Source organism: Macaca nemestrina, chromosome X, assembly GCF_043159975.1.
Source record: "Macaca nemestrina isolate mMacNem1 chromosome X, mMacNem.hap1, whole genome shotgun sequence".
Taxonomy (NCBI): Eukaryota; Metazoa; Chordata; class Mammalia; order Primates; family Cercopithecidae; genus Macaca; species Macaca nemestrina.
The window spans coordinates 53,663,688-53,735,776 of record NC_092145.1 but is presented as its reverse complement, the minus strand read 5'-3'; the positions used below and the strand labels follow the sequence as shown (position 1 = coordinate 53,735,776).

General features: G+C 41.4%; 2 protein-coding genes across 8 annotated transcripts; both read left to right on the top strand.

Annotated features, from left to right (window-relative positions):
- Positions 1-8,634: 8,634 nt before the first annotated feature.
- On the top strand, positions 8,635-19,124 carry LOC105499340 (armadillo repeat containing X-linked 4). Of its 2 annotated transcripts, XM_071088797.1 has the most exons (6): positions 8,635-8,766; positions 9,262-9,328; positions 10,421-10,500; positions 10,836-10,919; positions 11,226-11,317; positions 11,662-19,124. In XM_071088797.1, exons 5-6 carry the CDS (start codon positions 11,239-11,241, stop codon positions 18,954-18,956), a joined length of 7,374 nt encoding a protein of 2,457 aa, XP_070944898.1. In that variant the 5' UTR covers positions 8,635-8,766; positions 9,262-9,328; positions 10,421-10,500; positions 10,836-10,919; positions 11,226-11,238; the 3' UTR covers positions 18,957-19,124. The 2 variants fall into 2 exon arrangements, with proteins under 2 accessions (XP_070944898.1, XP_070944899.1); XM_071088798.1 differs by lacking the exons at positions 8,635-8,766; positions 9,262-9,328 and having other exon boundaries at positions 10,445-10,500; positions 11,262-11,317.
- Positions 19,125-28,375: 9,251 nt separating this feature from the next.
- On the top strand, positions 28,376-63,686 carry LOC105499321 (armadillo repeat containing X-linked 1). 6 transcript variants are annotated; one of them, XM_071088800.1, is made up of 5 exons: positions 28,376-29,352; positions 59,947-60,000; positions 60,123-60,170; positions 60,548-60,612; positions 61,797-63,686. In XM_071088800.1, the coding sequence occupies exon 5, from the start codon at positions 61,919-61,921 to the stop codon at positions 63,278-63,280; it is 1,362 nt and encodes a 453-aa protein (XP_070944901.1). In that variant the 5' UTR covers positions 28,376-29,352; positions 59,947-60,000; positions 60,123-60,170; positions 60,548-60,612; positions 61,797-61,918; the 3' UTR covers positions 63,281-63,686. The 6 variants fall into 6 exon arrangements, with proteins under 6 accessions (XP_070944901.1, XP_070944900.1, XP_011770155.2 ...); XM_011771853.3 differs by lacking the exon at positions 28,376-29,352 and adding an exon at positions 59,100-59,634 and having other exon boundaries at positions 59,950-60,000; XM_011771852.3 differs by lacking the exon at positions 28,376-29,352 and adding an exon at positions 59,100-59,634.
- The last annotated feature ends 8,403 nt before the right edge of the window (positions 63,687-72,089 follow it).

Below are 72,089 nucleotides of genomic sequence, written 5' to 3'. Positions count from 1 at the left end.
GTGGGCAAAGGATATGAACAGACATTTCTCAAAAGAAGACATGCATACAGCCAACAGACACATGAAAAAATGCTCATCATCACTGGCCATCAGAGAAATGCAAATCAAAACCACAATGAGATACCATCTCACACCAGTTAGAATGGTAATCATTAAAAAGTCAGGAAACAACAGGTGCTAGAGAGGATGTGGAGAAATAGGAACACTTTTACACTGTTGGTGGGATTGTAAACTGGTTCAACCATTGTGTAAAACAGTATGGCGATTCCTCAAGGATCTAGAACTAGAAATACATATGACCCAGCCATCCCATTACTGGGTATATACCCAAAGGATTATAAATCATGCTGCTATAAAGACACATGCACATGTATGTTTATTGCGGCACTATTCACAATAGCGAAGACTTGGAATCAACCCAAATGTCCATCAGCGACAGACTGGATTAAGAAAATGTGGCACATATACACCATGGAATACTATGCAGCCATAAAAAAGGATGAGTTTGTGTCCTTTGTAGGGACATGGATGCAGCTGGAAACCATCATTCTCAGCAACTATTGCAAGAACAGAAAACCAAACACCACATGTTCTCACGCATAGGTGGGAATTGAACGATGAGATCACTTGGACTCTGGAAGGGGAACATCACACACCAGGGCCTATTATGGGGAGGGGGGAGGGAGGAGGGATGGCATTGGGAGTTATACCTGATGTAAATGATGAGTTGATGGGTGCTGACGAGTTGATGGGTGCAGCACACCAACATGGCACATGTATACATATGTAACAAACCTGCACGTGGTGCACATGTACCCTAGAACTTAAAGTATAATTTAAAAAAAAAAGACAATTACTATGCTCAGACTTTTATTTTTAGAAAAGTTATTCCCCAAGCCTTTAAGGAATGGAAAATTCTCTTGTTATGTAAACAATTCCAGAACACAGAAAACTTCCTAATTCATTTCATATGGCTAGTATAATTCTATTATAATACCAAAAACTGAAAAAGGATGGTACACAGAAAAGGAAAACTATAAACTGATCTCATCTACAAAAATGTAAAACCAGATATTAGCAAATTGAAATCCAACAGTTTATCAAAAAAATTGTCACTACCGTGTGAGGTTTATTTCAAGAATTCAAAGGTGGTCCAATATTTAAACATTTTTATTGTAATCTACTATATTAAAATCATATTAAAGTATGATAATCTCAATAGGTACCATAAAATTTTTGTTGAAATTAAACATCAATTCCTGATAACAACTCCTGGAATTCTAGGAATAGAAGTTTCCTTATCTTGGCAAAGGATTTGTGTAGGAGATGCATAAAAATATTGTACTTAATGATGAAACATGAAAAGCATTCCCGTTATTTTCAGGAGCTAAACTCTGGCTATAAGGATGTCTATTATCACCTTTACTATTCAACATCACTCTGGACTTCTTGTTACATATAATAAGATGAAAAGATAACATGAATAGTATAAAATATCAGAAAGGAAAAATATTAAACTGTCATTTACAGACAATATAAATGTATTTTGATAAAATCAGAGAAAATCAACTGACAAACTTTTATAACTAATAATACAAATTCATTAGGGTGGCCTGATGCAAGGTCAACATTCAGAAATTGTAGCTTTGCTTTGCACCATCAATACACAATTGGAAAATGGATAAGAAGAAGCTTCTATGTTAGAATAGAGGAAGATACCACTTCACCGGATCTCTCCTAATATTTAACAAAATGCAGAATAAACAAAACAGCAGAAGAGTGGAGATGATCATCAGCAACCAAAGAAAGGGGCACATTCCAATGACGTAAACTTCAAAATATCTCAGCCGAGTAAAGAAACAGGAGATTCCAGAACTGGGCATTGTGGTGCAGTGTAACCAGGCTCTTCCATTCCTCAGAAGCCATATAAGATACAGCAAGCACAAGACAAAGAATCTAAACAAGAAGAAAGCATACCACAAAGAACAGAAGGCAATTTCCAAGTACTTTAAGCTATAGAACAACTTAATAAGAATATGAACTTAATAAAACCAGAATGCAAAGATGAGATGTGAAAACAGCAGAATTAGGTAAAAGGAAGATTGCAAAGTAAAGAACCCATTAGGACAAAACAGCATTATAGAATAAATTATAAATAGAGTGAAATAAAAACACGTGGCTAAAAATTGAATTATAGACAGATGAAGGGCTTCACATAATTACATTGATGGGAAATGAAAAAGAAGAAATTAAAGGAACTAACTATATGTACATATATATGTTTATACATACACACACACATATATATTCTTAAGAGAGAATAAAATGTTTAGATCTAAAGAGCATAACATGTCCTGGGAAGTTTGATTGTCATTTGAAAGTTTGTTATTTCAGAGTGCTAGAACCTGAGATGATATTTTATCTTATTCTCTGTACTTTATTGTATTGCATTGCACTGCTTCTTTATAATCAGCATGCATCATTTTTATAAAAATAGTAGATTTTCTAAAAAAGTAGAGAGAATATAATATACAAAAAGCCACATTCACAATATTAACAAAAACTATGAAATATTGGGGAATACAGCTAATACGAAATGTATAAAATCTATAAAGAAAACCACACATACACGAAAAATGAAACAATTTTCCTGAAGAGCCCAAAAGAGGATGAGAATAAAATTTAAAAATACTACATGATCCTGGGTGAAAATACTTTATTACTAAGATTTTAATTATTCCTTAAGTTGATCTATAAATTCTTTTTTTTTTTTTTTTGAGATAGAGTCTTACTCTGTTGCCCAGGCTGGAGTGCACTGGCATAGTCTGGGCCCACTGCAACCTCCACCTCCAGGGTTCAAGCGATTCTCATGCCTCATCCTCCCGAGTAGCTGGGACTACAGGTGTGCGCCACTACTCCTGGCTAATTTTTATATTTTTAGTAGAGACGAAGTTTCACCATGTTGGCCAGGCTGGTCTCGAACTCCTGACCTCAAGTGATCCACCTAAAGTGCTGGGATTATAGGCACGACCCACCACACCCAGCTTAATCTATAAATTAGATGCAATCTTAATGAAAAGTCCAACAAGATTTTTTAAAAATGAAACTTGGAACTTCACTTGAAATGCCCAAGGATATCCAAAAATAGTTGGAAAAAGCAGAGCAATGAAGGATTTGTCTTCCCAGACACCAAAACTTGCTACAAAGCAACACTATGTAAAAGTGTGATATTGAGGCAGTTTATAACTATAACTATATATCTATATATTATCAGTGAAACAGAACAGTCAATTGATGAAACAGATATGAGTATAAATGAGAGTTTAACATATGGTTAAGTTAGCTCTTTTAAATTTATTGAGGAATAATGGACTATTATATGAATGGTGCTGGGATTTGGAGACACACACACACACACACACACACACACACACACATATATATGCAATGACCCAGAAGCCGTACAAGAAAAAGTTAATGTTTTTGACCACATCATAATGTAAAAATTCTGGAGTTAGGTGCCATGGCTCCAGAATCCAAAGTGCTGGCTCATGCCTGTAATCCCAGCACATTGGGAGGTCTGGGTGGGAGGATCTCAGCCTGGGGAATATAGTGAGACCCTGTCTCTACAAAAAATAAAAATTAGCTTGGTGTGGTGCCACACATTTGTAGTCCTAGCTACTCAGGAGACTGAGGCAGGAAGATCGCTTAAGCCCAGGGGTTCAAGGCTGCAGTGAGCTATGATCACGCTACTGCAGTCCAGCCTGGGTGACACGGCAAAACCTTGTCTAAAAAAGTAAAAATTCTGAATATCAAAAATACCATAAAATTAAGATGTTAGAGATGGATTGAGAAAGTATATGTACAACCTTTGTAATAGAAAAATAACAATTACAGAAATTGTAAAGACCTGCAAACCAGTGAGAAAAATACAGCTGAATAGGAAAATACTCAAAGGATATTAACTAATACTCAGAGAAGAAATGCAAATGGATGTTAAGCATGTGAAATTATGCTCAAGATAATAGATATTTAGGAAAATGTGAATTAAAAGGACAATCTGGGCCAGGTGCAGTAGCTCACACCTGTATGATCCCAGCATTTTGGGAGGCCGAGGTGGGTGGATTGCTTGAGCTCAGGAGTTCAAAACCAATCTGGGCAACGTGGCAAAAATCCGTCTATACCAAAAGTACAAAAATTAGCTGGGCGTGGTGGCATGCGCCTGTAGTCCCAGCTACTGGGGAAGCTGAGGTGGGAGGATCACCTGAACTCAGGGAGGTCGAGGCTGCAGTGAGCTGTGATTACACCACTGCACTCCAGCCTGGGCAACAGAGTGATAACCTATCTCAAAACAAAACAAAAAAAGGACAATCTTTTGTTGAGTCTTATACTGGCAATAATTACTAATACAGACGGTCCCCAATTTATGACGATTCAACCTATGATTTTTTTACTTTAATTGATGGTGCAAAAGCAATACACATTCAGTAAAATCTGTATTTCAAGTACTCATACAACCATTCTGTTTTTCTTTCAATATAGTATTCAGTAAATTACGTGAGATATTCAACACTTTATTATAAAATAGGCTTTGCATTAGATGATTTTGCTGAACTGTCAGCTAATGTGAGTGTTCCGAGCATTTCTAAGGTAGGCTAGGCTATGATGTTTGCTAGTTTGGATGTATTAAATGCATTTTAGATTTATGGTATTTTCAACCTATGAATTTATTTGGACATGACCCCATTATAAGCTGAGAAACATTTGTACACAGTGTGCATGAGGGTGTGGGGAAATAGATCCTGTCTTATGTTTGATGGGGGTATAAATTGGCCCAGCCTTTTTGGAGGACAGTTTGGTGGTACATCCATTAATGATATAAAATCTCATATCCTTCTTTTGGCAATATCAAATGTTTAAAATCTCATACATTTAATCAAATAATTATATTTACAGTAGAATATCCTAAAGAAATTCTTCTACCTGTTGGCAAAGCTGTATGTGCCAGATTGTTGATTGTAAACTTGCTTTATTAGCTCCAGATCCAGAACTCATAATATGAAGCAGTTAAAAAGAATGAAGCAGCTTTAAATGTACTGGTATGTAGAGCTCTTTGAGACATAACTTTAAGTGAAAAAAAATCTAGTTGCAAAGCAGTATGTTAATTATGATCCTGGCCAGGCGTGGTGGCTCGTGCCTGTAATCCCAGCACTTTGAGAGGCCCAGGTGGTTGGATCTCTTGAAGCCAGGAGTTCAAGATCAGCCTGGCCAACATGGTGAAACTCAGTCTCTACTAAAAATACAAACATTAGCTGGGCATGGTGGTGCACACCTGTAATCCCAGCTACTAGGGAGGCTGAGGCATGAGAATCGCTTGAATCCGAGAGGCGGAGGTTGAAGTGAGCTGAGATCGTGCCACTGTACTCCAGCCTGAGTGAAAGAGCAAGACTCCATATAAAAAAAATCTCATTTATATATTTTAGTAAGACATGTATGTGTATATTATGTATACAAAAGGTTAACACACCAAACTTAAAATGGAGAGGTAACTGTGATTTGGGTAAGGATAGGGGAGTTAAAGTGGTACTAGTGCTTTTTCTGGGTTTGAATTTTCTTTTCTTTTCTTTTTGAGACAGGGTTTCACTCCATTGCTGGTCTGGAGAACAGTGGTGCAATCACAGTTCACGGTAACCTTGAATTCCTGAGCTCAAACAATCCTCTTGCCAAGTAACCTCCCAAGTAGCTAGGACCACAGGCGTGCACCACCAAGCCCAGCCATTTTTTTTTTTTAATAGACAGGGTTTCCCTATGTTGGGAAACCTATGTAGGCTGGTCTCAAACTCTTGGCCTCAAGTAATGCTCTTGCCTCAACCTCCCAAAGTATTGGGATTATAGGCGTGAACCACCACACTTGGCCTTGGGTTTGAATTTTATACTAGAATTGTACTCTTGTGGAATTTGTATGTAAAATAAACAGCAAATAATAAAACACCCCAATTATCTTTCCACCGGGATACACAGACCTAACTCCACCAGCCACATTGTATAAATATAACATGATTTATTTCATCTCTCCCCTATCAATGGCCATTTTTTGTTGCGTCAGGTTTTTTTGTTTTTGTTTCTGTTTTGACAGAGTCTCATTCTGTCACCCAGGCTGGAGTGCAGTGGTGCCATCTCGGCTCACTGCAACCTCCATCCCCTGGGTTCAAGCAATTCTCCTGACTCAGCTTCCCGAGTAGCTGGGGTTATAGGCGCCTGCCAGTGCGCCTGGCTAATTTTTGTATTTTTAGTAGAGACAGGGTTTCACCATCTTGGCCAGGCTGGTCTTGAACTCCTGACCTCGTGATCCACCTGCTTTGGCCTCCCAAAGTGCTGGGATTACAGGTGTGAGCCACCGTGCCCGACTGTGTCAGTTTTTTAAAACCTTACAAGCACTGCAAAAAACAAAAAAACAAAAAAACAAAATTCTGGTATATATATCTTTGTGAAACTGTGTAGGTATATAGGTTGGCTAAATTCCAAGGAATTGAATTATTGGTCAAAGAATTTGTGAAATATTATAGTTATCATTTAATAGAGTTTGCCAAATTGTCCTATATAAAAAGGTTGCATCAATATCTGCCTCCAACAGAGTAGATGAGTGCCCACTTTCTGACAAACCAGTCAACAACATTATCAAGTTTCTAAACTTTGAGAAAATCATACTTGAAACATGGTAAGGCATAGTTGTTTTGATTTGCATTTCTGTGTTTGAGCATCTTTTCATATGTTTATTAGTAATCTGTATTTCTTTTCTGTGAACAAATCTGTTCATGTCTTTTGGCACATTTTTCTATTGGGTTGTTTATCATGTTACTAATGATATGTAAGAGCTTTTAGATTATTACAAGTTAGCTTTTGACAGTCAATGTTTATGGGTTTTTTTTTTTTTTACTTTACCAAAGCTTAAAATTTTTATTCAATTAATTTATCAATATTTTCCTTTGGTGGAGAAAGTGAGATCGTCACTGGCAACTGAGTTCTGAAAAGTCATTAGTAAGATTGTAAGGCACTAGGACTTCCTTCCTTGGCTCTTGAAAGGGCCTCCTCCACACAGGGGCCCCTCACAGTGGAGCCCCTCCCTCTGGGGTGTCATTTTTCAATGTTCTAAGAAAGAGGCTGCCTGGAGGGTCTATATTTGGAGTATTACTCCGCAGTAGGGACAGGTGGATGCGTGGGGACTAACTTCTGCATATTTGGTCCTTGAGTTTTGGGATTATTCTGAGGGACTTGTATGGAAGCTGCAGTGAAGTTGTAACACAAGGCAGGACATGAAAAAACTTCTTTTTCTTGGCAACTGCTTGAGATCCTGTACATTGCCCTTCCACTTGTGAGGGAAAAAAAAATGACACAGACATTAGGTGTGTTGCAGTGATTCACAGTCACCCACAGACCCTCACCACCATCTCCATTTGAAAATATTTAACACTCGCCACTGCTAGGGTAATGTGTAGTACATGAATGGCAGACACCGGCGAGATCTTAAGTGTTATGATGGATGAAAATTCCACCTGTTAAGCCTCCTTTACATCCAAGCTCTTGCAGTTGGTTGTTCCATGGGTGCGGTGAGGCTGATCTGATTACATGCTTATGTAAAATCCAAATAAAGCCCCTCGAATGGAAAACAGGTTAATTTGGGAAGTCACTAGTAAAGCAGGTTAGTTTGGTAAGTCACTAGTAAAGCAGTAGGCTCATCAGGAGTTGGGTCTTATATATATCCTCTAGGAGTCTTCTCTGAAGAAGGTCTTAGACACCTGAAAAAAGACGCTGAGTTCAGCCAGAACCTCAAAGGTTACAAATCACTTGTGTAAAATTGTCAAGATTAGAAAACGAAATGTCTTTCCAAAGATTAATTTATAAATTATTTTGAAAACGTGCTGGTTTTGTTTAGGACAATTTTGTATTTAAAATGTCAAGAATTACTAGTCTGTTTTAAAAACTGTGAAATAGTTTACAGTAACTAGAAAACATTTTAAAATGTGGCACAAAATAATGTAAACAAAAGAATGAGTCTTTTGTTATTTTTATGCCCTGAATATTTTTTGTGTCAAATGAAAATGGCTATACTGTATTTTCTGATTACAAAATTATAAAAGAATGTCATATTAAAAGAAATAAAAAGGAACACAAAAAAGAAAGTTAAAGCTCTACTTGCACCTTCTGCTTTCCTTCCTGATACCCCCTTCCACAGCCCATTTGGTGCAGGCATTGTACTTAGAGAGGGCATGTCGTGTAGGGGGCGGGTGGGGAGTGCTGGTCTTACAGCCTAAGAGAGAAAGAAAGGATTACTCAAAGAAGAAGCGGAAAAGGCCACAGTCAAGGTCCAGGAGTGGGTAGGGGGATGCAGACCCTCCCCTGTAACTGAAGATGGGTAAACTCCAACCGCAAGGCGATGATGCCACTTGTGGGCCCTCAGATTGGAGAGGACTGAGATGAGTGACAAGGGCGTGCGCACTGGGGCACCGAGCACAGACCGCAGAAGGGGGATGTCTGTGCGTGCGGAGTGGAGGAGGGGGTAGTTCCTGGTGACTGGCCGCCAGCCCTTGGTGGGTGGTAGGGGGTGGTGGGGAGGAGGACGAGCTCGGCGGTGACGCGCGGTCCTCACGTGACCCGGAGCTGCAGAGCTACGCAGCCTTCGGTGCAGTCGTCACTAGCGTCTGGCTACCAGCTCCCCGCTGCCCTGCGCTCGGCGGGCTGGCATCGGGCCCGGGGATAGCGGAGCAGGTAAGGGCCCCGGGGCCCACGCGTCCTGGCCAGGCCGGCAGAAGCTCACTGAACCGGGCAGCGGTTTCGGGGCTTGAGGGGACGGTGGTCTATGCTGCCTCAAGTTCGAGGAGCCTTTGCCTCCGATTCTCCCTAGCCCCCCTGCCTCCGCCTACATCTGTGCAGGCGAACTGTGGGCTTTGATTTGTGGGGAGATTGTCTCCGCCAGAGGAAAATACAGAGATTGAGATGCCCATCACTCAAATCACTGGCCACACATGTCCGCTCGCTTCCTGCTCAATTTAGTGGAAGGGATGCGCCACGGTGGCGTTTGCAGAGAAAATGGTGGGCCTTAGAGACTGGACGGTGGGGTTGGTAAGGGTGGTGTCTCAGACTGTGGGGAGGGACGCTTGATAACCAGGTTCCTGAACCCGGAAAGGCGAGTATTGGGATCTATGTCCTGGGCTCTAGACCAACACTAAGTGGTTTTACTCTCTCCTGTCTGTCGGACGGTAGTTCGGTGTGGAACTGTTTGCGGCGAGGAGAAAGGAAGGAGAGGAGAAAACTGCACTGGATCACGGAGGTTAGTGGGCGTACAGGCACTATCTGAACCTTTGGAATTCTATATGAATTCTACGACAGGAACTTAGGTGCGGTTGTCTGATTGGGATGTGGGGTGGTGCTAGCTTGGGGACTTTCCCTAAACTGCATTTTACTTACCAAGCTTAGGACTTTTAAATTGTATGTTGAAGATCAATAAAGACAGCAAACTTTTCTACAGATGCTTTTATTTGCATTTCAGATAATATTGAGAAAAGATAAATTGTATTAAATAATGTTACTTTTTTTTTTTTTGAGATGGCCTTTGGCGGGGAAGGATAGTGATTTTGTAGAAGCAAAAGGCTTCCCCTATAGCTTTTCTCTTCTGCTGGAGACTCCTAGAGATAAGTTGAAAGGGACGTGGACAACGGTAGGCTGTGGTTCTAGAGTATGGGATCTGGGGGCTCCCATCTTTCCTGCCATCCTCCAGTTTTCCAGATCCCTCTACCTACCTCACCATCTTGGTGAAGGAAATGGTGGGCTTTTGGGGAAATCCCTAGAACCCTACAGGTGGTTTTAAAATAATTTGCCTTGTCGGGCCCAGTGGTTTTTGCCTGTAATCCCAGCACTTTGAGAGGCCCAAGCAAGAGGATTGCTTGAGCTCAGGTGTTCAAGACCAGCCTGGGCAACATAGCGAGACTTTGTCTCTACATATAATTTAAAAATTAGCTTGGCATGGTGGCACAGGCTGTAGTTCCTGCTATTCGGGAGGCGGAGGTGGGACATCTTTTGAGCCTGGGAGGTCAAGACTGCGGTGAGCCATGATCGTGCCACTGCACTCCAGCCTGGGTGACAGAGTGAGGCCCTGTCTCAAAATAAATAAAAAATAAAATAAAATAAAATAAAATAAAATAAAATAAAATAATGTGCCTCTGTCTGTTGCCTTTTACTTTTCCTGCCTCGCTTTTCCATCCTTCCCATTTCAGTGCTGGGGAAGCCCCAGGCTTTTTTTTTTTTTCTGCCAGCAAATGGGTCTCTAAATCCAGACAGGCAGGTACAGGGACCTATGTCTTAGATGGTAAAGTGTCACAAGTACTTAACATCCACTCTCTTCTTTTTCTCCATCTGTTCCAAGGTCTTCCCATAGGCCTGCAGTAGGGCTGTTTACCGTTGGAAGCAAGGGAAAGAGGAGGAGACCAATCTAGAAGGATGGAGGTTGGTGTGAAGCGGGGATAGTCTCTGGGGATGACAAGAGAGGGTGGGCATAGGAGGTGGCTGAGATTTAACAGGATCTCAGTGGAGTGCTGGATTGCCACAGTGCTGCCATGCCTCCTGTGGATTTCAGTGCAGGAAATGATAGGAATATGGGGGTAAGGGTGGGCTGGAGTATGACTGGGGGAAGACTTGATGAGGGGACCATGAAATGGTACACATTAGTATATTGAGCCTGGGCTCTGGCGAGGCAGACATTGGGGTCAGGGATCAGGGTGCTTGTCTGTTCTACCAGAGACTCGGTTTCCATTACCTACTCTTTGTTTACTTGTCCATAGATCTGCCTGCATATCTGCTACAGGGCGTAAGATCACTGGAAGCAAAGAAACAAAGAGGAGATTGCTCCTGATCAGTATAGACTGGTAAGAGTGTGGGGACTGCCTGGGTAGACCTCTAGAGTGGGTTGGTGGAGACCAGTGTGCATCCAGTAAGGACCAGTGACCAGTCTGGAGGATGAGGATCCTCAGCCTCTCCTTTTCCAGCCACCTTTCCCACCATCCCTGTCACTTACTCCATACCCTCACCTTAATTCTGGTACAGGGAAAAGAGTGTGACAGCATCTTGGGGTGGACTGAAGAAAGGTAGTTTGCTAATAATATGCCTGTCCCATCAAGAACAAACTCTCTACTCCCATCTGTCCCTCCATCTGTCTGTCTGTCTCTCTCTAGGTCCAGAGATCTCATGAATTTATGTATCTACTTTAGGGTGTATTGCCAAGATAAGCAAGAGGAGAGGAGGGAACTGCCTCGGATCATTACAGGTTGGTATGAGGGTGCGGCCCTGTAGACAGGTGACCAGAGTAGGTCCAGTAGAAATCAAAGTCTGGGACTTCTCGGTTGCTCCCATTTATTGTCAGACTTCCTACCATCCTTTCCACTGTTCATTTGGTGTATGGAAATGTGTATAGAAGTACCTTGGAAGAAAATTATTGGGCGTTGGGGAAGGTGGAGAGAGGATGAAATAAGAGGAATGGAGAGGCTGCTAATCATCCTCTCTTCCACCAAGCACATGGTTCTACCCTTTTCTGTTCCTATATGTATCTATCTGTATGATGCAACAAAATCAGAAGAGAAATTTTAGTCCATTTCCTTCCTCCACTTCTAGGTCCACCTCCAGTGGCAGCTGTAGTGGCCTTTGAGTGGCTGAAGACCAGCACCCTCACAGGCCTACACCCACAACTACCACTCTCTTTACCCCAGCCCAAGTGCGCTCTACCATACCTTGTTCGTGCTTTCAGCAGGGGTGATTACATGGGCCGCACTCAGGAAGTGGGCTGGGTGACTGCAGGACTGGTGATCTGGGCTGGCACCTGCTACTACATTTACAAATTTACCAAGGGAAGAGCCCAGAGTGTGAGGACACTTGCCAGAAATGGATCCACAGTTAAGATGGAGACTGTGGTTGGGGTACAGAGCCAGACCTTGGCCAAAAGTGAAGCAGAGATTAAGACTAAACCCCAGGCTGAGATTGGAGCAGAAACTGGAACAAGAGGTGGGCCTGGGGCTGAAGTAGAGACCAAGGGCACTGCTATAGCCAGACACAGAGCCAACTCTCAGGCCAAAACAATGGTTGAGGCAGAGGCAGAGACTCAATCTGAGTCCAAAGTGGTGGCTGGAACACTGGTCATGACAGAGGCAGTGACTCTGACTGAGGTCAAGGCCAAAGCCAGAGAAGTGGCCATGAAAGAAGCAGTGACCCAAACTGATGCTGAGGCTGGCAAAATAGTTAAGAAAGAAGCAGTGACGCAGACCAAGGCTAAAGCTTGGGCACTGATTGCCAAGACAGAGGCCAAGAGAGAAGCAATGACCCAGACCAAAGCTGAAACTCATATATTGGCTGAAAAAGAGACAGAGATTAACAGAGTAATGGTTACACAGAGTGAGACCTTGGCAGTACCCAAGGAAGTGGTCAAGATGGGGGCCACGAACAAGACTGGAATTGTGGATGAAACCAAGACAAGAGCTCTGGAAGAGACTGTGAGTGTGGCTAAGACTCAGTCTGAGGCCTGGCCTGGTGCCACAGTTGATGCTAGGGGAAATCCCAATGGCATGTCCAGGGAGGTGGCTGGAGTGGACGTGAAGTCCTGTGCACAGTCTCAGGCTGTCACCAAGATCAAGGGTGATGACATGCCTGGTGCTGGGATTGAGGACATGGGGAATTGCAAAACCATGTCTAGGGCAGAGTCTGGGGAAGACACGAGGGCTTCTGCTCAGCCTCAAATTGTTGCCAAAACCCAGACTGAGGCCATTCCTGGGGCAAAGGTTGATGCCGGGAATAACGCCAATGCCATGTGTAAGGTGGGGGCAGGGGCAGATGTGAGAGCTTGTGTACAACCTCAGACTGTGGTCAAGAAACAGGCTGAGGTGACGTCTGGTGCCGGGGTTGATGGTAGGGGAAATACCAATGTCATATCTAAGGCAATAACTGGAGCTGACATGAGAGCTGCTGCTCAGCCTCAAGCTGTTGCAAGCGCTCAGACTGAGGCCATGTCTGATGCCAAGGTTAAGGACAGAGGCAATCCCAATGCCATGACTAAAGCAGGGGCCAGGGCAAACCTGAGGGCCAACTCCCAGGTTGAGGCCTTGCCTGATGCCAGGGATAAGAGCAGAGGCAATCCCAATGTTATCGCTAAGGCGGGGGATGGGACAGACATGTTGTCCTGTACACAGCCTCAGCTTGTGGCCAGTGTTCAGGCTAATACCTTGTCTGATGGCAGAATTAAGGTCAAGGGCAATGTCAATGCCATGCCTAAGGAAGGAGCTGGGGTGGATATGAAGGCTCAAGGTATGGCCCAGAGCCAGGGTGAAGCCTTACCTAATACTAGAGGTAAGGCTAGGGGCAAAGCCAAAGCCAAGTGTAAGACAGGGTCTGGGATGGACATGAAAACCTGTACTCAACCTCAGACTGGGGTCAAGACCCCAGCTGAGGCCTTGCTTGATTCCAGGGTTGATGGTAGGGGCAATCCTAATGCCACTTCTAAAGCTGGGACTAAGGCAGACCAGAGGGCCTGTGGTCAGCCCCTGGTTGTGGCCAATCCCCAGGGTGAGGCCTTGCCTGGTGCCAAGAATAAAGTCAAGGGCAATCCCCATGCTGTGCTTAAGGTGGGGGCTGGAGAAGGTACAGCAGATTCTGCCCAGCCTCAGGCAGTGGTCAGTTTCCAGGGTGAGGCCTTGCTTGGTACCAAGAATAAAGTTAAGGGTAATCCCAATGTTGTGCTTAAGGCAGAAGTTGGAGCAGGTGCAATGGGCACTGCCCAGCTTCAGATTGAGGCCAGTTCCAAGGGTGAGGCTTTGCTTGATTCTAATAATACGGTCAAGGGTAATTCCAATGCTGTGTCTAAGGCAGGGGCTGGGACAGATACAACAGGCTCTGTCCAGCCCCAGATTGTGGCCAATTCCCAGGGTGAGGTCTTGCCTGGTGCCAAGAATAAGTTCAGAGGCAATTCCACTACTGTGCCTAATTCAGGGGTTGGGCCGTATACAACAGACTCTGCCCAGCCCCAGGCTGTGGCCAATTCTCAGGGTGAGGTCTTGCCTGGTGCCAAAAATAAGGTCAAGGCCAATCTTAATGCTCTGTCTAAGGCAGAAGCTGGGATGGGTGCAACAGGCTCTGTTCAGTCCCAGGCTGTGGCTAATGCCCATTGTGAGACCTTGCCTGGTGCCAAGAATAAGGTCAGGGGAAATTGGAATGCTGTGTCTAAGGCAGGGGCTGGGATGGATACAAGGGGCTCTGCCCAGACCCAGGCTGTGGCCAATTCCCAGGGTGAAGTCTTGCCTGGTGCCAGGAATAAGGTCAAGGGCAATCCCAATGTTGTGTCTAAGGCAGGGGCCAAAGAAGATACAATGGGCTCTGCCCAACCTCAGGTTGTGGCTAACTCCCAGCGTGAGACCTTGCCTGGTGCCAGGAATAAGGTCAAGGGCAATCCCAATGTTGTGTCTAAGGCAGGGGCCAAAGAAGATACAATGGGCTCTGCCCAGCCTCAGGTTGTGGCTAACTCCCAGCGTGAGACCTTGCCTGGTGCCAGGAATAAGGCCAAGGGCAATTCCAATGCTATTTCAAAGGCAGAGGCTGGGGCAGGCATAATGGGCTCTGTCCAGGTACAGGTTGTGGCCAGTTCTCAGGGTGAGGTCTTGCCTGCGGCCAAAAATAAGGTCAGGGGCAATTCCAATGCTGTGCCTAAGGCAGAGGCTGGGGCAGATACAGTGGGCTCTGCCCAGCCCCAAGCTGTCGCTAATTCCCAGAGTGAGACCTTGCTTGGTGCCAGGAATAAGGTCAAGGGCAGTACCAATACTGTGCCTAAAGCAGGGACTGGGGCAGGCACAAGGCACTCTGCCCAGCCTCAGATTGTGGCCGGTTCCCAGGGTGAGACCTTGCCTGGGGCAAGGGACAAGGCTATGCCCAGCTCTGAGGCAGAAACCACAGCAGAAGATGAGGTCTATGCAAAGCCTGAGGCTCAGGCCATGCCCATTTCTGAGAGTGAGGGTGGGTCAGGCACTCAAGCCTGCAGAAAGACTCAGCTTAACATCCATGACTACTACTGGAATGGGATTGGTGTTGAAGATTGGATTGCTGCTGAGCGGTGGATCAAATTTAGATTTCAGACCATGGATGGAGACTGGGAAAATAGCGTGTCCTGGGCTGATGATGAGAATGAAGTCAGTATTGGGTCCTGGAGTGGGGCTAGTGATAAGGCTGGGATTATTAGGTCTTGGGCTGTGGCTTGTGATGAGGCCAGTGTTAAGTCCTGGGCTGGGGCCAGGGCTGAGAATGAGGTTGGTATTGGGACTTGGGCTAGAGCTGGGGAGCAGGCCAGTGGAGGGCTCTGGGCTGGGGGTCAGCCTAGTGAGGGGACCTGGGCTGGGGACAAGGCCAGTGGAGGGGCCTGGACTGGGGCTGAGAACCAGGCCAGTGGGGGGTCTTGGGTTCTCGCTGGGAATCAGGCCATTGGAGAGCTTTGGGCTGTGGGTCAGGCCAGTAATGGGTCCTGGCCTGGAGGACAGGCCAGTGGGGTGTCCTGGGTTGGGGCAGAGGCCATTGGAGGGTCCTGGACTGGGGCTGAGAACCAAGCCAGTGGAGGGTCTTGGGCTGGAGCTGGGGCTGGGAATATGAGTAGTGTTTCATACTGGGCTGGCGTCGTGGATCAGGCCAGTGGAGGGTCCTGGGCTGGGACTAGTGATCAATCTGGTGGTGGGTCCAAGCCTAGATTTGAGGATCAAGCCAGTGGAGAAGGGTCCTGGGCTGGGGCTGGTGACCAGGCTAGTGGAGGGTCAAGGTTGGGGCCTGAGGACCAGTCCAGTGGAAGGTCTTGGGCTGACACTGCAGACCAAGCCAGTGGAGGGTCTAGGCTGGGCCATGTAGATCAGTCCAGTGGTGGGTCCTGGGCTGGGACACTTGATCAGTCTGGTGGTGGGTCCAAGCCCATATTTGAAAATCAGACCACTGAAGAAGGGTCTTGGGCTGGGGCTGGTGGCCAGGCTGGTGGAGGGTCCAAGGTGGGGTCTGAAGACCAGTCCAGTGGAAGGTCATGGGCTAACTCTGGGGACCAAATCAGTGGAGGATTCTTAGTTGGGGTTGTGGACCAGGCCAATGGAGGATCCTGGACTGGGGCTGGGCATCCTGCTAGTGGTGGGCCAAAGCCTATATTTGAGGATCAGGCCAGTGGCAGAGGGTCCTGGGCTGATGCTGGGGACCAGGTTGTTGGAGACTCTAGGCTGGGGCTTAGGGACCAGTCTAGTGGAGATTCCTGGGCTGGCACTGGGGACCAGGCCAGTGGATGGTTCTGTGTTTGCCCTGGGAGTCAGACGAATGGAGGGTCTTGGGGTGGGGCTAGTGGCCAGGATGTTGGAGGGTCTAGGCCAGGGCCCACGAACCAGTCCAGTGCTGGGTCCTGGGATAGCCCTGGGAGTCAGGTCAGTGGAAGCTCCTGGACTGGGGCTGGGGCTGTGGATCAGGTTGGTGGTTGTTCCAAACCTGGATTTGAGGATCAGGCCATTGGAGGGGGGTTCTGGCCTGGACCTGGGGACCAGACTGGTGGAGGCTCCAGGCCAGGGTCTGAGGATCAGTCCAGTGGAATAGGTTCCTGGGGTGTGGCTGGTGGCCAGGTCCTTGGGGGAGCTAGGCCTGCAGACCAGTCCAGTGGTGGGTCCTGGGCTGGCACTGGGAATCAGGTCAGTGGAAGGTCCTGGATTGGGCCTGGGAATCAGGCTGGTGACTGTTCCAAGCCTGAATTTGAGGATCAGGCTTGTGGAGGAAGCTCCTGGGCTGGTGCTGGGAGCCAAGCCAGTGGAGAATCCTGGGCTGGATCTACGCCTGGGAATGAGGCCACTGGAGGGTCTAGGATGGGATCTGAGGACCAGGCCACTGGAGGATCCTGGGCTAGATCTGAGGACCAGGCCAGTGGAAGGTTCCAGGTCAGTGTTGAGGTGGAGGCCAACGAAGGATTCTGGTTTGGGCCTGGGGCTGAGGCCGTTATAGGGTCTTGGTGCTGGACAGAGGCGAAAGCTGATATTGTGTCCAAGCCTGATGAAAAAGATGAGGCCACTACTGCATCCAGATCGGAGGCTGGGGAAGAGGCCATCATTTGTTCTAGGACTGAGGCTGAGAACAAGGCTAGTAGTGGCTCCTGGATTAGATCTGAGGAGGTGGCTTATATGGGCTCCTGTGTAGGGGCTGAGGCTGAGGCTGAGGCTGAGGCTGGGGCTGAGGCTGGGGCTGAGGCTGAGGCTGGGGCTGAGGCTGTGGCTGAGGCTGAGGCTGAGGCTGGGGCTGAGGCTGGGGCTCGGGCTGGGGCTGAGGCTGGGGCTGGGGCAGAGGCTGAGGCTGGGGCTGAGGCTGGGACTGGGGCTGAGGCTGAGGCTAGGGCTGAGGCTGAGGCTGGGGCTGGGGCTGAGGCTGAGGCTGGGGCTGGGGCTGAGGCTGAGGCTAGGGCTGGGGCTGAGGCTGAGGCTGAGGCTGAGGCTAGAGCTGGAGCTGAGGCTGAGGCTGAGGCTGAGGCTGAGGCTGAGGCTGAGGCTGAGGCTGGGGCTAGGGCTGAGGCTGAGGCTGGGGCTGGGGCTGGGGCTGAGGCTGGGGCTGGGGTTTGGTCCTGGGATGGAGATGCAACCACTGTAGAGTCTAGGCTTGGGGCTGGGGAAGAGGCTGGTGTAGAGTCCTGGACCTTGGCTAGGGATGTGGGAGAGGATGAGCTAAGTAGAGAGTCCAGCCCCGATATTGAGGAGATCAGTTTAAGGTCTTTGTTTTGGGCTGAGAGTGAGAACAGTAATACGTTCAGATCTAAGAGTGGGAAAGATGCCGATTTTGATTCTGGAGCTGGGGATAACACCAGCATCGAGGATAAGTTTGAGGCTGCTGGTGGAGTTGATATAGGGTCTTGGTTCTGTGATGGTAATGAAAATACAAATGAGGACAAATCTGCATCTAAGGCTAAAGCCAAAAAGTCATCTGAGTCAAGAGGCACATATCCGTCCATGGTCCCTGGGGCAGGAATGGGGTCATGGGATGGAGCCATGATCTGGTCGGAAACTAAGTTTCCACACCAAAGTGAGGCCAGTTTCCCAGTTGAAGATGAGTCCAGAAAACAAACCAGGACTGGGGAAAAACCTCGGCCCTGGTCTTGCCGCTGTAAACGCGAAGCTAATATGGATCCACGAGATCTTGAAAAACTCATTTGCATGATTGAGATGACTGAAGATCCTTCTGTTCATGAAATAGCCAATAATGCTTTATATAACAGTGCTGATTATCCTTATTCTCACGAAGCTGTTCGTAATGTAGGTGGAATTTCAGTTATTGAAAGCTTGCTCAATAATCCCTACCCCAGTGTTAGGCAGAAGGCTTTAAATGCACTGAATAATATCTCAGTGGCTGCTGAAAACCATAGGAAGGTTAAAACTTACTTAAACCAAGTATGTGAAGACACCGTCACCTATCCCTTGAATTCAAATGTGCAGTTGGCTGGACTAAGATTGATAAGGCATCTGACTATTACCAGTGAATATCAGCATATGGTTACAAATTATATTTCAGAATTTCTTCGTTTGTTAACAGTGGGAAGTGGAGAAACTAAAGATCATGTTTTGGGAATGCTTTTGAATTTCTCTAAAAATCCATCTATGACAAAAGACTTGCTCATTGCCAATGCACCGACATCACTGATTAACATTTTTAGCAAGAAAGAGACAAAGGAGAATATTCTTAATGCTCTTTCACTATTTGAAAATATAAATTACCATTTTAAAAGAAGAGCAAAAGCATTTACCCAGGACAAATTCAGTAAAAATTCCCTTTATTTCCTATTCCAACGACCTAAAGCATGTGCCAAGAAACTTCGAGCCTTAGCAGCAGAATGCAATGACCCTGAGGTGAAAGAGAGAGTTGAACTATTAATAAGTAAACTCTGATTTGCTGTATGTTCCCAAACAAATTTGAGTAACATTTTGGTTTTGCACTCTGGAAGTAATGCACATTGTAAATTGCATTATAACTTCGAAACTGATGTTACCTATGATGGTCTATAGCCAGACCATTTTATGAACACCAAATGAATTCAAGCTTGTACTAAAAATACATGTGTTGATTTTTATCTTGTCTGGATTGAGATATTTTTAGTATGCTTCATGAGCAGAAACTGAACGGATTCTTCATAAGTAAGGTAATCTTTGGTCCTTTGTGTGGACTTATGTTTATACATTTAAGACTTTATTTTTATGTCATCAATAAAGTTGTGTGTTTTAAGCAGCAGAAAAAAGTTATTGTCCTTGTCCTTGAGTTTATGATCTGTTTGGAAAGGCAAGATATATGGAAACAAAAAGATAGTAATAAAACTGGGAGCTTCCAATCATGGCCAGATGCCTCCTATCAGTGTTTAGAGGTGGCAAAAACTGCTTCAGGCAACAGTGCTCAAGGAAAGTTTTACAAAGGAGGGGGACCCTTAGGTAAGCTGGGATTCAAGGATACAAAAGGATCAGAAGGGCACTCAAGATGGAAGGAGTGATGGGAAAAAGGGCATGGAGATGGGAATCCTTCTCCAGAGAGAAGTGCTGGCCTGCTGGAATGGAAAGTGTAGGGAGGGTAGTGATGAGAGAGAGAGTCAGGCGGTAAAGGTGAGTCCTGTTCGTGGAGCACCCCTAACTGCTAAACTGGGGTGTCTGAATATTACTGCATCCACCCCTGGGAGACATCAAGGCCTTTTGTGACCAGAGGAATGACAAGATGAAAGGAAAACGATACGGTAGATTTATGTGCGACAGGAGTCCAAGCTGGGGTGGGGATAGGAGTGGTGACTGGAGATTGGAAAAACAGGAAGCTACCACAAGTTAGTCCAGGCATGAGATAATGAAGGTGTGAAGTTTTACTGGTGGCCATGGGAATGGTAAGGAGAGTATGGATGTGAGAGGCCCTTTGAACCAAAAAGTGCTGAGATGTATTCTGGAGACATACAGAGAAGACCAATTTTATTTTAGGGTCCTTGGGGTATTTGACAGAAAAATGTCCTCTTGGCCAATTCTGATATCCATGTAAGTGAACAGTTACAACTTTGAAGTAATAAGAAAGTGTACTAGAAGAAAGAATAAGTTTTAGTGCTTGTATCAGATTTCCTTTATGAGGTTGGTTAAGGTGGGGCCTTTGTGGAACCATAGAGAGTGTTGTTGGGGTACACATAAAAGATCTACCTCGCTCCCACGCCTTAGTGAGGGTGAGGGTGTCAGGGGAGGAGCACTCTCAAACTGCTGGTGGGAGTATACACTGGTACAAGGTCCATTGGAATATATGCACATCCATTGACCCTGTAATTCTACTTGTAGAAATGTATCTTTAGGAAATAATCACATAATTGGCTTGTGGAAAGCTGTGCATCTTCAAACTGTTTGGAAGGGTGAAAAATTGTAAATGACCCAAGTATCTCAAGATAGGCAGTTGGCTAAGCAAATTGATGTGTGTCTACACATTTAAATATTATGCAGCTATTGAAAATGTTGATGGACATCTACATGTGCCTACATTAGAAATTCAGCATATAATCTTAAGTGGGAAAAATAGGCTGTAAAAGCACATGCCATACTTTTAATGAAGAAAAAGTATATATCTAAATTATCTTGCTACATACTCTGAGAATGTTAATAGTTTTCTCTGGGTGTTAGACTGATGGGTGATTTCATTTTTTTTTTTTTTCCTTTCTTTTGAGACGGAGTCTCGCTCTGTCTCCCAGGCTGGAGTGCAATGGCGCGGTCTGGACTCACTGCAACCTCTGCCTCCTGGGTTCAAGCGATTCTCCTGCCTCAGCCTCCCGAGTAGCTGGGATTACAGGCGCCTGCCACCACACATGGCTATTTTTTTTGTACTTTTAGTAGAGACGGGCTTTCACCACGTTGGCCAGACTAGTCTTGAACTCCTGACCTCAGGTGATCTGCCTGCCTCGGCTTCCCAAAGTGCTGGGATTACAGGCGTGAGCCACCACGCCCGGGCTCATTTGTTTTTTATTTAACTCTATTTATGATATTTATATAATAAATGAAATTTTATGCATAATTTACCAACAAGGAAAAGGATGGATTCATACTAGGCAGGCCTGGCCAATAGTATTTGAGGGACCTGGAGCAAAAGCATAAATGGAGGCTCACGTATTTATGTCTACATATTTGGAAAATATAACTTAAAATTTTAAATAAATATTATTTGTAAAGCAATAAGTGTTTTAAAATTTAAATCTTATTAGGTATTTTAAAAATGAAACCATTCTCAATACTAGCATTCGATGGCCACCAACTTACTCTACTGTAAAAAAAATGGTGTCACGCTTGTAGTGGATTCTGCCATCTGATGCCCTGATCCCCCTTCAGGAATGAAAAGCTTATTATTTTAATTGCCAGGAGTGCGGCAAGTACACAGTCCTCAGCTGTCAGGCCTCTTCAGGAATTTCCTCAGCTGAAGAAAGCCACCTCCCTCAAGGTTACACCCCCTACCTGGGGGTATTTCACATCCAATTACTGATGGATATGGCTTTCTTGCCCCAAATTGGGACAGCTTCACTCCTCCCTCTGTCCAATCCTGCTTCCTTCTTTTCCCTTCCACAGGTGTTGATCCCAACAGCATTCCCTAGTAAAAACCCTTCCTGCTGAACTCTGTCTCTGGGTCTGCTTCCTGGGAAGCCAACCTGCAATAGTTGGTTCAAGAAGTGGTTCGAGAAAGCAAACACTGTGATGAAATTTTGGAGATGAATCACCTGCTACTCAGCTGTCAATGAAGACCCGTCATTGGTGGTAGGTGGAGTAGACAGGCCTCTGGAACAAGGTAGCAGAGGAATTGTTAAAACTTTCAATGTGGTTAACTGGGGTGGCATACAGGTAAAAGGGGACACATTAACTGGTGCCATGTATCAGACCTTTGAGAAATATGGGAAATATTAAATATAAGGAAGGCCAGAAAATTGGGTGGCTGTTGCTAAGTGGATTGAGCTCTAGAAAAGAATAACAAAAAGCTGAATTAAATTAATCAACAATTGAAAGCTATGTTTGAAAGCCAGAGGGCTTTATTCATAACATATAAAGAGGTTCTCATCTTTTCCAGGTAAATGGTGGAGAAATCTGAGGAGTAGACTCAGGATTTGTTAAAATAAAGCTTCAAAGAAAGTTAAAATTCTAACCAAGACAAGTCTTCTATGCCAAGTTCAGTGCCATGGTTAAGAAGGAATGGGACTCTGACACTTGGGATGGGGACATCTGGATTGATGTCCCTAAAAATTCTTATATTCCCAGATTCCCCTGAGCCCCTTGAGAAGTGTCCTATTCCTCCCTATTAAGGGCTGGCACTCCATCTTGCTTCAATATATGGAATCCTTTCCCCTGTAAGATAACCTGGGTTTCCCTCAGAATCTGCCCTCACCTCCTATCCTGGCCACTGGGCCTATAACTAGGATTAAGCCACAGCATAATCTAGCTGGCGATGTGCTGGGTGTAGTAAGGAAAGAAAGAGAATACACCAACAAAGAGTTTCAGGATGTAACCTAGCCAGCATGTACCAGAAGGTGCTGAGGGAATAAGTATGGCACCAAATTCTGAGGAGCTCGATCAGGAGGGCTGGAATATAAACTTGAATATAAGAGAATTAATCAATTTGAAAGTGCTCTCCCAGAATACAGGATTTAATACCCTAGAAAAAAAACACAGGAAATGACATGAACTCATTACTACGATGGCTCCTCAAAGTATGGAAAAAGCCATGGCCTACATTAAGTGAGGTGTAAATGCCAGAGTTGCCATAGAAGATGGTGGAAAAAGGGATCAAAGACTCAGAGAGGTGAGAATTATATAATAAACCTATTATGTAAGGCCAGAAAACCCTCTAGAAGATTATATTCTGCAGCAGGATCCAAAGGACAAACCATTTACCACAGCTATAAGGAATATTCTGGTGAGAGGGACATGTGAAGTTCAGTAGTGGATCTCTTCTGCATGCCAGGGCTCAGAGTAGGAGAGCATCTTATGGAACAAGGATCACTGATAGAAATGATGATGCCTCTGAAACAATAGAGGCAAGATGGCTGCACTTAACTGTCAGAAGTCAAGTGGATGTAAATACCACAATGCACTACAGGGTCAGAGTGGCAGGTGGGGAGGCCTGACTTGCAGAGAGCTATGGAGATGGTTAATAGAACACAGTACCCCTAGTGGGTAGATGGTTAAGAGACAGTTAATAGGACATGGACAGTCAATACAACATAATATCCTGGGGGGAAATAGGCAGCCAACAATTTGCACTCTATACAAACACAAGAAATGAAAGGTGGTCACAGGTTTGAGGGAGGTTGCCTCAATAAAAAGTCATAATTACTTATCCAGCTTCTAGTCTCAAGTCAGGTTTTGATCCACAACACATGATTTGAAGGAAAGGCTGAGTGCCCAGGAAGAAGGACCCTACAACGCATGTGTAGTAATGATTTTTCTAGTCCTTCCATTTACTCAGGTAACTGTGTACCAAGGAAAGAGAAATACTCAAACATTTTGAGAACAGATGGACACTGGTTCTGACTTGATATTGATACCCAGAGACCTAAAGTGTCTTAATTGGCCCCCTTATTAGAATGGAGGCACATGGGAGCCAAGTATTAAAGGGGATCCTGGCCTAGGTAGGGTTCACAGTGGGCCCACTGAGTTCACAGACCCACTCAGTGGTTATGTTTTTGATCTCTGAATGTATAATTGGAATAGACATAGTTGGTTAGTTGGTACAAGCCCTATAGTAGTTCTTTGGCCTGTGGAGTCAGAGCTATTTGTATATGAGAAGGCCAAGTGGAAGCTTCTGAAACTGTCCGCACCTTCCCTGGCCAAGATAGTAAATGAAAACATATGGCATCTGTGTAGTGGAGGATGGCAGAAACTATTGCCGCCTTTGAAGACCTAGAGAATGAAGAGGTGTGGTCTCCATCATATCTTCATTTAATTCACCAGTTTAACCTGCAAAATGTGGACAGAGCCTAGATGACACTAGACTACTGAAAACTCAGCCAAGTAGTAAGACAATTGCAGTGGCATACCAGATATGATATCTTTGCTACAGCAGAAAGCATAGCCTTAAGTACCTAGTTTTCAGCTATTGATTTAGAAAATGTGTTTTTTTCCCCTATCTGTATCATAATGGAAAGTCCATATTCACACAGAATGGATAACAGTATGTATACACAGTTTTTCCTCAGTGCTCTACTAACTTTCATGTCCTCTGTCACAATACAGTCTGAAGAGATCTGGACCACTCAAACATCCTTCAGAATATAGTACTAGTCCACAATGTCAGTGATGTCATGCTAATTGGACCAAAATGAGTAGGAAGGGGCTAGCACATTGGAGGCCTTAGGAAGGCACATGCACTATGGAGTATGGGAGATGAACCCTACAAAGACCTAGGGGGTTGACCACATTAAGTATAATTTTTAGGAGTTGAATGGCCTGGGGAATGCCACAATATCCTCTCAAAGGGAAGGACAAATTAAGGTATTTTTTTACCTTCCTCACAGAGAATTTTCTGGAAGTGCACTGCCTGGTAGGCCTCTTTGGGTTCTGGAAATACCACATTTCACACCTGGAATTACTGTTTCACTCCATATACTGGGTGACACAAAAGGTGCCAGCTTTGAGAACTATAGCAGAACAAGCCCCTATAGCAGGTCCAGGATGCAGTTTTAAGCAGTTCTGCCACTTGATGCATACAAGGGACAGTCCTTATGGTACTGATTCAGGTGAACTCCAAAACTGGGGCTTAGCCCAGGGGAGTTCTTGCCTTCACTCAGGAAAGAATTCAAGAGCGAGCTGACAGTAAAAGAAGGCAAGTTTATTAGAGCAATAGTGTATAGCGAAATGGCTGCTCCATAGACAGACCAGGGCTGTCTCATAGGCAGAGGAGCCCTGAGTAGCAGTGTACAGCAAAGTTGCTCCTCCACAGGCAAAGCAGCCTGGAGCAGCAGCAGCAGCAGCAGCAGCAGCAGTATATAGCAACAGTAGCATTCTGGAGCAGCAGAGGGAGCAGGACAGCAGTTCTGCTGGCTAGCTATATTTATACCCACTCATAATTATATGCTAATGAAGGAATGGGGTTTTGGAATTTTCTAGAAAAGAAGTGGGAAGTTCCTGGAACCATATAAGGCAACTTCTGGGTCATTGCCATGGCACATTGCCATGGCATTTGTAAACTGTCATGGCACTGGTTGGAGTATTAATAATGAGCAGTGAGGACAACCAGAGGTTGCTTTTTTCATCATCTCTTGGTGTCTTTACTGCATCCTGTTTTTGATCAGCCTGTTTTTGATAGAGCCATTACCAGTGCTCGGAAAACAAGTCCTGCTGATCTCCTATCTCAGTATTAGAGGTATCTGTGTTGGAAAAAGATGCCATGTGGAGTATTTGGAAGCCCCTATGGGAAAGACCCTATGGGAAGCCCCTATGGGGAAATCACAACATAGCTAGGGTTGTGGAGCAAAGCCATGTCATATGAATGGAAAATTATATACCTTTTAAGAACAGCTCCTGACATGCTACTACATCCTGGTAGAGATGAAATGCCTGACTATAGGACATCCAGTGGCCATGCAGCCAGAATTGCTTTATGAGCTGAGTTCTGTCAGATCCACCGAGGTATAAGGTTGAGTAGCCCCAGCAATGAGATGGAAGTTTCTTTTTTGTTTCTTTTTTTTGAGATAGCGTCTCGCTCTGTCACCCAGGCTGGAGTGCAGTGGCATGATCATGGCTCACTACAGCCTTGACCTCCTGGCTTAAGTGAGCCTCCCACCTCAGCCTCCTGAGTAGTAGGAATATAGGCACACACCACCATACCTCACTAATCTTTTAATTTTTTTGTAGAACTTGGGCTCCACTATGTTGCTCAGGCTGGTCTCGAACTACTGGGCTCGAGGGCCTCTCCTACCTTGGCCTCCCAAAGTGCTTGGATTAGAGGCATGAGCCACTGTGTCCAGCCAAGATGGAAGTTTTATATATGGGATCAAGCACAAGCAGGACTGGAGGGCATAAGCAGTTGCACGATCAGGTAGAGTAGATCCTCTATGATATCCACCACTGTTGCACTAGTACCTTTCCTTATCTACAGCTATGGCCTTACACCAGATCCCATGTGACACAGGCATTCAAGTGTTCTTTAATAAGTGTGTGTGTGTGTGTGTGTGTGTGTGTGTCTGAGAGAGAGAGAGAGAGAGAGAGAGAGAGAGAGAGAGAGAGAGAGAGAAAGACAAGGAGAGAGAGATTCTAGACCCAAGACCATTCAAAACTTGGGACTTAGGGGGGCCTTCTGCTCAGTTCTAAGAGTCCTCATGCCTACTTATGGGGCTAGGGTAGCAGTGGACAACATTTCTAAATGTTTTGGAGAGATAGGTGGTCTTATAGTCAGTTTGGGGTCTGACTCTGCTCAGGTCTCCAGATTCTTACTCTAGTGTTGTTGTAGTAGTAGACTCAGGGCTCAGAGGTTGGTTTAAGATTTTGAGTACAGTGGCTTTGCTGGGTCATGCACATATAAGGAGTCATATAAGACCACTTTCCAAAGGTGAAAATGCAATCTTTCTTCTTGGGCAAAAATGTCCATTTCTGAAAATCACATGAACTGATTGGTCCTTGAGGCAGTTTAGTGTAGGGGAAAGTGTATAATCTGGAGTGAGGAATGAATGGAGAGGGATATTAACAGTTCTCTTCCCCTTTTATTTTTCGGACATAAAGGAGAAGATTTGGGAGAGGAAGAGGATTAATCCTGATTTGAACTCTTTGAATTTGAAGTGCTTATGTACTATGATTTGAATATGGTTTATCACCATCCAAACTCATGTTGAGGATGAGTTCCCAATGTGACAGTGTTGAGAGGTGGTAACCTTAAGAGGTGTTTGTGTCATGAGGAATCTGTCCTGATGAGGGTTTTAATGCAGTCTCTTTGGAGTGAGAGAGTTCTTGTGCTCATGGGACTGGATTAGTTACTGTGAGAAGGTTGGTTGTTATAAAGTGAGTCTGCCTCTTGTGCTCGGTGTCTTTTGCATGTACCTGTTTCCCCTTTTGTTTCTTTGCCATGTTTTGATGCCCTCAAAAGAAGTTGTCAGATGTGACTGCCCAGTCTTGAACTTCCCAGCCCTCAAAACTGTGAGTTAAATAAAACATTTCTTTATAAATGTCGTCTTAGGCATTCTCTTACAGCAACACACAACAAACTAAGACACTATGGGACTTACAAGTGGAGAAGCTCAGTACTTATTTGAGAGGTATGTATCTAGAGCTCAGAATAAATGTCTGGGATGAAGATACATATTATGGATGATAACAGAAGAGTAAGTCAGGTAGCCTCAGTGAGGAGTACAGATGGAAAAACTGAGGACAGAACACTGAGGAAGCCTAGTACATGTGGGGCTTTGGAAGAAAATAGTGCAGAATTGAAACCGAGAATACAGCCTTCCATGAGTATTATTATGCATACCCTTGTACATCCTTCTTTTTTCTTTAAAAATTGTAGTAAAATATACGTAACATTTACCATCTTCACCATTTTTAGGTGTACAGTTCAGTGACATTAAATATATTAACATTGTTGTGCAACCATTACCACCATTCATCTCCAGAACTGTTTCCTTTTCTTTTATTTTTTGAGATGGATTTTCACTCATTGCCCAGGCTGAAGTGCCATGGCATGATCATGGCTCACTGCAACTCCCGCCTCCCGGGTTCAAGCGATTCTCCTGCCTCAGCCTCCCAAGTAGCTGGGATTACAGGCACCTGCCATCACTCCCGGCTAATTTTTGTATTTTTCATAGAGATGGGGTTTCACCATATTGGCCAGGCAGGTCTCGAACTCCTGACCTCAGGTGATCCATCCACCTTGGCCTCCCAAAGTGCTGGGATTATAGGCGAGAGCCACCACGTCCCGCCCAGAACTGTTTTCATCTCCCAAACTGAAATGTTTACCTGTTAAACAGTAACTCCCCTCACTGCTCCCCCAGCCCCTGCAAAGCACTATTCTACTTTCTATTTCTATGAATGTAACTACTGAAGGTGCCTCATTTTAGTGGAACCATATATGATTTGTCCTTTTGTGACTTAGCATAATATTCTTCTATTAGTCTACTTGGGCCGCTATAACAAAATACCACAGACTGGGTGGCTCACAAACAGCAGAAACTTATTTGCTGGAGGCTAAGAAGTCCAAGATCAAAATGCCAAAAATTTCTGGTAAGGGCTTTTTTCATGGCTTGTCAATGGCTGCTTTCTCACTGTGTCCTCATGTGGCCTTTCCTTGGTGCGTTGAGAGAAAGAGAGAGAGAGAGAGAGAGAGAGAGAGAGAGAGAGAGAGAGAGGCACTTTCTGATGTCTCTTATAAGAGTACGAATCCTACAAAATCAGAACCCCACCCTTATGATTTCATTTAACCTTAATTACTTCCTTAGAGGTCCTATTTCCAAACACAGCCACATTGGAAGTTAGGGCTTTAACATGTGAATTTTGCGGGGACACAACCATTCAGTCCGTAATGGTTCTCAAGTTTCCAGTTCTTTACACAGAATTGGAGTCCTACTCTATGTTCAATCTCAGAATCTGGTTTTTAAAATGTATTTTTCACAGTTATAGGGTGCCATAACAATTACAGAAATCCAGCAGAACCTTCCTTCATCCTTCCCTACCCCAGATTTCTGCTTCCAAATTAATTTCAATTTCTTTTTAAAATTACTTTTAATTCCAGATTACTTACAATTGTCTTAACTCTTTCTTCTGATATTGCCTTTATATTTTTATCAACCATTTTATTTCTTGATTTCTAAATTTTATGTATCAGCTAGGACTTCCTACAGTGGAAGGATTCAGTTGTCTTATACCTCCCATCCTATACACAACCACACTTCTCCCATATTCTGCCAATATATTGTTGTATCACTATATTATGTTAAATCAACATTCAGTGTTTACATTATGTCTATGTAAGGATTTTTCACAATTGAGACATTAGAAGGAGAGGCAGATAAGTGCATAGACTCTGCCACTAGACAGCCTGGCTTCAAATCCTGAATTTGTCATTTAATAGCTACATGATCTTGAACAAATCTCTTTCACTCTCTGTCTCACTTTCACCATGTTTAAAATGGGAAATGGCATATCTCATACGATTTCTATGAGGATTAAAAGATTAAGCACTCAGAGTCATACTTGGTACATAGTAATTGGCATCTATTATATATTATTGTTGTTCATTGTATACATTTTTCCCCTAGAGTTCATGGATCCTTCTGTATTCCTGCTCCGTTTTGGAAGATTACTCTTCAGGCCTAAGGTATAGCTATTGTCCTAGAAACTCCCTTGTCATCATAGTGGAATTTTCTTAGTCTCTTTTTCATGTTGGATTTTGCTTTCCCTACATTCCGTGGCTTCATCTTTCTTGATTTATGACCTCATTTTGACAAAATAAATCTATGTTTATGAGAAAGAGTGTATAGTATATAAATACTTTGAGATTTTGCCTGTCTGAAAATGCCTGTATTCTACCCTTACCCTTGACTGATAATTATTGGATATAAAATTCTAAATTTAGGTCATTTCCTTCAGAATTTTAAAAATTTACTTTTCAAATCAAAGCTGTATATGCATATAGTTTAAAAAATCCAATACAGTCATGCACTGCATAACAACATCAATGATGGACAGCATATACGATGGTGGTCCCATAAGATTATAATGAAGTTGAAAAATTCCTATCAGCTAGTGATGTCGTAGCCATTGTAATGTTGCAGCACAGCACATTACCTTTTCTATGTTTAAATGTTTAGATATGTAAATACCATTGTGTAACAATTGCCAACACTATTCAGTACAGTAACACACTGTTTAGGTCTATAGCCTAGGAGCAATAGTTTATACTATATAGCCCAGGTATGTAGTAGGCTATATCATCTAGGTTTGTGTGAATACACTCTACAATGTTCACACAATGACTGTATCACCTAACAATGCATTTCTCAGAACGTATCTTCATTGTTAAGCAATGCATGAGTATAATCATACAAGGCTAATGTATTAGTCTGCTTGAGCTTCCATAACAAAATTCCACAGGTTGGGTGGATTAAACAACAGAAATTTATTTTCTCATAGTTATGCAGGCTAGAATTCCAAGATCAAGATGCAATCAAGGTTAGTTTCTGGTGTAGCCTCTCTTCCTGGCTTGTATATGGCCACCTTCTTGCTGTGTCCTCACATGGTCTTTTCTCTGTGTGTGCATGGAGATAGAGAGAGATCTTTCTTGTCTCTTCTTATAAGGACACCAATCCTGTCAGATTAGGGCTCTACTCTTAGTACCCAATTTAACCATAATTACCTCCTTAAAGGCTCTATCTCTGAATACAGTCACGTTAAGGGTTTAGGGCTTCAATATATACATTTTGGGGGACACGATTCAGTACATAACAGCTTACTATGAAAAACAGCAATATCCTGTATCTCAACACTATTTCCCACACCCAGAAGCAATAAATTTCAACTCTTTTAATATATTATTTTGGGATTATCTGTCTATGTCAAAATAACATACTTATATTGTTTCTTGATTTTTGAGTTTTAAGTCACTGACTTCCCACTATGGAGGATGAGTTTAACTCTTCTTTTATACTCACCACTGCTTACTGTAATCATACATTTCTACATTTCTTATACCCTGCCCTCCCAATTACTTTATTCTTATTTTAGTTATATTGACAGTATTATGTTGACTATGTACTTGTTATTGAAAGTTGAGTTACATAGTACATTAGGATTATTTTTTCCTGTCCTGCACAACTTTTTATTTTCTCTAGATTTAATTTCTTTCCCCCTCTCTTTTCCTATGTATTTATCACCAATTTATTTCCAAAATATACTCCCAATTATGTAAATATTCTTCCATTATGTTTACATAAATTAGGTATTCTACCAATTTCATTTTCTGGACAAAGTTTCTCTTTGGAATCTTCTGAACTGCTTTAAACTAGACTGGTTGCACTCTAGGCATGCAACACAACTTTTATTTTGGGATCTCTTTTCACAATAATCTTAGTGACTTTCTTTGCTCACTATTGTGTTAGACTCACTGTTTCCTGGATCTCATATCTCCCTCTTTCTTGGTTTATGCTCTCTTTTGGCAGAGCACATCTTCCAGTAGATTCCTGAGAAAGTGTATATGCAAAGCACACTTTTGAGATCTTTCAGGTTTGAAAATGTCATTTTTCTACTCCAACACTTGATTGATAGCTTGGCTGGAGATGGAATTTTGAATTGGAAATTCTCTAAGAATTTTGAGGACATTGTTTCATTGTATTTTAGCTTCCAGTGTTGCTGTTGAGAAGTCAGATGTTACTCCAGTTCTTTTTTATATATTTGCTTTTTCACTAGGTAATACATTCACATGGTTCAAATTAATAATAAAAAAATGCAGCGAAAAACCTCCCTCCAACCAACATTCTTCTTCCACTCAGTTCCCCTTTTCCCAAAACAGATAACTATTGTTACTAGTTTCTTTCATACTTCCAGGATTTCTTCTTGCATATGTAAGGAAACATAAATGTAAATATTCTTAGTTTACCCCTTTTATAAAAGATAAAATATAGTATATATACACATATACATTCACACACTTGCTGTCCTGCACTTTGCTTTTTTTAGGTTGTTTATTTGCTTGTTTTACTTAACAGTATATCTCGGAAGTCTTTCCACATGAGTACATAATTTACTCACATTTTACAGCTGCATAATCTCCCTTTGTGTGAATGTACCAATTTTATTTAGAAAGCTCTCTTCCAATGAATATTTTGATTATTTCCAGTCACTCCAATGACAAACATTGCTTCAATAACTAATCTCCAGTCTTCTGACAGGATCGAGGAGGGATAGTCACTGAGGTACTTGGAGTGGAAGAGTGAGGGTCTAACTGTTTTTGAAACATTTAACCAAGCCTCCTATTTTTGGTCTTATTTTCACCCTTGCTTATTAGAGAATACTATTCTCTGAGCTTGGGGGTTCTGTGAGGTAAATTAGATTACTTCTCACCTTTTTCTACTTTAGGGATAGGATGCAGCTATCTCAAATCTAGTAAGTTGATTGCAATGTGCCCATCTGTACTCCAGCTTCTAAACTTGTTACTGTTGTCTCCTATACTTTTCTTTTTACTATTGTACCTTTCAATATATTTTTCTTTTATTATACTTTAAGTTCTAGGGTACATGTGCACAATGTGCAGGTTTGTCACATATGTATACATGTACCATGTTGGTGTGCTACATCCATTAACTCATCATTTACATTATGTATATCTCCTAATGCCATCCCTCCCCCCTCCCCCCTCCCCAAAATAGGACCCAGTGTGTGATGTTCCCCTTCCTGTGTCCAAGTGATCTCATTGTTCAATTCCCCACCTATGAGTGAGAACATGCGGTATTTGGTTTTCTGTTCTTGCGATAGTTTGCTAAGAATGATGGTTTCCAGCTGCATCCATGTCCCTACAAAGGACACAAACTCATCCTTTTTTATGGCTGCATAGTATTCCACGGTGTATATGTGCCACATTTTCTTAATCCAGTCTGTCACTGATGGACATTTGGGTTGATTCCAAGTCTTTGCTATTGTGAATAATGCTGCAATAAACATATGTGTGTATATGTCTTTATAGCAGCATGATTTATAATCCTTTGGGTATATCCCCAGTAATGGGATGGCTGGGTCATATGGTATTTCTAGTTCTAGATCCTTGAGGAATCGCCACACTGTTTTCCACAATGGTTGAACTCGTTTATAGTCCCACCAACAGTGTAAAAGTGTTCCTATTTCTCCACATCCTCTGCAGCACCTGTTGTTTCCTGACTTTTTAATGATTGCCATTCTAGTTGGTGTGAGATGGTATCTCATTGTGGTTTTGATTTGCATTTCTCTGATGGCCAGTGATGATGAGCATTTTTTCATGTGTCTGTTGGCTGTATGAATGTCTTCTTTTGAGAAGTGTCTGTTCATATCCTTTGCCCACTTTTTGATGGGGTTGTTTGTTTTTTTCTTGTAAATTTGATTGAGTTCTTTGTAGGTTCTGGATATTAGCCCTTTGTCAGATGAGTAGATTGCAAAATTTTTCTCCCATTCTGTAGGTTGCCTGTTCACTCTGATGGCAGTTACTTTTGCTGTGCAGAAGCTCTTTAGTTTAATAAGATCCCATTTGTCAATTTTGGCTTTTGTTGCCGTTGCTTTTGGTGTTTTAGACATGAAGTCCTTGCCCATGTCTATGTCCTGAATGGTATTTCCTAGGTTTTCTTCTAGGGTTCTTATAGTTTTAGGTGTAATATTTAAGTCTCTAACCCATCTTGAATTAATTTTCATATAAGGAGTAAGGATAGGATCCAGTTTCATCTTTCTACTTATGGCTAGCCAGTTTTCCCAGTACCATTTATTAAATAGGGAATCCTTTCCCCATTTCTTGTTTTTGCCAGGTTTGTCAAAAATCAGATGGCTGTAGATGTGTGGAATTATTTCTGAGGGCTTTGTTCTGTTCCATTGATCTATATCTCTGTTTTGGTACCAGTACCATGCTGTTTTGGTTACTGTAGCCTTGTAGTATAGTTTGAAGTCAGGTAGCGTGATGCCTCCAGCTTTGTTCTTTTGGCTTAGGATTGTCTTGGCAATGTGGAGTCTTTTTTGGTTCCATTGACTTCTTGTATTAGCACTTTGATCGTTTCTTCTTACCATTTTTCTGTTCTTTCATTATGGAAATTGTACTATTTCTATATTTTACCTCTCATATGATAATTTTATTATCTTTTTCCTGTTTTAAAAATCTCTTTCTTATTGTGTTCTACATTTGGGGATTTTTTTTCCCTACTCTTTTGACCTTCTATTGATACATGGAGCTTTTCCTGACCTCTGATTGTTTCTTTTAAAATAGAATTCTGCACTTGTCTCGTGGATATTATATATTCTTATCTATTTATGGATATTATAGATTTGTATGGCTTTCTTCTGTTTAATGTATTGTCTATTTTACTTTCAGCTTCCTTTTTATGGCTGTTTGTCTTGGTCTCACCAAAACAATGTTAGTCCTCCAACAAACATCTATTTATCTTTAAGAATGGGCCTCTCCATAGGGTTAGAAGGGATCCAGTTATATCATTGCAAAACACACAAATGCCATTTTTCATATACACTTTTTTTTTTTTCTGAGCATTCTGTTGCCCACACTGGAGTGTAATGGTATGATCATAGTTTGCTGTAACTTCAAAATCTTTGGCTCAAGTTAACCTCCCACCTCAACCTCTGTAGGTACTTTTTATTAGGCTAATTAGTTTACATGGAGAGGAATCCTCTAGTCTCCTTCCTTGGGCATATAAGCACAGTTGACAGTGCTCAGGAGGCTGAGCAAGGGAAAGGACCTTGAGTGGAGAGAATGTCTCACCTTTCAATATGCAAACTCTCACTTAATTATTCCTTTTTTTTTTTTTTTAGTACATCTTATTATACCCACCCTCAGCTGCACTTGTAAGTTCAGACCTTCTCTTGTTTAACTTCTCCAGAAAATAAACCATCTGTTTTCTGAGAGAACTCACCTAGTATAGGGGCTGGAGGAGACGATCTTGGGGTCTAACTGCCCCTGATTAAAAATTTCAACTAATGGGCTGGGAGCGGTGGCTCACGCCTGTAATCCCAGCACTTTGGGAGGCTGAGGTGGATGGATCACTTGAGGTCAGGAGTTCGAGACCAGCCTGGCCAGCATGGCGAAACCTTGTCTCTACTAAAAATACAAAAATTAGCCTGGTGTGGTGGCAGGTGCCTGTAATCCCAGGCTGAGGCAGGACAATGACTTGAACCTGGGAGGCAGAGGTTGCAGTGAGCTGTGATTGCACCACTGCACTCCAGCCTGGGCAACAGAGCAAGACTCTATCTCAAGAAAAGAAGAAAACAAAAATTTCAACTAATCCTTTTGTTCTTAGTCCAGTGAGGACACTTCAGCAGTTAACTGGTGCCTCAAATTCCTGAGCCTCTGTATTGCTCTGTGGAGTGAATCACATACTCCTAGCTCATCATCATCATTAATGGGAGATTGGAGTTTCAGCTTTTCCTGTTTTTCTAGGTCTTTCAATGTTTATCCACTGATCTTCCAAAATTTTGTTAATATATTCCATGAACTATTATTTCTTCTCCATTTCTGTTTATATTTCTGATTATTTTAATGGGATTTCAATATGGACTTGAGATAAAATGCATATGTTGTATTCTGTATTAGGACTCTCTAGAGAAAATAGAACCAATAGAATATCTATATCTATCTATCTATCTATCTATCTATCTAAACATATATATATATATATATAGAGAGAGAGAGAGAGAGCGAGAGAGAGAGATTCATTTTTAAGGAGTCGGCTCACATGATGGGAACTGACAAGCCTGAAATTTTTAGGGAAAGCTGGCAGGCTGGAAAGTTAGGTAAGAGTTGATGTTGTGATCCTGATTCTGAAATCCACAGGGCATGTTGCAGGCTAGAAAGTCAAGTAGGATTTCTATGTCTTGAGGCAGAATTCTTTCTTCTCCAGGAAGCCTCAAGTTTTGCTCTTAAGGTCTTCAACTGATTTGGTGAGGCCCATCCAGACAATGAAAAACAATCCATTGTGTCAATAGATTATAAATGTTAATCACATCTACAAAATGCCTTCACAGCAACATCTAGACTAGTTTTTAAACAAACAACTGGACATCACAACCTAGCCAACTTTACACATAATATTAACCATCACAGTCTACCCCTTGTCACCTTGGCACCCATACACATCTCCTTAAACCATACATAATCTCCAAATATAGACAATAACAAAGCGATACTTCCACTTATCATAATACAGATATCCTGTGTTCAACTGAAAATGCACCAGCCTTTTCCCCAGAAGAGGATGCAAAGTCCTTGGGTAATGTTTACACTTCCGCTTGATATCCTGTAACTTAAATTCTATGATGTAAAGCTAATACATATTTTGTTATACGATAAGGGAATAGAGAGGGAATGACCCAAAGATATTTGCTATATACACACACAAACTTAATCATAGCGAAATGAGGAAAAAATACACATGATAATTACAGTCCTCATTTCTGCAACTGGTTATGTGGTCATAGCTGGTTTTTATAACTAGTTTCTTTCACTATCCATTCCATATTCCCTCTGCCCTCAGCAAGTACTTCAGCTGGTCATGGTTCTTTGCTAGGTCAGGTGAACTACACCTTCATTCCTGAAGAATTTGGGTCTTTATTAGTCCTGCTTGAATTGAGTTATTGTAGATTTCCATTGACTTTAATCACAGGGCACAGAAACACTAAGGAATACTAGAACTAGTACTAGTACTAGTACTAGTGGATATTAGTACTAGTATTAGTACTAAGGGATACTAGTGCATGGTAGTACTAAGCCCTAAGGGATAGCTTATATTCCAGACAAGTTCTTCCTTACTTCCATTGTGGAATAAACTCACATTTCCCCCTTGTTAATCAAGACCAATAACCCCAGCTAGTACAGCAAGTCTGTTCATTGCCTGTTTATTCACAGGCACGAGAAGCCCAAAGTGGCCTGGTGGCAGTCTTAACTTCAATGGAATCATTGTTGAATTTCCTACTGGAAACATTTCTCCCTTTGGAACTAAGATCTTCAGACCAGCAGAGCATAAGATCATGGAGGCAGGAAGCAAAAATTTTGGTATTGGAACACTAGGGGTGATAGAGAGTGATGCCACTCTCGTTTCCACCCCTTGATTCCTGGGCCCATGAAACCTGGCTATGAAAAAAATAGCACCATATATTGGGTTGCTGATGTAGATCACATACAACTTCCTGGAGAACATTACTGCTATATATAGAGTTGCCTGTAAGAAATTGCTACCTACCTCATGCTGTAACTGAGTCTTCAAAAGGCCATTCTCTTAAGCCAGCTGCTTCAGGATAATAGGGAACATGGTTTAATACCAGTAATTCCATGACCATGCGCCTACTGTTGTACTTCATTTGCTGTGAAGTAAGTTTCTTACTAGAAGCAATGCTGAGTGGAATACCACAATGGTGAATAAAGTATTCTGTACATCCATGGATGACAGTTTTGGCAGAAGCATTGCAACCAGGGAAGGTAAATCCATATCCAGAGTGTCTGTTCCAGTAAGAAAAAAATGATGCCCCTTCCATGATGGTGGTGGTCCAACATAATCAACCTGCCTCCAGGTAGCTAGTTAATTTCCCTGGGGAAGGTTTCCATATGGAGGACTCAGTTTTGGTCTTTAATGCTGGCAGGGTTAATCTCCTTAGAAAGGGATGGAAGGGCTGTCTTTACTGGCAAAGAAGACTTAGTTGAATTTGGGGGTTTAAATTCCTTAACGAAGGTCCCCAGCTTCATCAGGATCTACCCATATGTCCTCATTTAAACTTTCAGAATCCAATTCCCTCCTAATCAATGCTCTCACTTTAACATCAGATACCCTGAGAATTGGGAATTCAATTTACATTGTAATTCAGCCACTTGCAGACATAGAAACTTCCAGGTCATTTATACAGTACTTGTGTTGGGAATTTGAAGCCCTGAGCTCATCCCTTTCTTCTGCAACTTTATCCAGCGTGATTAACAGCAACCAACTAATCTCATCTTACTTGTTAGTTTGACATAAAATGTTCTCAGGTATAAAATTCATGTTTGATCACTCAGAACCTTGACTCTTCCAAGTATGTGATTAGGAGTATCCAGTGATGATATTTTGTGTTCTTTTCTTTTTCTTTTCTTTTTTTCCCTCCTTCCTCTCTTTCTTTTCTCTTCTCTTCTCTTCTTTCTTTCTTTCTTTCTTTCTTTCTTTCTTTCTTTCTTTCTTTCTTTCTTTCTTTCTTTCTTTCTTTCTTTCTCTCTCTCTCTCTCTCTTTCCTTCCTTCCTTCCTTCCTTCCTTCCTTCCTTCCTTCCTTCCTTCCTTCCTTCCTTCCTTCCTTCCTTCCTTCTTTCTTTCTTCTTTCCTTCTTTCTTTCTTTTTTTGACAAAGTCTCACTCTGTTGCCCAGGGTGGAGTGTAGTGGTGCAATCTTGGCTCACTGCAACCTCCGCCTCCTGGGTTCAAGCGATTCTCGTGCCTCAGCTTCCTGAGCAGCTGGGATTACAGCCAGCTGCCCCCACATCCAGCTAATTATTTTGTAGTTTTAGTAGAGATGGGGTTTTGCTTTGTTGGCCAATTTGGTCTTGAACTCCTGGCCTCAAGTGATTCTCCTGCCTTAGTCTCCCGGAGTGTTGGGATTACAGGCGTGAGCCACCGTGCACAGCCATGTTTTGTGTATTTCTACTGCCTCATCATGACATTGACTATCCGTGTTCTCTTTACCACTGGAAACAGAGTTATTAGTCTCTTTAAATCTAATCAGAATAGAGAACTAATTCTAAAGCCACAGAATTCGCACTTAAGATTCTTTATAGAAATAATATAAAAATAAGAAGTACAGAGAATGAGAACAATGCAGTAAGGATGATTTAAGTTTAAAATTTAAAATTAATGCTGTTTGTTGAGATAACAGTTATATTTTAAATTAGAAGTATGGGCCAGATGATGGGACACAGTTTCTCAGAAAAAAATCTATCCACATTCTTATTTGCAAAGTCAGAAAGCTCATTTATCTTTCTGAATCACTTGTCGAGGATAAATTGGCAAGTCAATACTTGGAAAAAAATGTGGTTGTCATCAGAGCAGAAAATGTCTAATTAGACATTCCATGTCTAAATAATAACTTTATAAACAGTGGATTTCTGAAAAGTGGGCCCCTCTTTTCGCCTCACTAACATTATAAAATTGTAAGTGTATCTTAATTGGAAGAAACATTCTTCAATAAACAAAGTAAGGCATTGTTATCAATAAAATAATAAAAATTGGGGCCTGATCCACAAAATATCTTTTTCTCTGATTACCCCCTAGCTAAAGAACATTCAGTTCCTCAACTGTAGTTATATCTGCATCCAAATCTCTAACAAATGTGTTGTGTTATTAGAGTTTGAGTTGTATTATAATACGTTAATTGTGGAGTCCTAATAAAGGAAAAGGAGTCAGGCTGGCGGGAGCAGGAGAAAACAAGAAGAGAAAGTAGATAATCTATAAGTCTGTCTTTCTTCATGGTCCAGGACACATACCCCTCCTGCGCAGATAACTCACAATCTTCCTGTCCTCAGCTATTATCAAACCCTCGTCTGACAGAAAAACGCAAGTTAGTTCACTGCAACCTTGGCATTATCAGTACTGCATGCAGCCCTCTCCAGTACAAGCACCATCCTAAAAAATCGCCAGCAAGCCTTTGTCTCCTTGCAGTCAGCTCCTCTCTTCCTGATTTGCTTGTTGCTTTCTTGCAGCATATTTTCATACTTTCTCTAATAAATTTACCTTTATTTACCTACAACTGTCTTGATAAAATCTTTTTACTGCTCATGCCACCGGCCTGGATAGTTGATACCCGTGGCAGTAATCTTGTATTTGACTAATTGGTTTTGGTCAAGGCTTCACATAAAAAATTATTTCTTCACTTAATTTTATTTATTTATTTATTTATTTATTAATATTATTATACTTTAAGTTCTAGGGTACATGTGCATAACGTGCAGGTTTGTTACATATGTATACTTGTGCCATGTTGGTGTGCTGCACCCATCAAGTCGTCAGCACCCATCAACTCGTCATTTACATCAGGTATAACTCCCAGTGCAATCCCTCCTCCCTCACCCCTCCCCATGATAGGCCCCGGTGTGTGATGTTCCCCTTCCCGAGTCCAAGTGATCTCATTGTTCAGTTCCCACCTGTGAGTGAGAACATGCAGTGTTTGGTTTTCTGTTCTTGTGATAGTTTGCTAAGAATGATGGTTTCCAGCTGCATCCATGTCCCTACAAAGGACACGCACTCATCCTTTTTTATGGCTGCATAGTATTCCATGGTGTATATGTGCCACATTTTCTTAATCCAATCTGTCACTGATGGACATTTGGGTTGATTCCAAGTCTTTGCTATTGTGAATAGTGCCGCAATAAACATATGTGTGTATGTGTCTTTATAGCAGCATGATTTATAATCCTTTGGGTATATACCCAGTAATGGGATGGCTGGGTCATATGGTACATCTAGTTCTAGATCCTTGAGGAATCGCCATACTGTTTTCCATAATGGTTGAACTAGTTTACAATCCCACCAACAGTGTAAAAGTGTTCCTATTTCTCCACATCCTCTCCAGCACCTGTTGTTTCCTGACTTTTTAATGATTGCCATTCTAACTGGTGTGAGATGGTATCTCATTGTGGTTTTGATTTGCATTTCTCTGATGGCCAGTGATGATGAGCATTTTTTCATGTGTCTGTTGGCTGTATGAATGTCTTCTTTTGAGAAGTGTCTGTTCATATCCTTTGCCCACTTTTTGATGGGGTTGTTTGTTTTTTTCTTGTAAATTTGTTTGAGTTCTTTGTAGGTTCTGGATATTAGCCCTTTGTCAGATGAGTAGATTGCAAAAATTTTCTCCCATTCTGTAGGTTGCCTGTTCACTCTGATGGTAGTTTCTTTTGCTGTGCAGAAGCTCTTTAGTTTCATTAGATCCCATTTGTCAATTTTGGCTTTTGCTGCCGTTGCTTTTGGTGTTTTAGACATGAAATCTTTGCCCATGCCTATGTCCTGAATGGTATTTCCTAGGTTTTCTTCTAGGAATTTTATGGTATTAGGTCTAACATTTAAGTCTCTAATCCATCTTGAATTAATTTTCGTATAAGGAGTAAGGAAAGGATCCAGTTTCAGCTTTCTACTTATGGCTAGCCAATTTTCCCAGCACCATTTATTAAATAGGGAATCCTTTCCCCATTTCTTGTTGTTCTCATGTTTGTCAAAGATCAGATGGCTGTAGATGTGTGGTATTATTTCTGAGGACTCTGTTCTGTTCCATTGGTCTATATCTCTGTTTTGGTACCAGTACCATGCTGTTTTGGTTACTGTAGCCTTGTAGTATAGTTTGAAGTCAGGTAGTGTGATGCCTCCAGCTTTACTTTTTTGAATTAGGATTGTGTTGGAGATGCGGGCTCTTTTTTGGTTCCATATGAACTTTAAAGCAGTTTTTTCCAATTCTGTGAAGAAAGTCATTGGTAGCTTGATGGGGATGGCATTGAATCTGTAAATAACCTTGGGCAGTATGGCCATTTTAACGATATTGATTCTTCCTATCCAAGAGCATGGTATGTTCTTCCATTTGTTTGTGTCCTCTTTTATTTCACTGAGCAGTGGTTTGTAGTTCTCCTTGAAGAGGTCCTTTACATCCCTTGTAAGTTGCATTCCTAGGTATTTTATTCTCTTTGAAGCAATTGTGAATGGAAGTTCATTCATGATTTGGCTCTCTGTTTGTCCGTCACTGGTGTATAAGAATGCTTGTGATTTTTGCACATTAATTTTGTATCCTGAGACTTTGCTGAAGTTGCTTATCAGCTTAAGGAGATTTTGGGCTGAGACAATGGGGGTTTCTAAATATACAATCATGTCATCTGCAAAGAGGGACAATTTGACTTCTTCTTTTCCTAACGGAATACCCTTGATTTCTTTCTCTTGCCTGAATGCCCTAGCCAGAACTTCCAACACTATGTTGAATAGGAGTGGTGAGAGAGGGCATCCCTGTCTTGTGCCAGTTTTCAAAGGGAATTTTTCCAGTTTTTGCCCTTTCAGTATGACACTGGCTGTGGGTTTGTCATAAATAGCTCTTATTATTTTGAGGTACGTTCCATCAATATCGAATTTATTGAGCGTTTTTATCATGAAGGGCTGTTGAATTTTGTCAAAAGCCTTTTCTGCATCTATTGAGATAATCATGTGGTTCTTGTCTTTGGTTCTGTTTATGTGATGGATTATGTTTTTTGATTTGCGAATGTTGAACCAGCCTTGCATCCCAGGGATGAAGCCCACTTGATCATGGTGGATAAGCTTTTTGATGTGCCGCTGAATCCGGTTTGCCAGTATTTTATTGAGGATTTTTGCATCGATGTTCATCAGGGATATTGGTCTAAAATTCTCTTTTTTTGTTGTGTCTCTGCCAGGCTTTGGTATCAGGATGATGTTGACCTCATAAAATGAGTTAGGGAGGATTCCCTCTTTTTCTATTGATTGGAATAGTTTCAGAAGGAATGGTACCAGCTCCTCCTTGTACCTCTGGTAGAATTCAGCTGTGAATCCATTTGGTCCTGGACTTTTTTTTGGTTGGTAGGCTATTAATTATTGCCTCAATTTCAGAGCCTGTTATTGGTCTATTCAGGGATTCAACTTCTTCCTGGTTTAGTCTTGGAAGAGTGTAAGTGTCCAGGAAATTATCCATTTCTTCTATATTTTCTAGTTTATTTGCATAGAGGTGTTTATAGTATTCTCTGATGGTAGTTTGTATTTCTGTGGAGTCGGTGGTGATATCCCCTTTATCATTTTTTATTGCATCTATTTGATTCTTCTCTCTTTTCTTCTTTATTAGTCTTGCTAGCGGTCTGTCAATTTTGTTGATCTTTTCAAAAAACCAACTCCTGGATTCATTGATTTTTTGGAGGGTTTTTTGTGTCTCTATCTCCTTCAGTTCTGCTCTGATCTTAGTTATTCCTTGCCTTCTGCTAGCTTTTGAATGTGTTTGCTCTTGCTTCTCTAGTCCTTTTAATCGTGATGTTAGAGTGTCAATTTTAGATCTTTCGTGCTTTCTCTTGTGGGCATTTAGTGCTATAAATTTCCTTCTACACACTGCTTTCAATGTGTCCCAGAGATTCTGGTATGTTGTATCTTTGTTCTCATTGGTTTCAAAGAACATCTTTATTTCTGCCTTCATTTTGTTATGTACCCAGTAGTCATTCAGGAGCAGGTTGTTCAGTTTCCATGTAGTTGAGCGGTTTTGATTGAGTTTCTTAGTCCTGAGTTCTAGTTTGATTGCACTGTTGTCTGAGAGACAGTTTGTTATTATTTCTGTTCTTTTACATTTGCTGAGGAGTGCTTTACTTCCAATTATGTGGTCAATTTTGGAATAAAGTGCTATGTGGTGCTGAGAAGAATGTATATTCTGGTAAACTTTGAATATCAGAGTTTATCAGAGCTTAAAATAACTATTTTATTTTATATCTATATATTTTATTTTATATTTATAAATGGTGTGATCCACCAAGAATATACAAGAAATTGTTTATCAAACAGCATATCATTGAAATATATAAATTAAAATTATTAGAAATATAGCAGAAGCCCTATTATCCAATGAAATTTGGACTGGTAGCTCATCAGTTAATTGAAAAGTAATTGAGATATTGGAGAAAATAATAAAATATATATTAGGCATTTTAACTTAAAATATACAGATTCTCTTTCACTTGGCTGCCTTTGATACAGAACCAACAACTTAACTTTGAGTATAAATCTTCTGGTTAGAGTTTCACATCATTTTCCTTGTATAAGCCACATCCATGATGTATCAACTATAATTTTCAGCTTTGTTAACTATAAGTACAATGTTTTATAGCAAATCTCCAAAACTTGCTTGTCTTGTATCACTAAAATTTTATATCCATTGAACAGCAACTCCCCATTTCCCCCTACACCCAGCTCCTGGCAACCACCATTCTACTCTCTGTTTCTGAGTTTAACTATTTTAGATACTTCATATAAGTGGAATCCCACAGTATTTGCCCTTCTGTGACTGGCTTATTTCATTTAGCATGTCTTCCAGTTTCATCCATGTTGTCACATAGGCACATAGGCAGAATTTCTTTGTTTTTAAAGACCAAGTAGCACTCCATTGTTTTTATATTCCACATTTTCTTTCTCCATTCATCTTTTAGTGGACATTTAGGTTGTTTTCTATCTTGACTACTGTGAATAATGCTGCAATAAACATGAGACTGCAGATATCGCTCTAAAATTCTGATTTCAATACTTCTAGATATATATACAGAAGTAGAATTGCTGCTGGGTCATATGGTAGTTCTATTTTAGTTTTTTGAGGAAGCTCCATACTGATTTTCATAATGGCTGCACCACTTTACATTCCCATCAGCAGTGTGCAAGGGTTCCAGTTTCTCCACATCCTCTAGGCACATCTTATTAAACTGCTGAAAATGAAAAGTAAAGAAAAAAAATTTGGAGTGATCGTTCCAAGATGGCTGAATAGGAACAGCTCTAGTCTACAGCTCCCAGTGTGATCAACACAGAAGACGAGTGATTTCTGCATTTCCAACTGAGGTACCTGGTTTATCTCACTGGGACTGGTTGGACAGTGGGTGCAGGCTATGGAGGGTGAGCCAAAGTAGGGCGGGGCATTGCCTCACCCAGGAAGTGCAAGGGGTCGGGGGATTTCCCTTTCCTAGCCAAGGGAAGCCATGACAGATGGTACCTGGAAACTCGGGACACTCTTGCCCTAATACTGCTCTTTTCCAATGGTCTTAGCAAACAGCACACCAGGAGATTATATCCCATGCCTGGCTCAGTGAGTCCCACGCCCACGGAGCCTTGCTCACTGCTAGCACAGCAGTCCGAGATTGACTACACTGGGGCAGGGGCATCTGCCATTGCTGAGGCTTGAGTAGGTAAACGAAGCAGTCAGGAAGCTTGAACTGGGTGGAACCCACCACAGCTCAATGTGGCCTGCCTGCTTCTGTAGACTCCACCTCTGGGGGCAGGGCACAGCTGAACAAAAGGCAGCAGAAACTTCTGCAGACTTAAACGTCCCTGTGTGACAGCTCTGAAGAGAGCAGTGGGTCTCCCAGCATGCAGTTTGAGCTCTGAGAATCGACAGACTGCCTCCTCAAGTGGGTCCTTGGCCCTTGTGTAGCCTAACAGGGAGACATCTCCCAGTAGGGGTCGACTGACACCTCATACAGCCAGGTGCCCATCTGAGACAAAACTTCCAGAGGAAGGATCAGGCAACAACATTTGCTGTTCTGCAATATTTGCCATTCTGCAGCCTCTGCTGGTGATTCCCAGGCAAACAGGGTCTGGAGTGGAGCTCAGCAAACTCCAACAGACCTGCAGCAAAGCGTCCTGACTGTTAGAAGGAAAACTAACAAACAGAAAGGAATAGCATCAACATCAACAAAAAGGACATCCACACCAAAACCCCAAATGTAGCTCACTGTCATCAAAGACCAAAGTAGATAAAATCACAAAGATGGGGAGAAACCAGAGCAGAAAAGCTGAAAATTCTAAAAACCAGAGCACCTCTTCTCCTCCAAAGGATCATAGCTCCTTGTCAGCAACAGAATGAAGCAGGATGGAGAATGAATTTGATGAGTTGACAAAAGTAGGCTTCAGAAGGTCAGTAATAACAAAATTCTCCGAGCTAAAGGAGAATGTTCAAACCCATTGCAACTAAGCTAAAAACCTTGAAAAAAGATTAGATGAATGGCTAACTAGAATAAACAGCATAGAGAAGACTTTAAGTGACCTAATGGAGCTGAAAACCATATCATGAAAACTACATGACGTGTGCACAAGCTTCAGTAGTCGATTCAATCAAGTGGAAGAAAGGGTATCAGTGATTGAAGATCAAATGAATGAAATGAAGTGAGAAGAGAAGTTCAGATAAAAAAGAGTAAATAGAAATGAACAAAGCCTCCAAGAAATATGGGTCTATGTGAAAAGACTAAATCTACGTTTGATTGGTATACCTGAAAGTGACGGGGAGAATGGAACCAGGTTGGAAAACACTCTTTAGGATATCATCCAGCAGAATTTCCTCAACCTAGCAAGGCAGGCCAACATTCAAATTCAGGAAATACAGAGAACACCACAAAGATACTCCTCAAGAAGAGCAACCCCAAGACACACAATTGTCAGATTCACCAAGGTTGAAATGAAGGAAAAATGTTAAGGGAAGCTAGAGAGAAAGGTTGGGTTACCCACAAAGGGAAGCTCATCAGACTAACAGCGGATCTCTCAGCAGGAACTCTACAAGCCAGAAGAGAATGGGGGCCAATAGTCAACATTCTTAAAGAAAAGAATTTTCAACCCAAAATTTCATATCCAGCCAAACTAAGCTTTGTAAGTGAAGGAGAAATAAAATTCTTTACAGACAAACAAATGCTGAGAGATTTTGCCACCACCAGGCCTGCTTTACAAGAGCTCCTGAAGGAAGCACTAAACATGGAAAGGAACAACTGGCACCAGCCACTGCAAAAACATGCCAAATTGTAAAGACCGTCAATGCTAGGAAGAAACTGCAACAACTAAAGAGCAAAATAACCAGCTAACATCTTAATGACAGGATCAAATTCACACATAACAATATTAACCTTAAATGTAAATGGGCTAAAACCCCAGTTAAAAGACACAGACTGGCAAATTGGATAGTCAAGACTCAACAGTGTGCTGTATTCAGGATACCCATCTCATGTGCAGAGACACACATAGGCTCAAAATAAAGGGATGGAGGAAGATCTACCAAGCAAATGGAAAGCAGAAAAAAGCAGGGGTTGCAATTGTAGTTTCTGATAAAACAGACTTTCAACCAACAAAAATCAAAAGAGACAAAGAAGGCCATTACGTAATGGTAAAGGGATCAATTCAACAAGAAGAGCTAACTATCCTAAATATATATGCACCTAATACAGGAGCACCCAGATTCATGAAGCAAGTCCTTAGAGACCTACAAAGAGATTTAGACTCCCACACAATAATAATGGGAGATTTTAACACCCCACTGTCAACATTAGATAGATCAACCAGACAGAAGGTTAACAAGGATATCCAGGACTTGAACTCAGCTCTGCACCAAGCGGACCTAATAGACATCTACAGAACTCTCCACCCCAAGTCAACAGAATATACATTCTTCTCAGCACCACATCACACTTATTCCAAAATTGACCACATAGTTGGAAGTAAAGCACTCCTCAGCAAATGTAAAAGAACAGAAATCACAACAAACTGTCTCAGACCACAGTGCAATCAAATTAGAACTCAGGACTAAGAAACTCAATCAAAACCGCTCAACTACATGGAAACTGAACAACCTACTCCTGAATGACTACTGGGTACATAACGAAATGAAGGCAGAAATAAAGATGTTCTTTGAAACCAGTGAGAACAAAGATGCAACATACCAGAATCTCTGGGACACATTTAAAGCAGTGTGTAGAGGGAAATTTATAGCACTAAATGCCCACAAGAGAAAGCAGGAAAGGTCTAAAATCGACACCCTAACATCACAATTAAAAGAACTAGAGAAGCAAAAGCAAACAGATTCAAAAGCTAGCAGAAGGCAAGAAATAACTAAGATCAGAGCAGAACTGAAGGAGATAGAGACACAAAAAACCCTCCAAAAAATCAATGAATCCAGGAGTTGGTTTTTTGAAAAGATCTACAAAATTGATAGACTGCTAGCAAGACTAATAAAGAAGAAAAGAGAGAAGAATCAAACAGATGCAATAAAAAATGATAAAGGAGATATCACCACCAATCCCACAGAAATACAAACTACCATCAGAGAATGCTATAAACACCTCTATGCAAATAAACTAGAAAATCTAGAAGAAATGAATAAATTCCTGGACAGATACACCCTCCCAAGACTAAACCAGGAAGAAGTTGAATCCCTGAATAGACCAATAACAGGCTCTAAAACTGAGGCAATAATTAATAGTTTACCAACTGAAAAAAGTCCAGGACCAGATGGATACACAGCAGAATTCTACAAGAGGTACAAAGAGGAGCTGGTACCATTCCTTCTGAAACTATTCCAATCAACAGAAAAAGAGGGAATCCTCCCTAATTGGCTTTATGAGGCCGGCATCATCCTGATACCAAAGCCTGGCAGAGACAAAAAAAAGAGAATTTTAGAGCAATATCCTTGATGAACATCATTGCAAAAATCCTCAATAAAATACTGGCAAACCAAATCCAGCAGCACATCAAAAAGCTTATCCACCACGATCAAGTGGGCTTCATCCTTGGGATGCAAGCCTGGTTCAACATATGCAAATCAATAAATGTAATCCATCACATAAACAGAACCAAAGACAAAAACCACATGATTATTTCAATAGATGCAGAAAAGGCCTTCGATAAAATTCAACAGCTTTTCACGCTAAAAACTCTCAGTAAACTAGGTATTGATGGGATGTTTCTCAAAATAATAAGAGCTATTTATGATAAACCCACAGCCAATGTCATACTGAATTGGCAAAAACTGGAAGCATTCCATTTGAAAACTGGCACAAGACAGGGATGCCCTCTCTCACCACTCCTATTCAACATAGTGTTGGAAGTTAAGGCCAGGGCAATCAGGCAGGAGAAAAAAATAAAGGGTATTCAATTAGGAAAAGAGAAAGTCAAATTGTCCCTGTTTGCATAGGACATGATTGTATATTTAGAAAACCCCATCATCTCAGCCCAAAATCTCCTTAAGCTGATAAGCAACTTCAGCAAAGTCTCAGGATACAAAATCAATGTGCAAAAATCACAAGCATTCCTATACACCAGTAACAGACAAACAGAGAGCCAAATCATGAGTGAACTCCCATTCACAATTGCTTCAAAGAGAATAAAATACCTAGGAATCCAACTTACAAGGGATGTAAAGGACCTCTTCAAGGAGAACTACAAACCACTGCTCAGTGAAATAAAAGAGGACACAAACAAATGGAAGAACATGCCAAGCTTATGGATAGGAAGAATCAATATTGTGAAAATGGCCATACTGCCCAAGGTAACTTATAGATTCAATACCATCCCCATCAAGCTACCAATGACTTTCTTCACAGAACTGGAAAAAACTACTTTAAAGTTAATGTGGAACCAAAAAAGAGTCCACATTGCCAAGACAATCCTAAACAAAAAGAACAAAGCTGGAGGCATCACGCTACCTGACTTCAAACTATACTACAAGGCTATAGTAACCAAAACAGCATGGTACTGGTACCAAAACAGAGATATAGACCAATGGAACAGAACAGAGCCCTCAGAAATAATATCACACATCTAAAACCATCTGATCTTTGACAAACCTGACACAAACAAGAGATGGGGAAAGGATTCCCTATTTAATAAATGGTGCTGTGAAAACTGGCTAGCCATATGTAGAAAGCTGAAACTGGATCCCTTCCTTACACCTTGTACAAAAATTAATTCAAGATGGATTAAAGACTTAAATGTTAGACCTAAAACCATAAAAACCTAGAAGAAAACCTAGGTAATACCATTCAGGACATAGGCATTGGCAAGGACTTCATGTCTAAAACACCAAAAGCAACGGCAACAAAAGCCAAAATTGACAAATGGGATCTTATTAAACTAAAGAGCTTCTGCACAGCAAAATAAACTACCATCAGAGCCAACAGGCAACCTACAGAATGCAGAAAATTTTTGCAATCTACTCATCTGACAAAGGGCTAATATCCAAAACCTATAAAGAACTCGATCAAATTTACAAGAAAAAAACAAACAACCCCATCAAAAAGTGGGCAAAGGATATGAACAGACACTTCTCAAAAGAAGACATTCATACAGCCAACAGACACATGAAAAAATGCTCATCATCACTCGCCATTAGAGAAATGCAAATCAAAACCACAATGAGATACCATCTCACACCAATTAGAATGGCAATCATTAAAAAGTCAGGAAACAACAGGTGCTGGAGAGGATGTGGAGAAATAGGAACACTTTTACACTGTTGGTGGGATTGTAAACTACTTCACTTCCACAACCATTGTGGAAAACAGTGTGGCGATTCCTCAAGGATCTAGAACTAGAAATACCATATGACCCAGCCATCCCATTACTGGGGATATACCCAAAGGATTGTAAGTTATGCTGCTATAAAGACACATGCACACATATGTTTATTGCAGCACTATTCACAATAGCAAAGACTTGGAATCAACCCAAATGTCCATCAGTGACAGACTGGATTAAGAAAATGTGGCACATATACACCGTGGAATACTATGCAGCCATAAAAAAGGATGAGTGCGTGTCCTTTGTAGGGACATGGATGCAGCTGGAAACCATCATTCTCAGCAAACTATCGCAAGAACAGAAAACCAAATACCGCATGTTCTCACTCATAGGTGGGAATTGAACAATGAGATCACTTGGACACAGGAAGGAGAGCATCACACACCGGGTCCTATTTTGGGGAGGGGGTGGAGGGAGGGATAGCATTAGGAGATATACCTAATGTGAATGACGAGTTAATGGGTGCAGCACACCAACATGGCACATGTATACATATGTAACAAACCTGCATGTTGTGCACATGTACCCTAGAACTTAAAGTATAATAATAAAAAAAAAAAGTGGGCAAAGTATATGAACAGACACTTCTCAAAAGAAGACATTTATGCAGCCAACAGACAAATGAAAGACTGCTCATCATTACCGGTCATCAGAGAAATGCAAATCAAAAGCACAATGAGATACCATCTCACATCAGTTAGAATGGTGATCATTAAAAAGTCAGGAAAAAACAGGTGCTGGAGAGGATGTGGAGAAATAGGAACACTTTTACACTGTTGGCGGGACTGTAAACTAGTTCAACCATTGTGGAAGACAGTGTGGCAATTCCCCAAGGGTCTAGAATTAGAAATACCATTTGACCCAGTCATCCCATTACTGGGTATATACCCACAGGATTATGAATCATGGTACTTTAAAGATATATGTATAAGTATTGTTATTGTGGCACTCTTCACAATAGCAAAGACTTGGAACCAACCCAAATGTCCATCAATGATAGACTGGATAAAGAAAATGTGACACATATACACCATGGAATACTATGCAGCCATAAAAAGGATGAGTTCATGTCCTTTGTAGGGACATGGATGAAGCTGGAAATCATCATTCTCAGCAAAGTATCGCAAGGACAGAAAACCAAACACTACATGTTCTCACTCATAGGTGGGAATTGAACAATGAGAACTCTTGGACACAGGGCAGGGAACATCACACACTGGGGCCTGTCATGGAGTCGGGGGATGTGGGAGGGATAGCATTAGGAGAAATACCTAATGTAAATGACGAGTTAATGGGTGCACCAAACCAACATGGCTCATGTATACATATGTAGCAAACCTGCACGTTGTGCACATGTACCCTAGAACTTAAAGTATAATAAAAAATAAAAATAAAAATAAAAAAGTGGTATATATAAAAAAGAAAACAATCTTAATCTAGTTATAGGAAAATAACTCATTACTTCTAGGGGAACAATAATTTGAATGACTGGTTTTCTTATCACAATGAAGGCTAGAAAAGAGTGGAACATCTTTAAAGCATTGAAAGAAAAGAATTGCCAACCCATAAATCTACATCCAGCAAAAATATCCTTCAAAAATGAAGACAACATGAAAATATTCTCAGATGAAGGATAGCTAACATAATTTGTTGCCAGTAGACATGCTGGACCAGAAATGTTAAAAGAATCTCTTCAGACTAAAGGAAAATGATACCAGAGGGAAACTTGAACCTCGGGAATGGAGAAGCAATAGAAATTACAAATATCTGGGTAAATAGAAAATACTTTTTCCTCTTTTGTTCTTTAAAAATAACTGTTACACTAGTTTCTTATTGCTGTAACAAATTGTATAAAAAGTTACCACACACTCGATTGCTCAAAACAAGACAAATATATTATCACACAGTTCTGCAGGTCAGAAGACTAAAACCGGTTGAAAGGGCTGTGTTACCACTGGATGCTCTAGTGGAGAACCTATTTTTGAAAGGGCTGTGTTACCACTGGATGCTCTAGTGGAGAATCTATTTCCTTGCATTTTCCAGCTTCCACAGGCTGCCTGAATTCCACTGTTTCATTGCCTGATTCTATTGTCACATCTTTTCCTGACTCATCTGCCTCCTTCCTTCCTTTACAAGAACCCTGTGATTACACTGGGCCCATCCAGATAGTACTAGATAATCTTTCTATCTCAATATTCTTAACATAATCACATCTGCAAAGTCCCTTTTGCTATATGAGGTAACATATTCACAGGTTCCAATATGTAGACATCTTTGAGGAGCCATTATTCTTCCCACCACAACAATTGTCAAGGATTCAATAATTCTTATACAATTTAAAGTGTTCTAGAGCATAGGAAAATGTAGAAATGTACCCAATTCGTTCTCTAAGGCTAACATAATACTTACATCCAAACAAAGAAGAATAGAAGTAAAAAAGTAAACGTGAGAGGTCAGTCTAACTTAGAACTACAGACGAAAATATCCAAAATAAAATAGTAGTAAATTCAAGCTAGTACTGTGGCAAAATAATAGAACAGTGCAAATAGTCATATTTTTATGTCTGTGTTATCTTTGCTAGATTTTAGCATCAACATTATGGAGGCTATGCCTGGACTCAACAATACGGACTTCTACTCACCAAGGCTGATCTTGTACTAATACTAAGTGCTCAACCTGACAACAGAGAAGATGATGAGCTTCTATAAGACACCATTCCTTAGGGGTATCAGTCAGTCCCATGGTCGTAGGATTATTACATGGGACACCTTTCATCATGGCAAAAACAGAAACTTTTCCTCATGGAAATGAACATGTATTTCAGACACACATTTACCTTTTTGCTGACAATGATTCTGTCATCACCATCTCCATGGACTTCCAGAATGCCTTAATCATCATCAGGGTATCCTACACAAAGTTGTCTCTGACCAAGGAACTCATTTAATGACAAGTGAAGTGCACATCCAAAGATTCACTAGTCTTTACTGCTTACTTTACCATGCAGAAGCAGCTTGCCTTACACAAAAATAAATAACTTACTGGAAGCTTAGTTATGGGATCAGCTGTTCCTGGGAGTACTGTATGAGAAGATTGCAATAGGTGCTTTAACAGAACCACCCATATATTGTGCTTTTTCCCCCCATAGTGAGGTTACACAGGACTAGGAATAAAGCAGTCATGAAAGGAGTGGCCCTTTTCACTATTACACCAGTTAACCTACTGAAGAAATATGTGATTCTTGTTTTCTGTCTTCATAACCTTGGACTCTTAGGTACAGCAGGGATGAATGCTTTCACCAGGGAATAAAGCTATGATTCCATTACATTAAAAGCTGAGACTACATTCTGACCATTTTTGTCCTCTCCTGCCACTGAACTGACAGGCAGGGAAAGGGGCTGCTATAGTGGCTAGAGGGATTGAACCCAATTACTAAGGGGAAATAAGGTTGCTGCTATACAAACAGGGAGAGCTATGCTCAGAGCCCACGGATACTTACTGGGGCACCTCCTAGTACTGCTTTGCCTAATAGTCCTGGTAAGTGGGAAAGTGCAGAAATTCAATAAACACAGGATTGAAGATTAGGGTGACTGCGTCAGGGAAATAATTTTGACCAGGTTGCTGTAAGGGGAATATGAAATGGGTGGTAGAAGAATGAGGTTGATTATTAACTTTGGCCTCATGATCAGCTTCAGAGAGAAACTGTAACAGCTATGCACATCTTTGTTAATTTAATTTTTTCTTCCTTTCCTCTGTTTATATGAAAAACACTTGAGACAATTGTTATAAATCAGGTTTCAGGTGGGCGAATATGGTTGCATTAGCATTATCCTGTAACAGTACAATGGCTGATGGGATTTTTTTTTGTCCCTGCCTCCCTGTTGGGAGAATAGAATAGCAAGAATAGATGCTGAATGTGAAAGGAGTAGGCCATGGTGGTTAGTCTTTATTTTCCCACACATCCTTATTAATTTCCTGTCCTTCTCAGCCCTGGGAGGCTGATCCTTAGGGACTACATCCCCCTGGCTCCATTTGTAATTGACTTCTGCTTGGGATTGGTCAATGGAATGCACTGGCACAGCTTTGGCGGGAAGAAGAGAGAAGACAATGTATTTCTTCACTGCTCCCATTCTGATTTGGACTATTTTTTATTGGCAGTGACTACATCCCTTCAAGATTTTAGCTTCTTCCAGAAGTCCCCTCCTCCATGACTCTAGCTCTCACTAGGCTCCAGAAATACTATTTCTTCCTCTTGCCCTTTTAGGCCTAGGATAATAGCTACCTGCTATTGCTAACCTCTGGGTGCCACAAAATTGCTTGTTGGGTCTCATAATCTTGCATTTCCCTCTGTAAGTAGTCTCTACATTAAAGTCCCTTGAACCATCTGATTTAGATTGTTTTTTCTAGCTAGGACTCTGACTGAGGTGCTGGTATGAGGCCTAGAATTACTGCAGCTATTTTGATACCATTACAATGCACAGTCAAGGATAAAGCTTATATGTAAGGAATGAAGCAGAATCTTAGTCAAATTGTACTTAAAGTCGGATAACTTCTGGATGCAACTTACTGAAGTAAGAATAGGTGAATATTTCTTAAATATGACAAAATATATACATTTCTAACAAGAAGCCTTTCATGTTTAAGGGATAAACACTAGAAGCATTTCCATTAAAATTAGGAAAAAGACAAGAATACCAGTTATTTCCATAATTATTTAACATTGTTCTAGAAGTACTAGTTAATGCAATTAACCAAGAGAAATAAATGTAATATTAATATTGGAAAGGAGGGGGCAGGCAAGATTATCATTACTACAAATGAAGCAAATCTAACAGAATCAACTAAAGACTACTTGAAACCTTTGGAACTCCATAAAAAGGCTGGTTATGAAATCAATAGATTAAAAACTGATCACTTTCATATATAAAAACAACAAACAAAAATGTAAAAAAAGAAAAAATCCAAATGACAATAGGCACGGGAAAAGATAAGCTACTTTTGAATAAACTTAACAAAAAATTTGTAAGACATATCCATTCATTCAGTAAATATTGATCGATAACCTACAGTGTGCCAGGCAATGTTCTAGGAGTTATTTTTATTAAAAAACTGTAAAAACCCTGCTGAGAAAAATAAAGACAAATAAGTAGAAAAACTGGGTTGTTGGATAGAAAGATATTCCTGTGAAGATGCCAATTATCCCTCAGTTAACTTATAAATTATATGCAACACAAATTGAAATTAAAAACGGTAGTTTTTAGGGGACTGTAACAAAATAACAGATTTTAGTCAGTAAGTAAATACATGTGAATAGGCAGGTAATGATAAAAAAGATGAGTTATGAGAGACCTTACCCTTCAGATATTGAAACATATTATGAAGACACTATAGTTAAAACAGTTTGTTATTTAAGAAGAAAGAAAAGATAACAGATTAAAGGAATATAATAAAGAATAAAGAACTAGATACAAACATATGTGGATGTGTAGATTATGATAATTATGGTAAAGATGGCACTTTAAATCAGTGAGCTCAAGAGGGGATTATCTGATAATTAGCATTAGGACAATTTACTAGCCATTTGGAAGAAAATAATTCCATATGGACCAAAAATAAATATAAAAGGAAACATAAAAATTAGGAGAAAACACAGATCTCCCTAAGCAGGATACAAACCTCAAAAATGTAAAGAAAAAAGTTGGTAAATTTTGTACTGTAAAGATGAAAAATTCTATATAGTAGAAGTCCAAAAAAATTATAAATCAGGAAAATATTTATAACACTTATGAAAGTCAAAAGACTCATTTGCTTAATTTGCAGAAAGTTCTTATGTATTAGTAAGAAAAAGATGAACAACCTAGTTAAAAAATGAGGAAAGACAGTACACAGAAAGATAAATACAGATGCTTAACAAACCTCTGAGAAGATGTTTAATCTCACTTATAATTAAATAAATTATTTGGAGTACAACATAGAATGCACATATATATATGTATGTATGTATGTATCTATCTGTCGATGTATATATTTATAAATTTAAGAGATGAAAGTTGGCAGCATGGGTAAAATTTAAAATGAACACCCATTTTGACACAAGTATTTTACTTCTAGGAATTTATCTTGAGGAAATAATATCATAGTTGCCAAAATATATGTATACAAAAGTCTTCACTGCAACATTTTTATAGTAGATAAAGATTAGGAAGAGGCTAAATATCAATCAGTAAGAGATCGGTTAAATTCTGGTAAATCCACGCTACAGAATATTAGTGTGTCTGCTAAAAGATTTACATGACATATCAGGTGAAAAAAATAGTTATGCAGGATAATATGCATACTATAATCCCAAATTATTTTAGAAAGATATATGTGTACACACACACATAATGTATCTACATATATTGTTTGGTAATATATATGAAACAACAACAAAACCTGGAAAGAGTCACCTGAAAAATTAACAGTGGTTTTCATAGGATTTATCCTAGGATTGAAGTAGATTGGTTATCACAGTAGTTATCAGAAGGGTGGGGGAAATTGAGATTTTTTATTTTCTCTTCCCCTCTTTTCCTAGTTACCACCTGCTTTCCTTCATCTCAGCTGAAAACTTCATTCTCTCTGCCCCAGTAAGGAAACTTTCCCTGATTCTCAGACTATACCACTTTTTTTAAAAACTACATTAACAGAGGTTTTTTCCTTTACAGTATTTCTCTGTGTGTGTGTGTGTGTGTGTGTGTGTGTGTGTGCACGCACGCTTATTTTATTAAGGTCTTATTTCCACCATGAGAGAAGAGTCTGTGTTGTTTTTGCTTACCAATACATTCCCAATAAGCTCAGCACTTGTGGCCACTCTCCCTACTTCCTTTCCTTCCCAGTATTATGATGTGGACAATTTAATTTTCCTCAGTCTTATGTAAAGGGTTATAAAAGTGCAGCTTTAGGCATCCCCCCAAATCATCCATACACAGATGAAGAACACATGAAAAACAAACAGCAAATGTCAGGTTACACTAAACAATGAAATATTAAGGGCACTCCCATTTACTTCAAGAATAAGATCCGGAGGCCCTCAATCACCATTATCATTCAAGCTAATTCTGGAGGTTCTGGTCAATGGAATACATGCAGAAAATGAAAGAATACGGAATATAAATACTCATGAAGAAGAAATGAAAAATCATCATTTGCAGATATTATGCATGCATACCTAGAAAAACCAAAAGTATCAATGAAAAAACTATTAGAAATAATAAGAATGGTCACTAAAGATAAATATATCATAATTAATTACTTTACCTGAGACAAACAATAACCAGGTAGAGCATGCAATCATAATGGGAATGTCATTCATATAAACAAAACACAAACATAATAAGAAATGAGTATAAAGAAACATAACATTTATTGAAAATCTCAAAAGTTGGCATGGATAGAAAGACTCCGTTTTTAAAGATATAAATTCTCTAATTAAAGTGCAGATTTATTGCAAGTACTGCAGTAAATGCCAATTGTTTTGTTTTGTATATTGTTCGACTTGGAACTTGACACATCCACATACATATACTGTATATTTGCAGGAAGAAAGGTGGATATCATTGAAAGAGCTTGGCAGTAGAATAGGCATTGCAGGGCAGTTTTGCATTCTACTTTACAGATTTCTGCACTTAAAAAATATAAGTATATAACTAGAGACAGAGAAGAGGGGAGAGGAATAGACTTTCTTTCTTTTTCTTTTTCTTTTTTTTTTTTGAGATGGAGTCTTGCTCTGTTGCCCAGGCTGGAGTGCAGTGGCACAATTTCAACTCACTGCAACCTCTGCTTCCTGGGTTCAAGCAATTCTCCTGCCTCGGTCTCTCAAGTAGCTGGGACTACAGGTGCGCGCCACCACCCCCAGCTAATTTTTGTATTTTTAGTAAAGACAAAGTTTTACCATGTTGGCCAGGCCTCGAACTCCTGACCTCAAGTGATCCGCCAGCTTCAGCATCCCACAGTGCTGGGCAGGAGTAGATTTTCTGTTGAGGGGATATATAGCTTTTTTTTTCAGGAAAGTATTAGTAGTTCTTACTTTTTAAAAGTCATACACGCCTGTGAGAATCCGATGAAAGCTATGGCTCCTTTCTCCACGAAAATGAATATACCTATGCACACAATCGCAGGTGGTCCACAAGGTTGTCCGTGTGAGAATGCCTACTCTGGGTTAATCCGTGGGGATTGTTCCTTGGGCATACATTTGGCTGAGTGGGCACCAAGGTGGATATGAACTGGCAGGCAGTAACTCTGCAACAAGATTAGGTTCTCTTTTTAAGGAAGCCAGAGGCCAAGAAGCCCAGCGGGCTGCACCTCTCTGGTCAGGTGGTGGCAGCACACAGTACTAGGAGCAACTACTCAGGCACCATGAATAACGGCAAGAGGCGTAGGTAGGAACAGTAAGCCCTTGGATGCATTGCTGAGTTACCTCTGTGGGAATTTGAGGAAGGAAGGGAAGGAGCCAGAGGTCTTTACTCTGATTGGTCACCTGAGTAAACGTGGCATTTACCACCTTGGTCACTCATCTATATATATTTTTGGAGTGAACAACAGACCAGTGCCTGAATACAGGGGATGAGAGGCTATGGAATGTGGAAGGGTGAGAGGGTAGCACCTTCTTCCGCTGTTGACAGGGCAGGGAGGATTAGAACATCTCTGCATCCCTCACACCCTCAGGTGCCTCAGCCTTGGTAGACTGGAATTCAATTCAAAGGCAGGTGATCAGAGTAGCCATCAAATCACCATAGGTTTATATAACAGTTGGTCAAGACTTTGGGATGTTAAATACACGCTTTAATTAAATAAGACAGGGTTGTGTTGCTTTTATCTTATCAAATTGCAAGTTGATTCAAAAATTGAAAAAGTAAGGAATCATTTGTGTAAAACGGCCAAGATTAGACAACTGGTTGTCTCTTTGTGGACTAATTCATAGATCATGTAAAAAATCCATTTTTTTTTCTTAAGAGATAGAGGCTTGCTCTCTGTCACCCAGGCTGGAGTGCAGTGGTGAGATCATAGCTCACTGCAGCCTTAAACTCCTGGGCTCCAGCAATCCACCCACCTCAGCCCGCTTTTCAATTTTAAAAATGAGTTATTTTGTTTTAAAAGCTACTATTTGGCTGTAACCAGTAGAAATATTTTCCTTCTGTTACAAATAAAATAACGAAATTAATGAGGCCTTTTGGGTTTTCTCTCCCGTTTAAACTCTCCACTCAAAGGAAGATAGCATCATTTTATTTTCTCAATATAAAAGTAATGCATTACTGATTTAAAAACAAATGAGCAGAAAAGTTTAAATAAGACACTCCCACGATCTGTCTCCTTTTCCAACACCTTGCTCCACATTTTACAGTGGTGCAGAAGAAATATTGGACATTCATGACTGGTGGTGGGGGGAGGTATAGAGAGAGACAGTTGGACTGAGACGAGAGAAGATAAAAAATTATTCCTCGAAGAGGAAGAAAAAGCCAACGGACACGGGAGCAGATACAGCCTCTCCCTGTAAGCCAAAGAAAGGCAAATTCCAACCACAAACGGAAGCTACTTCTGGTCTCCGGGATTGGCAAAGAGGAAAATGAGTGGCAGGACCTGATGTGTCAGGGAAGGAAGGGGAGGGCCGGCTTCTGCGGCACTGCTGATGGGAGTGGTAATTGGGGTCCTGATCTCACGGTTGACGTGGCCCTCACGTGAGCTGGAGCCGACGCGTGCAGACGTCCTTCTAATCTTAGTCTTCGTTTGGTCCGGTTGCACTCTCCCTATCGCCCAGAGGGCGAGAGGGCCTGTGGCCTGGGGGAAGGAGGACGAGGTTACTGCCTGGATCCCAGCAGGTTTGTGTGTGGATGGGCGTTGCCAGGGGATCCCTGCGGCGCGGGCAGTGAAGGGTGGAGGCCGAAGGGGGAGCAGTTCGCTTTCTCCAAACCCTTGCAGTATTCCTGTCCCTTTCTAGAACAAAAATGGTGGACCTTGGGGCCGGATTCCAGGGGCGACCCCAGACTCGGGCGTGGTGGGACCTTTAACATCCAGGGCCTTGAATCAGGGAGGGCAGATATTCGGATTCGTATCCTGTGTGCTGGTCCATCTACCAAGCCAGAATCTTGGGGCTGTGCGTCTGTCTGACAGTCATTCCCCTTTTCTTTCAGTAGGGCGCTGTGCCATTTGGGAACAAAGGAATAGTCTGCCTGGAATCCCTGCAGGTCAGTGTAAAGCTGGGGCTGTCCCGCGGCCCCCGGAAGGACTGGGATGACTGAGGTCCTTGCCTTAACTTGGGCCCTTTACCGACTCTCAAGCAATCTTCCTGCCATTTTTTTTCCTTTAGGAAAAAAGGATGTAACAGTGCCTGCAGGAAAAGTGCTTGTCATTGCGGGTAGGGTGCATTGGGGAGAGGGATAGAAGAGATCGGTTGGTTTTGTTTTCCTCCTCGTATTTTCCATATTCCCCCCTCGCCCCGCCCCGCCCCGCTTCCAGTGGTTTGAAAGGGGTGTGGTTTTTGCTGGGAAAATGGCCGACCGCTGGGGCTGCGGGAGGGAGGGCCGGAGGCGGGGACCGGGGGTGGGGGAACACTACGTAGCGGGAGGGCTGGTGTCAGCCGAGTCCAGAGAAGTGAGGGTAGGGTGACAGACAAAAAGGTAAACTCCGTTGACAGCCAGGACCCTGAATTAGGAAAAGCGGATGTTGGGACTCTCCGAAGTGCTTTTCTGTCCGCTGAGCCATCAGTTTCTGCCTTGTTGCTTGTGTCTGCAGATCTTGGGGCGGGAGGCCAGTCCAACCCTTGGAGCAGGAAGAAACGCAAAGTTGTCAAGAACCAAGTAGGTCATAATAAGGGTGATGGCATTATTTGGGAGTGGAGCATGGTGGCGACTGCAACTCGAGTGGGCCCGTGGACCCCCTCCACATCTCCCTTCTTCCCTTCTTCCCTTCTTCCCTACACAATTTCGGATCTTGCAAAATGAATTGCTCTGCAGGTACAAGACAGGGAAGCAAATAGCTGAGAAGGGGTGGGCGTCAAGAGAGTCCAGGGGTTGGGAGGACGTTACTCCAAATTACTGTTTGAGGTACAGTGTCCTTGGTGTTGGTCCGTCGACCAAGCACTCACTTCTGAAGTTTGTTAGTCTTGAAGGTTTAGTGGAAGCAGAAACTGAGGTAAGGGAGGTAAGAAATTGCTCCCGAGCAGAGGTAGTTGGTATAACGACACGGCGGGGGTGGGGGGTGAGTGGGGGTGTCCTGGTACCTTTGAGATGGAGGAGTTGGCGGAGGCAAGGACAGAGTTGGAGACCTTTACGCATTTCACGCCAGTCCGGCTTTTAGATATTCTCACTTCATTTTGTTACAAGGAAAATGTTAACAATGAAAATGTGTGGCGACATCTTCGGAGGATGCCAATGATAAGAGTAGGGGTGGAGGTGGAATGGAGGGTTAGAGGAATCATCGAAGGAGGAAGAGGGAGGGAGACAATGAATTCCAAAGCCGCACCTCTGTGAGGAGTGGAGGGCAACCGAAGGCGGGAAACATCGGGCAAGGCAGTTGTAAAGGGCTAGGAATTCAGAAGAGGGATGTATGTCCCGTCCCGGGTGATATCTGTATGTCCCCCTAGCTCTCGGCACCCCCTCCTCGCGTCCTTGTCTGCAGGTTTGCACGAAGCAGTGCCCTTGGAAGCAAGAAAGAGAAGGAAAAAACTGCCTGGACCTCTGTGGGTGCATGTGGGGGCGCCACTGTTCCCAGGACATCTGAAGGGCAGGATGGCAGGGAACTTTAACATTCTGGGGCGACGTGGTGGAACGTGAGGTTGGAGAGTCTTGAAGTGGGGAAAATTTCCAAACTTAGCTTCCGGATGGAAGAAAGGAATCAGTGATCTAGATATTAAGCCCCGAGTTTGCCAATATATCTGTATTTTTGTACGTTTGCTTGTTTTGCCGTTGTTTCAGTCTGTTTGCGTGGCAAAGACACAAAAGGAGGAGGAGCCTGAAATCTGAACTGCATCCTTTATTCCTAGGTCAAGCTGCCTCAGAGCCAGCCAGCAGTAGCTGCAGACTCCGCCCGCGACGTGTTCGCGCTTCTCTGGGCCAGAGCGAGCCTGTTCTGTGCTCCGGTTAAGAGATTTGTCCCGGCTATACCATGGGCCGCACTCGGGAAGCTGGCTGCGTGGCCGCTGGTGTGGTTATCGGGGCTGGTGCCTGCTACTGTGTATACAGACTGGCCTGGGGAAGAGACGAGAACGAGAAAATCTGGGATGAAGACGAGGAGTCTACGGACACCTCAGAGACTGGGGTTGAGACTGTGAAAGGAGCTAAAACTAACGTTGGGGCAGGGTCTGGGGCCAAACTTCAGGGTGATTCAAAGGTCAAGCCTGAGGTGAGTTTGGGACTCGAGGATTGTCCAGGTGTAAAAGAGAAGGCCCATTCAGGATCCCACAGTGGAGGTGGCCTAGAGGCCAAGGCCAAGGCCCTTTTCAACACGCTGAAGGAACAGGCAAGTGCAAAGGCAGGCAAAGGGGCTAGGGTGGGTACCATCTCTGGGAACAGGACCCTTGCACCGAGTTTACCCTGCCCAGGAGGCAGGGGTGGAGGCTGCCACCCTACCAGGAGTGGATCTAGGGCTGGGAGCAGGGCAAGTGGAAAATCCAAGGGAAAGGCCCGAAGTAAGAGCACCAGGGCTCCAGCTACAACATGGCCTGTCCGCAGAGGCAAGTTCAACTTTCCTTATAAAATTGATGATATTCTGAGTGCTCCCGATCTTCAAAAGGTCCTCAACATACTGGAGCGAACAAATGATCCTTTTATTCAAGAAGTAGCCTTGGTCACTCTGGGTAACAATGCAGCATATTCATTTAACCAGAATGCCATACGTGAATTGGGTGGTGTCCCAATTATTGCAAAACTGATAAAAACGAAAGACCCCATAATTAGAGAAAAGACTTACAATGCCCTTAATAACTTGAGTGTGAATGCAGAAAATCAAGGTAAGATTAAGACGTACATCAGTCAAGTGTGTGATGACACCATGGTCTGTCGCTTGGACTCAGCTGTGCAGATGGCTGGGTTAAGACTGTTAACCAACATGACTGTGACTAATCATTACCAACATTTGCTTTCCTATTCTTTTCCAGACTTTTTTGCTTTGTTATTCCTGGGAAATCACTTCACCAAGATACAGACTATGAAACTAATTATAAACTTTACTGAAAATCCAGCCATGACAAGAGAGCTGGTCAGTTGTAAAGTACCATCAGAATTGATTTCCCTTTTTAATAAAGAATGGGATAGAGAGATTCTTCTTAATATCCTTACCCTATTTGAGAATATAAATGACAACATAAAAAATGAAGGGCTTGCATCATCCAGGAAAGAATTCAGCAGAAGTTCACTTTTTTTCTTATTCAAAGAGTCTGGAGTTTGTGTTAAGAAAATCAAAGCACTAGCAAATCACAATGATCTGGTGGTGAAAGTAAAAGTCCTGAAAGTATTAACCAAACTCTAATTTGGAGTCTGTCCCAAAGAGTATTGAGGTATTTGCACTTGGTACGATGTGTTTTGTAAATTCTTTGTTTTTCATTGTGAATATATGGTAAAGAGATCTTTTCAGCTGCTATTTTGGAATAATGACTATCATATATCATAACAGTGACTGATGTTGGTTTTAATGGTTGGGTTGAGGATGAACCATTTTAATGATGCCAAATGGAATATTAGTACTTGTACACAGGAAGAATTTATTGATTTGATCTTATTACCTAGATTGAGATATTTTTACTCTTTCCTCTACCTAAACTGACAATGAATTAGTTATACATCATGAATAAGCTACACTTTTATATTAGTTTATATTTGTTAATCTAAGACTTGTGTTCCATCAATAAAGTTGTGTTTTAAGCAGCAGAAAAAAAAGACATTGTCCTTGTCCTTCAGTTTATGATCTGTTTGGAAAGGTAAGATATATGGAAACTAAAACAAAGAGATATTAACAAACCCAGGAGACCATCAATGCTTAGAGGCAGCAGAAACAGCTGCAGGCAACAGTGCGCAAGGAAAGTTTTACAAAGGAGAACTCTTAAGTAAGCTGGGTTTGAAGGACAGGATACAAAAAGTCAGAAGGGCACTCAAGACAGGAGGAGGGATGAAAAGAAAGGCATGGAGATGGGAATCCTTCTCCAGAGAGAAGTGCTGACCTGCTGGAATGGTAAGTGTAGGGAGGGTAGTGATGACAGAGAGTCAGGCGGTAAAGGTGAGTCCTATTCATGGAGCACCCCTAACTGCTAAACTGGGGTGTGTGAATATTACTGCATCCACCCCTGGGAGACATCAAGGCCTTTTGTGATCAGAGGAATGACAAGATGAAAGGAAAACGATATGGTAGATTTATGTGCGACAGGAGTCCAAGCTGGGGTGGGGATAGGAGTGGTGACTGGAGATTGGAAAAAACAGGAAGCTACCACAAGTTAGTCCAGGCATGAGATAATAAAGGTGTGAAGTTTTACTAGTGGCCATGGGAATGGTAAAGAGAGGATGGAAATGAGAGACCTTTTGAACCAAAAAGTGCTGAGATGTATTCTGGAGACATACAAAGAGGACCAATTTTATTTTAGGGTCCTTGGGGTATTTGACAGAAAAATGTCCTCTTGGCCAGTTCTGGTATTCATGTAAGTAAACAGTTACAACTTTGGAATAATAAGAAAGAATAAGTTTTAGTGCTTGTATCAGATTTCCTTTATAAGGTTGGTTAAGGTGGGGCCTTTATGGAACCATAGAGAGTGTTGTTGGGATACACATAGAAAATCTACCTCACTCCCACGCCTTAGTGAGGGTGAGGGTGTCAGGGGAGGAGCACTCTCAAACTGCTGGTGGGAGTATACACTGGTACAAGGTCCATTGGAATATATGCACATCCTTTGACCCTGTAATTCCACTTGTAGAAATGTATCTTTAGGAAATAATCACATAATTGGCTTGTAGGAAGCTGTGCATCTTCAAACTGTTTTGAAAGGTGTAAAGTTGTAAATGACTCAAGTATCTCAAGATAGGCAGTTAGCTAAATAAATTAATGTATGTCTACACATTTAAATATTATGCAGCTATTGAAAATATTGATGGACATCTACATTTACCTACATCAGAAATTCAGCATATAGTTTTTTTAAAAAAATAATTTTTAATTTTTGTGGGTATATAATAGGTATATATATTTATGGGTTACATGAGATATTTTGATACAGGCATGCAATGTATAATAATCACATCAGGGTTAATGGGGTATCGATCATCTCAAGCATTTATCCTTTGTGTTACAAACAATCCAGTTATACTCTTTTAGCTATTTTACAATGTACAATTAAATTATTATTGACTATAGTCACCCTGTTGAGCTATTGAATACTAGATCTTATTCATTATTTCTAACCATTTAGTTTTATTTATTTATTTTTAATTTTTATTTTACTTTAAGTTCCGGGATACATGTGCAGAACGTGCAGGTTTGTTACATAGGTGTACGTGTGCCATGGTGATTTGCTGCACCTATTAACCTGTCATCTAAGTTCCTTCTTCTTGTCCCCTACCCCCCAACAGGCTCTGGCATGTGTTGTTCCCCTCCCTGTGTCCATGTGTTCTCATTGTTCAGCTCCCACTTCTGAGTGAGAACATGCGGTGTTCGGTTTTTTGTTCCTGTGTTAGTTTGCTGAGGATAATGGCTTCCAACTTCATCCATGTCCCTGCAAATGACATGATCTCATTACTTTTTAGGGCTGCATAGTATTCCATGGTGTATATATACCACATTTTCTTTATCCAGTCTATCGTTGATGTGCATTTGGGTTGGTTCCATGTCTTTGCTATTGTAAATAGTGTTGCAATAAACATACGCATGCATGTGTCCTTATAGTAGAATGATTTATAATCGTTTGGGTATATACCCAGTAATGGGATTGCTGGGTCAAAAGGTATTTCTGGTTCTAGATCCTTGAGGAATCACCACACTGTCTTCCACAATGGTTGAACTAATTTACATTCTCACCAACAGTGTAAAAGTGTTCCTATTTCTCCACAGCCTTGCCAGAATCTGTTGTTTCTTGACTTTTTAATAGTAGCCATTCTGACTAGTGTGAGGTGGTATCTCACTGCGGTTTTGATTTGCATTTCTCTAATGATCAGTGGTGTTGAGCCTTTTTTCATGTTTCTTGGCCACATAAATGTCTTCTTTTGAGAAGTGACTGTTCATATACTTTGCCCACTTTTTGATGGGGTTGTTTGTTTTTTACTTGTAAATTTATTTAAGTTCCTTGTAGATTTTGGATATTAGACCATTGTCAGATGAGTAGACTTCAAAAATTTTCTCCCATTCTGTAGTCTATCCATTTTTTGTACCCATTAAGCATTCCCACTTCCCACTTCCCCTCAGTCTTTGGTAACCGTCATTCTACTCTCTTATGAGTTCAATTGTTTGAATTTTTATCTTCCACAAATAAGAGAGAACGGCAGCATATAATCTTAAGTGGGAAAAGTAGGCTGTAAAATCACATGCCACACTTTTTATGAAGAAAACATATCTAAATTATCTCTGCATAAACTCTGCTGCATACTCCGAGAATGTTATTAGTTCTCTATGGATGATTTTATCGACTTTTTACCCATAAAATTAAGATATATCTGCATATTTAAATATTCTGCAGCCATTGAAAATATTGATTGACATCTACATTTATTTACATGGAAAAAATGCAGCATATAATTTTAAATAGGAAAGGTGGTTACATGACTATATACACAGTATATCCCATTTTTGAGAAGTATCAAGCTTTATATGCATTAAAACTTCTCAAAGGCTATATACCCAAATGAGAAGAGTAGTTATTTATTGGTAAAATGATAATGTATGAATTTAATATTTATTCTTTTATTCTCATGTATGTTTTCCTATCTATAATAGATGTTGAGTTGTGTAATTGTTGGGAAAGAAAAATGTCGAATTCAGGTAAGGTTGGAAGTTAAGGAGATGATAGAATGGCAGAGTTTACATGGATATTTTTGGAACACATACTGAGTGGAAAATATTTACACCAAAAAGGGAGATGCATTAAAATTATAGATGTATTGTGAAGATGTGGATAATATCACATTGGGGTAATGTACATAAAATGCTAAAATAGTGTTGGAATATAGCAGTTAATTATTGAAAGTGAACACCCTTAGTTTTCAAAATGGCAGAGTCGAAAATTTTTGGTTTCCTTTTTTTCTAAGGTGTCATTCTACCATACACAAGTGGCATTTGGTAAACAAAATGTTAAAATAATTTCTCTTAGGTGTAGGGTCTTTGTTCTCTTTTAAGAATTGAGAATGCTTCCTTGCTGTGATCTTGTCAATTTCTACGACATTTCTGATGTCTCAGTGATGTTACTGTGGTTTAGACATGAAGCCTAAGTCAGTGTTTCTCAAAGTAGTGTTGGTGGAATACCAGGAATGCATGTATATGTTTTTAGGTTTCACAAGTTCCCTAGAAATGTCTTTTAAATGTTGTTTTCAGGTCACTGATAATTTAAATAAATTCGTTATAAATATATTTTGTATTTTAACGTGTTACCCAGTGATTTTGGAGCCAAATTTTGGGTTTATATTAAATATTGTCATGGTACTAAGCAGCACTATTGTATTCATTCATCATAAGATAGACTTGTTTAGTATCTCCAAAATTATGATGCACTTACAACTGATGATACCTTAGCATTGTGTCATAGTTTAATTAGAAGTATTTTTCTTTATTTTTAATTTAATTTAACTTAATTAATTAATTTATTTTTGAGACGGAGTTTTGCTCTTGTTGCCCAGGCTGGAGTGCAATGGCACAATCTCGGCTCACTGCAACCTCTGCCTCCCAGGTTCTAGCGATTCTCCTGCCTCAGCCTCCTGAGTAGCTGGAATTACAGGTGCCCGCCACCACGCCCAGCTAATTTTTTGTATTTTTAGTAGAGACGGGGTTTCATCATGTTGGCCAGACTGGTATTGAACTCCTGACCTCAGGTGATCCACCCACCTCGGCCTCCCAAGGTGTTGGGATTACAGGCGTGAGCCACTGCGCTCGGCCAACTTTTCCTTCTTAGTGGTATACAAAATAATTATGTAGGCTGAGTGTGGTGGCTCACACCTGTAATCCCAGCACTTTGGGGGGACGAGGTGGGCAGAACCTGAGGTCAGGAGTTTGAGACCAGCCTGGCCAACGTGGCGAAATCCCGTCTCTACTAAAAATACGAAAATTAGCCGGGTGTGGTGGCACAAGCCTGTAATCCCAGCTACTCAGGGGGTTGAGGCATGATAATTGCTTCAACCTGGGAGACAGAGGTTGCAGTGAGCCGAGATCGCGCTACTGCACTCCAGCCTGGGTGACAGAGCAAGACTCCATCTAAAAAAATAAATAAAATAAATAAATAAATAAAATAAAAATAAAATAATTATGTATTTAATAATCAGAGGCATCATAGATTAATGAAATTCTTTTTCTAGTCAATGACAAAAATGTAAAGATGTACTCAATATGCAGCAGATGTATTTCCTCTATAATACATAAGTTTGTACTTGCAGAGATTTTGCAGGAGTTTGAGTAAGGACACTGGCAGAAGGATGAGATTGTATCATCAGGCTCTCCTTAATGAAGGAATGTTTAAATTAAGAGAGTTCGTGTTGTCAACAATACCATGTTCATGTTACAGATTGTGATTTAGGGCTGCCAAAGCAACATTATCAATCTCGTGAAATTATATGTTATTTACATTTCTTTGGCTTTATAGCTTGGCTTATTTTTAATTTGTGAAGTCGCTTTGTTTTATACTTTCTGTGAAAGCTGTAAATGAACAAAGACTAATATAATATAAAATTTCTTCTAAAAAGTATGCTATCTGTCTGGAAAAGATAAGTGTTGAGAATAGATGTCTACTTGTAATATACATGATTGTGTATAATAGAAACATTTTAAAATAAAACATTAAAATGTGTGTATAAAATTCTTGAAGCATTTGTTTTTGGTTTTAGGTATGTAAATTTTTAAGTAACATCATAATAAAAATAATTTCAAACAATGATAGGGGCCTTTGAGGAGTTTTCTCCTTTTTAGAATAATATTACTCAAATTTTATAAGCAATCCACTTATGTCAAAGACATGTATATTATAGAAGAAAAGAGGTGGGTCGCACCTAATATTTATCAGACACTGTTTGGCGCTTCACATATTTTTTTTCTCCACTCAATTTCTTCAACAGTCCTGTCAAGTAAGCACTATTACACCTTTATTGCAGAAGAAATAAGACTTGGAGAAGTTAGGTAAAATTTCCAAGATCACTCAGTTACTAAAAAGCAGGGCTAATGGCCTTCCAAACGTGAGTAATTGGTTGCTTTAAAATCACTTCATATGGAGACAAACACCTGTATAATGCCTCTTTAGTTACTTAACACAAAACCACCTCTTGATGAAGATGAAGAAGGATGTGAGATTCTTCTTGTTGAGCCCATAACTTTATAGATACCCACACAGCAACATGTAGAGGAAAGAGCAAAGTCTCAGGAATTGCCAATAGGTGAGACGCGGATGAGGAACAGATAAACTACTATTTATATTGCTGCTTCTGTGTGACAGGATGAGCAGTTTGGGTATGGGGCAAATAATAATTTCTGTATTGATACATTGAACTTGAGATGCAGAGTGAATTTTACACCTGGAGTAAAAATGAGGCTAATTTGAGCAGTGAAAAGTCCCAGTGAGGCAGGTCTGAATAGCATCCATCTGCTCCTTTCCCCTTTCCCTTGTCCCTTCTCATTCTTTTTTTCCACTTCCTCCCTCCTACTTATCTTTATTTCCTCCTTCTGGGACGTCATTGGTGGTAGCCTCCCTGGGCTTTTCTGACCCTTCAATTTCCATGACACCATGCCATGTACCAGTGGGCATTCAATACAGAATAACAACTGTCGTTGCTCTAGTCATAAGGTGACCCTGGGTGTGACTGGATGCCAAGAATTTTTGGAAACTTTGCTGAACAGAACAGAGACTGAGAAGGAACTAGTCTTAGCTTGGCATGGCCACATGTGCACTGCATGAATTTTTGATGTCCTGCATCTGGTCTTATTTAGACTGAATAACCCGGAGCCTGGGAAAGGTGGTATGAGATAGATGTGTGACTGCCGGGTCCAGGCAGCCAGGTCACACGTTGATGTCCCAATGTTTTCACATGGGATGCTGTCACTCCCAATCCTTTTGGGAAGGGCAGAGTTCTAGGATAGTGGCTAATGGTGGCAGGGAGGAGGCAGTGTCCTCTACTTTAGAGAGGATGGCAGCTCCTGGGAAACCAAGGAAACTAGAAACTCAGAGGATGTCCTGCTATTTTGTTCTCATTTAACAGTTTTAGGACTATAAGTGAGTCTATTCCAGTTGAAATGTGATCAAAGGTGATTTTACAAAAGTCATGTTTTTAGCAGGGCTTGGTGGCTCACGCCTGTAATCCCAGCACCTTGGGAGTCTGAGATGGGAAGATCACTTGAGCCCAGGAGTTTGAGACCAGTCTGGGGAACATGGTGAAAGCCCCCTCTCTTAAAAAAAATACAAAAATTAGCTGGACATGTTAGCATGTGCCTGTAGTCCCAGCACCCTGGGAGACTGAGGTGGGAGGATCACTTGTGCCTGGGAATGTTGAGGCTGCAATGAACTGTGATCATGCCACTGCATGCCAGCCTGGGCAACAGAGTGAGACTCTGTCTCAAAAAAAAAAAAAAAAAAAAAAAGGGTAGGTATTTGTCCTGTTGTAAATTGTCAACCAGTATACATAATATTTCAAGATTTGTCTTGTCATAAATTGTCAACCAATATATATAATATTTCAAAGCTCAGGAAATCTTTTTTTTTTTAAATTCACATTTTACCTGTCTTGTTTCAGAAGACATTCCAAGTGTATGTTTAGCAAATTGATGTGGTTCGGGCAAAATTTATGTTTACGGCTCTTGTCATTAATTTCTCTGCTAAGTTCCCTTGAAAATGGTTTTTAAAATAATGATTCATACTATTTTCAAGCCTAACTTTTTACATTAATTTTGCATCGCATCCTAGGATGAAGGTTTTCTCTGGTTTCTCTCTTTAAGCCATGGCTCTTCCTGCAACTACCTGATGAGTTCTTCCTGCTGGCTGCACAAATAAAATCAATCCATGGCATTGCAGTAAAGAGAGTTTAATTGACATGAGGCCAGCCATGCCACGCCGGAGACAGAGTTATTACTTAAATCAATCTCCCCCCAAATTCGGAGACTGGGGTTTTTAAAGGATAAGTTGGTGGATAAGAGGTCAAGGAGTGGGGAGTGTTGACTGGTCGGGTTGGAGATTGCAATCATAGGGAGTCAAAGCTGTTCTCTTGTGCTGAGTCAGTTCCTGGGTGGGGGCCACAAGACCAGATGAGCCAGTTTATTGATCTGGGTGGTGCCAGCTGATCCATTGAGTACAGGGTCTGAAAAATATCTGGAGCACCAATCCTAGGTTTTATAATAGTGATGTTATCCGTAGGAACAACTGGGGAGGTTTAGAATCCTGTGGCCTCTAGCTGCGTGACTCCTAAGTCATATATATATATATATATATAAATCACATATATATATATATATATATATAGTGTGTATATATATATATGGAATCTTGCTCTGTTACCCAGGCTGGAGTGCAATGGCGTGATCTCGGCTCACTGTTACCTCCGCTTCCCAAGTTCAAGCAATTCTCCTTCCTCAGTTTCCCAAGTATCTGCGACTACAGGCGCGTGCCACCATGCCCAGCTAAGTTTTGTATTTTTAGTACAGATGGGTTTCGCCATGTTGGCCAGGCTGGTCTCGAACTGTTGACCTCAGGTGATCACCTGCCTTAGCCTCCCAAAGTGCTGGGATTACATGCGTGAGCCACCGCACCTGGCCCTAAGTCATAATTTCTAATCTTATGTCTAATTTCTTAGTCCTACAAAGGCAGTCTGGTTCTCAAATAGCCCTTTCCTGAAATAAAGAAAGGGGGTTTGTTTTTGGAAAGGACTGTTATTATCTTTATTTCAAAGTTAAGCTATAAATAAGCTTAATAAATTAAGGAATTAAGTTCCTCCCAAAGTTAGTTCAGCTTATACCCAGGAATGAACAAGGACAGCTTGGAGGTTAGAAGCAAGATGGAGTTGATTAGGTCAGATCTCTTTCACTGTCATAATTTTCTCAGTTATAATTTTTGCAAAGGGGGTTTCATTCCTTGCCTTTAAGCCAGAGCTGTCTCACCACCATCCTGGGGGCTCTGGTCTGC

Excerpts from the sequence above, each read along its gene's own strand:
- LOC105499321 (XM_071088799.1), top strand. The coding sequence starts at position 61,919 with ATGGGCCGCACTCGGGAAGCTGGCTGCGTGGCCGCTGGTGTGGTTATC.
- LOC105499340 (XM_071088797.1), top strand. The coding sequence starts at position 11,239 with ATGAATTTATGTATCTACTTTAGGGTGTATTGCCAAGATAAGCAAGAG. Across the intron at positions 11,318-11,661 it reads ACTGCCTCGGATCATTACAG|GTCCACCTCCAGTGGCAGCT; the intron begins GTTGGTATGAGG and ends CTCCACTTCTAG.